This window comes from Magnolia sinica, chromosome 11, assembly GCF_029962835.1.
Source record: "Magnolia sinica isolate HGM2019 chromosome 11, MsV1, whole genome shotgun sequence".
Classification (NCBI taxonomy): domain Eukaryota; kingdom Viridiplantae; phylum Streptophyta; class Magnoliopsida; order Magnoliales; family Magnoliaceae; genus Magnolia; species Magnolia sinica.
This window is the reverse complement of record NC_080583.1, coordinates 74,922,615-74,978,984: the sequence shown is the minus strand read 5'-3', so window position 1 is coordinate 74,978,984 and position 56,370 is coordinate 74,922,615. Positions and strand designations below refer to the sequence as shown.

Genomic DNA, 56,370 nt, shown 5'->3' with positions numbered 1-56,370 from the left:
TATGGATAATAGAAGGTCGACTTACAGTTACTTATTTTTGTTAGCGGGTGGAGTAATCGGTTGGATGTCAAAGCTTCAGTTTATGGTGACACTTTCCACAAACAAATATGAGTATATGACGATTACAGAAGTATTTAAAGAAGGTATTTGGTTGAGAGGAATAATAAATCAACTTGGGCATCAACAGGAGGACATGGTAATTAATTGTGATAATGAAAGTGAAATAAATTTAGTAAAGAACTCTGTTTATCACTCACATACTAAACATATTGATGTGTGTCATCATTTTATCCAACACGTGCTTGAGAAAGGAGGCGTGACTCTACAGAAGATACGTACAAGTGTGAATTCGGTTGACATGCTTACAAAGGTAGTTTCTACATAAAAGTTCAAGTTATGTATAACTTCTCTGAGCCTGGCCAAGGTTTAGTGAAGATATAGTCTGCATGAGAAGCGACAACAAAACTATGATGAAAGGCAATTGAAGAAAGTGATGACAAATGAGCAATGAAGATTGAAGATTGAAGAAATGATGGAGATTATTGTCAATATCTTAAAAGTGTCTGTAACAGGGTCCGTCGATGTCATCAACAAACTACTCAATCCCATCGATTAGATGTCAATGCCATTGAAAAATGCTCGATCCCATTGAGAAAATCCAGAAAATCCTAGTTGATTGCTAGAAAATTTTGGAAGTTACTACTCGATGGCATTGAAGGCTCTTCAATGTTATTAACAGATCTCCGATGTGTGTCGATGCCATCAAAGGTCTCATCGAAAACGTGAGCAGAATTGCATAAGTGCACGATTTGTTTCATATTCTGATTATGATAGTATATATATCGGTTGTGATTGGGATAAGGGTGGAATTAAGGCTTTCTAAGTTCTTCTAAAGGGTTCAAGGGCATAACTAGAGATTCAAAGAAGATTTGAGGGGTTGTTCGAATCGGTAGAATAATCTATCTATTGTAATATTACTTTCATTGCATATCACTCGTCGCTTGGTGTCATAGCTTTTTCCCGCAAGGGTTTTTGTACATAAAATTTAGGTTGTTCCTTATTTGGGTTTGTTTGTACAATTGCAATTACTTTGCTTAATTTTGATTTATGTTCTTCCGCGATTCCCAACAAATAAGGCATGTTTCTAAAATTCAAGTAGATTCAAAACTCATTTGAGCTATTCAATAGGAAATAGTGGGGATTGAACGCCTAGGGGTGACAAAAGTTTTGGATCATGATGATATTTGTTTCTAAAATTTATCTTGTTGTACCTTATTTCTGGTCATTTCTGGATTAACTAATTAGGGAGTGACACGTGTTGCTGCATGGAAGAGAATACAACATGCAAAAGATCTACAGAAATATTTGGAACACTTTTTATGGAAGCACAGTTGGTGTTGAGTTGGCAATACATGTCATCTAATGACATGCCACGACTGAGAAGTCCAAAAGGTATAAAGCGATCGAGAGAAATTGAACGGTTAGAAGAATATAAACAGAGTAGGATCTAGAAAACCGATGTGGCAACAATTCAGCTACCGTAACTATTAAATTAAATAGGACAAATAGATACAGCGTCTATGTAACAAAGAAATTTATAAATAACATAGGAAATCTACATAAAAATGGGTCTCAACCAATCCAACAAATCCACCTAAATTTATCTTATCATATCTTAGCATAATATTTTCAACCTTGGCTCTATCTTAGGAGTAGCGGTCATTTCTTAGATGTAATCAATTAGCTGTAATCCAAGTATACACCCATACACTAGACTTTATCTGTTCTCAATACAAGCAGTTCTTCATTCAGAAAGGTTCCTTGTAGTTGCATTTCAACTGATCATAAGTATTTCTTTCTTGTTTGATAACAACCAGGTATAGAAAGTCCTCACATTATGAAAGATGAAGCTGAACCCATCTTCGAAGGAAGACCCCACTCTCCAACTATCACCCAAACACTCTAAAACAATTAGTGAGTAGCTGAATAGGTGACTAATCTGCTCAAATCTCGATCATATACAATCACAATCATCGTATCCACCTATATTTGCGCTTGGGGTCATGTTGTTCGGTTGGATCGAGCTGCACAGTTGGTTCCGACATGCCCACATGTACTATGTGTAACCACATGATCCAAATCGGAAAAGGTGTCGAACATAACTGAGTGGCACTAACCCTATGAATAGTTTGGATGGCATATAAACATCATGGTCAGCTCTAAGAATGTTTCAACCATGGACGCTTTTGTTCCCACTGTTTCGATGGTGTGGCCACTTGATCAGTTTTGAATTTTCAGGAGTTTTAGAATCTTATCCTATTATGGTCTTTCAAAACTGATGAACATGGTGGATTTGTCATGGACATCTTTGTGGGTCCCATATCTCTATGCCAATCACATAGGCAATCCGCTTTCAAAAATTCCCTCTCACTGGTGCATGAATCCACCCCATCCATCAGCTGACCCATCTGCTGTTCATCCTAACCAAAACTCAGGTGGGCCACACCACTGAATTTTGGAAATTTTGGAATGTAAAACGTTTACATCATGCTAGGTGCCACGCCAACCATACGATAAGCAATTCTTGTTTGACCTTGATCCCAAAAATCAGACTAATCCAAAATATTATACCAGAAACTTCCAAATTCAAGTAATATGGCATATATACACCCTTAATGGGCCGTACACAAAATTAATGGCGAGCATTTCATCACAGCATTTTTTATGGTGTGGTCAACGTGGGTTTTGAATTATCGTAATTTTTTATTTCAATGGTTAATATGAGACAGCATGCATGATGGATGGTTGGATCTCATGAAAATTATACCCGCGCGACTCTAGGTTTGCTGACGTGAAGTACATGTACCTCATATGGGGTATTTAGGTTATTTTGAAATACGTCCTAAAATTTTGGTTTTCCCTTCGTCATAGATGTAAACATTACAAGAATGGATTCGATGCCATATCGGCCCCACGCACTAGGCTGCACACACAATATGAAATGTTTGAATGGTGAGTGGGTCCCATCTCAACTATTCTTTGTGCCCCACGTGAGTTTTGAGTCAATCTTATTTTTCTTATCTCAGCATGGGTGGCAATATGCATAAAGTCGGTCTCCTATGTGCTGAGATGACTCATGATAGTCTTTGTATCATAGCCAAAGTTGGGCCAAGGGAGTTTCATGGGGCATTGCATCACATGGACGGTTGAGAATTCATCTCCTATAATATGAGCGCAAAATCTGAACCATCCATGTGATGCAGCACCCCATAACACCATAGGGCCAACTTTCACCCTTATCCGAAACTTTGGTGGGGCCATGGCAAAAAGGATTGATTTGTCTCTCTTTTTCATGGCCCATCAAAGTTTTGGATAAGGGTGAAAGTTGGGCTACATGGTTTCATGAGGTGTTGTGTCAAATGAACAATTCAGATTTTGCACTCATATCATGGGAGATCTGAAAAAGTTCTCAGGGAACTCGTGAGAACTTAGGTGAGCGCGCGCACACACACACACACACACATATAGGCATGCTCATGTACGCACATTTACACATGTGTCATGGGCGTCTAATCCGAACGGTCCATGTGATGCGGCATCCCATGAAACCCAAAGTACCAATTTTCATCCTGATCTAAAACTCTGGTGGGCTATAGCAAAGAGAAATGCAAATTAAGGGGGGAAATTATTTTCTTTTTCCATGGTCCACCAAAGTTTTCGATCAAAGTACAAGTTGGGCTTTGGGGGTTTCATGAGGTGCTGCATCACGTCGACCGTTCGGATTATGCAAATCACATCATGTATGATGAGTTCTCAAAAAGTTCACATGAGTTCTGTGTGAACTGGCGCAGAATTGAGCGTGCGTGCACATTTACACACACACACATACCCACACATATATATATGTATATATATCACATGAGTTCTGTGCGAACTGGTGCAGAATTGAGCACACGTGAGCGCGCGCACACACACACATATATATAGAGTAATGGAGTCCTACGCCACAGGAAACCTTTTACGCACATTTTCCCCACCGGTCATGCAACTTGTCTAAGTGTGTTTGAGGTAGGCATTACCGTGACACGTACATAAAATCCACATCGTCCATTAAGTTTCAGATAGAAATTAAGCCACAAGTCATAAATTTTTTGCGGATTTGTGAGTTGGGTGCACTACAAGAAATCCCACTTTTACCAACGAAAATTTTCGTCGCTAAAAGCTAAATTTTCGTAGGTAAAAAGTGTTACTGACAAAAATTTTCATTGGTAATACACCGTCGCAAAAGGCTTTTGCCAACGAAAATTTTGAATCGTCGACAAAGGCAAAATTTTTACTAAAAAACTTTTATCGAGGATTTTTTTCATAGGTATAAATATTTACAAAACTTTTACTGATGAATATTTTCGTCGGTAAAAAAAAAGTGAAAAACTTTTACCGATGATTTTTTTCGTAGGTAAAAATATTTACAAAACTTTTATCAATAAAGTTTAAAAAATAAGTACAAAACTTTTACCGACGATTCTTTTCGTAGGTAAAAATATGTAGAAAACTTTTAAAAAATAAGTAAAAAACTTTTACCGACAAAGTTTTTTGTAGGTAAAAATATTCAAAAACTCGGTAAAAAATTAGTAAAAAACTTTTACCTACAAAAATTATATTTACAAAACTTTTACCAACGAATTGTTTCGTCGGTACAAAATAAGTAAAAAACAAGTCACTTTTTTTTCCCATATTTTATCACAAAATTCCTAATATACACCTGTTACAGTATATTTCATCATATTCTTCCTAGTATACACCTGTTATATAATATATTTCATCATATTCATATTCACATCCATCTAAACCCAAACTACGTAAATCCATCCAAACATAAACTACATTCATCCAAACATAAACTACATCTATCCAAACACAAACAATCTTATGCACATCACATTCATCTACGCATAAATACATATAAGTTTAACATCATAAATAAAATACAAAAAACTATTCATAGCCTATTTCCTGGTGGGGCTCACAAAATTCAGTGTGGTAAACACACACACACCTAGGTCCTTACTCATGCCTTCATGGTAAATTCAAAATAGTTTCAATACAAGGTCACGTGTTCAAGTACCCATTGTGGCCGTAAGTGACTTTAGTGTGTGAGTGTGTGTTAAAAGAAAAGGAAAGAAAGAAAATGTTGATTTATCTTTTTGGGTTGAGCCTAATGGTACTTAGTTATTTCTCATCAGGTAGAAATTATTATTAGTTATTTTTAGAAAGGTGGGCCAAGAGCTTAAAAATAAAGTCAATCCATGACTTGGGTGGGCCAAGAGCTTAAAAATAAAGTTAATCCATGACTTGGGTGGGCCACCACATAACATAGTGGAGAGGGGTTTCCTTAAAACTTTCATAATCATATATTGGGCCTACCTAAATGTGATTCACATATCTAACCCACTTATTATGTGTGTCCCACTTGGATGAGGGGTTAGACCCAGTTTCAGCCGCATTCAAAACTCATGTGGGCCTCATTAAGTGCTTTTATATATTTTTAGATGTCTTCTCATAGTTTTAGATGGTATGGCCCACCTGAGTTTCATATACGGATGATTTTTGAGATATCTCATAAGCTAAAGGGGACACATCAAATGCACAGTGTAATTTGATTGATCAACAATTTCAGTGAAATTTGATTTAAACATCTAAAGTTATTTACTCTTCAATTTGAACTGATTAGATTGTCCAAAAACAATTAAAGGTTCAATTAGTGGATGTGCCTAATAATTTAGTAATTTTATTTTTCACAGATAAATTTCAATTTCCATTTAAAAATAACATATTCTGTTCAAAATGTATATATTTTTTTCTTTTAACAAAATATCATTTTTATTATAAAATATTTCAAAAAATAAAATAAAATACAAATTCTAAATTTTTATTTTCAAAATCTCAAAATTTTTCTCATATTTTAATTCAAAATCTCAAGAATTAAAAATACAAATTCTGAAATTTTTTAACAATTTTTATTTTCTATCTTAAAAATTCGGTAAATGTGATATTTTGCTGACGAATTTTTTTTCGTCGGTAAAACTTACCGCGAAATTTTTTCAAAATAGGGTGAAAATTTTCTATCTTAAAAATTATAAGATTTGTACAGACAAAATTTTTCGTCAATAAAAGTGGAGTTTTGCCGACAAATTTTTTTTCATCGACAATAATTTCATCAGTAAAAGCGTTGTTTTTTGTAGTGGTGGGCCACAAAAAGGAAAACAGTGCGATGTATATATAATGGTATCCTTAGCAACCAATTTAAGGTCCAAACGTTGGGCCCCACTGCAATGTATATGTGAAATCTACTTTGACCGCTAAATGTGTCCCCTCATGTTAAGCCCAAGGATCAAATATCATCCTTATACGTAATTCAAGTGAGCCACACCAAGGAAAATAATTTTAAGGGTAATGTCACCTGTACACTGATTCCAATCCTGCATTAAACATGTATCAAAAATTATGCTTGTTTTTCATCCTTAAGCCTAAAATTGGGTTAGTAAACTAAGGTAGAGTGGATTTTAAAAATGCATGATGGTGGGGCTCATCCAAACAACATCACTATTTACCTCACGTTTATGTAAAAGACTTTTACCGCAATGATGTGGTCACTGTGATGCATGTGTTTTATCCACACTGACCGTTAGGTATGATCCCATAGATGAGGCATTCAAGCCAACCATACCACATAAAATGGTGGGATTTGAAAGCCTACCGTTAAAGTTTCTTTAGGCCATAAAAGTTTTGATTCAAGCTGATATTTATGTTTTCCATTCATCCAGGTCTTTCTTAACTTGTGAACAATTCGAATGACAAATGAATATCACTATGGGACCTAGGATGGTTTCAACGGTGGATATCATTTTCACCATTGATTTCTGTGGTGGGGTCCCCTTGGGCTTTGCATATGCTTTAATTTTGGGCTCATATCTTAAAATGCTATGGAGAAATAGATGGACTTTGTGGATAAAACACATACATTTATGTGAGCCTCACGTAGTCTTAACACCATCATAAATGGTGATGAGCTCTTCACTTCAAATCAATCTCCACACATTATCGTAAATTACATTTACATAAAACGGTGGTTCAGTTGGGGTGAGCCCACCATAATGTATTTTTAAAATCCAATTGACCCATTAGTTGAGTGATCAAATCTTAGGCCTGGATATGAAAAGCCAGCCCCATCCATAGTTCAGGTGTACCGTACGATTGGAATGTGTATTAGGATTTATTCACTGTCCAAATTGTTTCCCTTAATGTGGGCCACCTGAATCACAAATAGTCATAAATTTTTAGACCCATACCTAAATTTTAGCGTGGCATCAAATGGATGAAGTGGATTTCATGTAAACATCAGGTTAGTCCCTACAAAAATTCAATGGCAGGCTTCCCTCTCCTGTTGTTTCCCTTCGTGAATTTGATTGTTTTGTGAGACATGCTGCTAAATTATGTTTCGAGTTGATTTCACAAATGCATTACGTTGGGGCCACCCGTTCTAAGTAATCCCATCCCCAACCACTCCGTCTAAGCAAGTTCGGCTTGGTCCGCACAAATGTCCCCTGCGGTACGGTGCGCGGGAGACGGAAGCGGATGGGCCAGTGTACCTCACACCAGCTATATAGCTGCTGTATTGACTTTAGCAAGTTTTGTGGGTCTAATCATGAGGTATGTGTTATATCCAAACCGTCCATCCATTTTTGCAAGCTCTTCTTAAGGCTTGAGATGAAAAATAAGAGAGATCTAACTATTAAGTGGACCACAATGCAAAAACCAGTGGAGAATTGAACATCTACCATTGAAACCCTTTTTGGGTCACGGAAGTTTTGGAACAATATGAAAATTTTGTCTCTCTTAATTCATGTATTTTAGACCTTATGAACAAATTGGATGTAAAATAAATGTTATGGTGAGCCCTAAGTTTATTAACCGTGAAAATCATTATCTCCACTACTATTCATAGTGTAGTCCAAATGGTCTTTTATATGATTCAATTTCTATATATTGCTTTAGGGGTCGTTTGGCACCTTGGATTGGAGGGGATTGGAGAGGATTATAGGGGGTTTCAAATCCGCATGGTTGTTTGGCAGCATAAAGCAACTGGGGATTGCCAATCCAGGGGGTTTCCAATCCCCTCTTTGAGGGGGTTTGTAATCCAAGGTGAGAGCTTGGATTGCACCTAAAATCATTTGAATAATTACAGGTATAAATGTATGTCACTGTACACTATCATTCTACTGAGCACATGGCCCACTAACGATGATCAGCACCGTCCAAACATTGTTCATGTAGATCAACACCGTCCAAAGATTGTCCAGCACCGTCCAAAGATTGTCCATATCAATCAACGATTAAAAATCGTTGGTTAGTCACTCAGACATAATCTTGTGCTTGCGGTCCATTTGAGACTTGGAATTTCATCACTTTTAGGCAAAACATATATTTTAGCAGGCTTATCACAACCATAGTGTCAAAAATTATATATTTCACTAATTAGGGATATTAAAGTTGATTTAGTAATTAAATTCAAACCCCCGTGAATATACCATGTATAGGTATTTTTGAATTAAAGTTGATTCACACTCAAGGACACCAAACACACCGAGAGGATTGCCAATCCAGGGGGTTTCCAATCCCGGGGGTTGCGAATCCAGGGGGTTCCAAATCCACGCTCCCAAACAGGCCCTTAAAATGATCTCTAAAATTAGATAAATTGTGTACATATAATAAATACATCACCATAGAGTGCTCGAGTAGCGTCAGTGCCCATCTTTAGACGACACTTACCTACAGCAGCTATATAGCTGGTGTGAGGTACACCAGCCAATCCGCTTCCGCAGGAGACCACTACTCTCTCTCTCTCTCTCTCTATATATATATATATAAAAGACTTGCTGAAACGGCATGCTAGAAGAGAAAGTAATCATTTCATGTCTAGATTACTTGCTTTTTCATTGTAACTATCACTTTCAAGTGTCATCACTTTTTCACCGTGGCATTCACGCAAACCAAAAGCCTTTCCTTTCCGCCTACTTAGCTTTAATGCAACACTTTTTCATCGACGGTAGATGATTCGGCTTTGCTGGGTGGAATGTTCTATTCCTTCACATACGGCTTTAGGCCGAGGTGATGTGGGTGGAACCCTAACCATGACGCCCACTATAGTGTATACACTTTAAATTCATGTTATCCATCCATTTTGACAGTACTTGAATTCACGATTAAAAAATGATGCAGATCAAAATCTAACGTGGATCAAACCACAGAAAATAGTAGTGATTGGCCATTAAAGACTATTGTAGGCACAAAAGTTTTGAATCAAGCTGATATTTGTGTGGTCCTTTCATCAGGTACTTGGGACCTTATCAACAAGTTGGATAGCAAATAAATATCCCAATGGCTGATAAGAAAATTTTAATGGTGGGTATTTAATCACCATAGTTTCTTGTGGTGTGGTCCACCTAAGATTTGGATCTTGTGGTGTGGTCCACCTAAGATTTGGATCTGCTTTATTTTTGGGATAATGCCCTAAAACAATCTTTCAAAATGTATGAACAGCATATATTTAAGGTACACACATCATGATGGCCCCACAATCAAGAATCCCACCGACCCAGTTGATTCACGAAGTGTTGAAATACACACCATATGAACAATGTCAAGTCATGTATAAAGCCTTTAATTTCGCATGGCCTAATCTACTTGAGTTCAATAATGTTTTGTCTGGGCTTGTTTGATGAATGACTTGAATGACATACACATCTGGTGGCCCCACAAACCTCTGATGAGGTTTTATTAATTGTTATCCCCTCCCAAATCCCAGCTGTCCAATGGGTGTGGCCCACTTGAGTTTGTGTTGGGCTGATTTTTGGTCCATACCCTAACATTGATATTGTGCATACCTCATGCGAGCCTTATAATATACTGGTACCCCACTACCACGTGAGTGTTTCCTCCTCATACAAGAGAAATAGAGGGCCTGTAATCAGGGCTTATACAGCACCCTATAACTGATGGCTCCGTGGGGCCCACAACGATGTTTGTCTTATATTCTGTCCATCTATCCATTTTATCGGCCTATTTGGCAGCTTGTATTTAGAATGCATTAAATTCAAAATCACAAATGGATATGTAATGAAAATTTGTAATATGTTTATAGGTATTTGAATTTATTATTACATGGACTTTAATATCCTCAATTAGTTTATATATGTGATATCTGATGGAATGATTGGAACAAGCCCATTAAAATATATACTTTAGTAAAAAAATGATAAAATTCCAAGCCTTAGGTGGGCCACAAGCATAGATAAGATCTCAAAAGAATAATTTGTCAATGTTTTATAACCGCCGATTTACATGACCAATGTTTGGATTATTCTGACATAATGTTAGTGATGTAGTAGATAATTTATTTGTTGTGGGTATCATTAATGTGCCACTTGCACAATGAATAATTGGCCAAGACACGCTTATTCCAGGCATGGCTCTCTAACCTTTAAAAAGAGCAATAAAAAAGGAAATTTATTAACTAGTACCTTATTAATATGGTATTTACGTTTCAATACCTTTTAAATTATATCTTTATTACAATATCTCAACAATCAAGTTATTGTTAGCAAGGTACCTTCCATTAGTTTTTTAAAACTTCCGTTATAATTTTTCCTAAAATTATAAAAATGCCTACCAATTAATTGCTCTGCCTAACAAAATAAAAAACGTAGAGTGGGACGAGGTCCTACCCTCTTTGGACAATAATCCATTCAGGCAGGGTTGTGTGGGTCCCACCATTATATATGGGTTTTATCCATGCCATTCATTCATTTTTATAGGTCGTTTAAGGGTATAAATTCCAAAATGAGGTAGATCCAAGGCTCAAGTGGACCACACCACAAGAAGCAGTGGTGATAATGACACCCACCATTGACACCTACGTAGGGTCTACTATGAAATAGTGGGGATTAAACACCTGCAGTGATAGAAGTTTTGTATCAGAATGATATTTGTTCCTACAATTTATATGAGTGGTAATAATTCTATAAACGGTTTCAATGACATATAAATATCATGGTCAACTCCAAGAAGGTTTCAATGGTGGATGTTGTTGTTTGCACTGTTTTGGACTATATGGGCCCGTCCTTAAAGATGTTTCCACACAAAAATTAGGTTAAGTGAGTGTTTGTACCAAAATTCGTTCGGATCAGATAAACATTGTGAATTGAACCATGTAGCATAGAAGATATTTGAGAAGCATGTGTCAGAGATTTGAAGGCCATATCATCTTTTCAATTGTGTTTTCGATATTTAGGTTATCTCCAAATAAGGGCAAGCAACTATTCCAGTCATGTCAACCTTGAAGCACGTTCTAGGTGTCAACAAAGATAAGGTCCTGATCGATAGATGTAACCACTTTTTCCCAGCTGGTTACACTTGAAAGCGCCACGTGGACGGGCTGTTGTTCTCTCATCTCTCATGGGAAGCTATAAATAGCAGAAGAAGATTCAAAGGCAAGAAACCCCTCTTTGAATACAAAATCAAAGTACAATCTAGCGCAATGTTGTATATTTAGGTTTACTTCTCTGCTGCTCATCAGTAGTAGACCGTTGGGGTAGATCTAGTTTCAGTCTGTCACTACACACACGCTGGATCGACTCTTAGCAGTAGCCAATAGTTATAATTCCCTTCCATCTGCTTCTACGTGTTGGATCTGTAGGAAGATCATAGCTTAGGAATCCATCTGCCTGTGCTCATATGTTGGGCTGACCAGAGTTGTAATTTCGACATTACCTTTACCTCGCTCATCAACACAATGCTCCCTGAAGCACCCTGCTACTCTTAGCGAGGTTGGTGATCACGTTTTAGTGCTAAGTTACACATCTTTTTTCACATTCATCTCTCCAATTTTTATTTTTTATTTTTTATTTTTACTATAAAATTGTTGCACCTTCGAAAGTCCTTAAATTTTTTAAGAAAAAAAGTGAGCTCATTGGAGGAAGTGCCCTAGCCTCCACCAGTCACCTAAGTAACGAGCGCACGATAGTTGGCTAAATAAACAAACAGTTGAATAATAACTGAACATCGCTCTATCTTGACACCAGGGGTCAGTGGTCACGGTTTGAATTAGACCCAATTGGTTTTGACCCACCCACAAACTACACACGTGTTCCTTGTAGCCGAATTCGAGACCAACACCATTTTGGCCAGGGATAGGGAAGAACACCGCTTAAACTAGAAAGCAAATAGAATTATGAGATTTTCCCATTAAGAAAATTTGGAATAACATAGAAAAATTTAAATAAAAAAAAAACCGACTGAGGATCCAAGGATCCCCGATTAATCAAACCTTAATGTTAATTCATCAATTCAACTTGATCACTTAATTAGAATTGAATAAGAATTTGTTCTAATCGAAATATAAAGCAATTAGTTCAATTTAAAACACCCAACAAAAATATATAAATCATAATTGATTGATCTCTCATGAAGATCTAAGTAATTAATCGCAGGGAATCCAAAGCATTTATTATACTCAGAGTTAACAATAGATCGAAAGATTTTACAAATCAAAACTTTCACCAATACTAAGAATTTAATCAAAATAATTTCAATTCATCAATCAAACTAATATTATTAAATTAAAAACAAATTAACTATAAAAATCCATCAAAATGTTCACCCATTAGCCTTAGCTAAGAGATTAGCCAAGCACAGCTAACATCTTAAAACGAACAGGATACGTGAGAATTGGATTCCCACTGATTATTAAGCCGACTTGGTTCGAATAACAAAAATATAAAAAATTAAAGCTTGATAGGTGAGAGTGGAAATTGAATTCTACCAAGCTCAAATCCCAAGACATTTTGGACATCCAAACACATGACAACTCCTAATTGACATTAGAGGTGTACACGAACCAAGCTAGCTCGATTAGCTCGCTCGACTCGACTCGAAAAAGCTCGATACGACTCTGTTTGAAGCTGAGTTGCAGCCGAGTTGAGCTGATTTTTTAAGCTTGAAAATGAGTTCGAGCCGAGTTCGAGCAGGCCCTAGCTCGACTCAACTCGGATCGAACCAGTTCAGTGACTCGGTTACTTTGCCATTGATGTTGCTCACCAACTGTTCGATAAAATGACTCAACGAAATGTGGCTGGTGGCAAGGAAGATATGTACATGAAACAAATACCCTTTTTCTCTTTGTTTTTCTTGATTGTCATGTTGCTTAGAAGATATCTGAGAAAATACCTATAAAACTATTGCCTCTGTTTGTAAAACAGTGGGATTTTAAAGTTGCAGTCTAGGTGTTTGTGAAAATGCCTCAATGGCGAACTCGGCTCAATCTTGGCTCAAACTCGGCCCGAGCTGCTGGCCGAACCGAGTTCAAGCCAAGGTCAGCCCGAGCCGAGTCGAGCTAAAGCCAGCTCGACTTGGTTTGACTCGATGTGCACCCCTAACTGACATAAGTTTCCATGTTTTACACTATGATACCTGTACATGGGCTAACCAGGTTTAGGTCAAGTTAAGTCTTGTTCTCGAAGACTCAGACCCTGATCCAATCAACTTCGGGTCCCGTTAGATTGGAAGCGGATTGGCTGGTGTACCACACAGCAGCTATATAGCTGGTGTTGGTACGTGTCGTGCGAAGACGAGCGCTGACGCTCCTCGAGCTCCGAGTTGTACAAACAGTTCAAAAGAAATCAAAGTTAAATGGGCCCCCACAATAATGTATTTATCATATCTACACCGTTCATCCATTTTTTGAGATCATTTTGGAGTACCATACAAAAAATGAATCATATCCAAAAATTAAATTGACCACACCACAAATAGCAGTAGAGATAATGATTTTAACCGTTAAAAATTTCCTAGGGCCTACCATAACGTTTATTTTCCATCCAATCTGTTCATAAGATCACAAAGATCTGGATGAAGAGGAGAAACAAATTTCATATTGATCCAAAACTTCTGTGAACAACAAAAGGGTTTCAATGGTAGACGTTCAATCCCCCACTGGTTTTTGCAGTGTGGTGCACTTGATCGTTAGATCTGTCTTATTTTCCGTCTCAAGACTTGCAACGAGCTAGAAAAATGGATGGACGGTTTGGATAACACATACCCCATGATGGGACCCACAGAACTTGCTGACGTCAATACACAGCTATATAGCTGGTGTGTGGTACACCAGCCAATCCGCTTCCCGTTGGATTACGGGTCCTTGTATCTAGGTTTAGAGCTGATTTTAGTCAACTAAGACCATTCAAATGGTTGGCCCACCTGATGAATGGTTAAGATGGCACGCATATGAGCCACTTGTATGCATGTGTAATGAGTAAATGGGCTCTCTTACATATGTATGACTCATTATATATTTATTAAATATAATATTATTGTTAAAACTAACCCGACCCGACCCAATTTTAATCAGGTCCAAGTTGATGGGGCTGACCAGAACTTGATTGGACCCGATTCTAAGCGGGTACGAAAAGGTGAGACCGGAATTGGACCTAGTTACTTAACAGGTCCAAGAATCAGACCCGAGGCATTTATGTTGGGTTGGACCCATTGGCTACCTGTGGGTCCATTGACAGCTCCACCAGGCGGGTCAAGCTGATCCTACCAATAACCATAGCTGGGCATCGAGTCGAGTCGGACTGAGTTAGGGCTGACCCGAGTAGAGTCGGACCGAGTTAGGGCTGACCCTACTCAACCCAGTTTTGAAATAGGCCTGACCCAAACTTGGCCGAACTCGGTACCGAGTCCAGCATGCCTGACTCGATTCGAGTCCGGGTCTGGCCTAAACTAATCTGGACCAAGTCTGATCTGGTCACAGGTACTGAGCCGGGTCGAGTCAGCACTGAGTCGGGTCAAGTGTAGCGGATATCCAAGGGCTGAAATCACTACTCCTAGGTGCACCTGTCGGAATTGCAGCCTCTTCATCAACCATATGGCATCTCAGATCTGAAACATGAAATCCGGACACACACACACACACACACACACACACACACACACACACACACACACGAGTCAGGCTTCGAATCAAGTTGAGTTAGCACAGAGTTAGATTTCGGATCGAGCTGAGTCGAGTTACTGGGCGACCCAAACTCGACTCAGTTTGAGTTCGGATTGGACGAAATCTACTTGGTTTGGATCAACAAACCCACTCGGTTCAGGTTGAGTTGAGTCTGAATGAGTCAGACGAGTCGAGTCATCTTGTGCCCAGCTCTACTAAAACTCTCTTCTTCTAGGGCTGACTCAGGCTCGAGTCACTATATTACTCGACTTGGTATCCATCTGGGTATAGTCACTTCAAAGTCTTCACTGTGTCTTCATAAACTCAACTCGATATCTAACGATTAAATCGATAATATTTCAACACAGCACATATGATGATAAAATAGACCTGAAATCTTGTTCAGTTGAGTCGACTCAGCTGAGTTCTGAGTCAACTTACCAGATTTTAGAACTATGATTGAGGCTAGGACATCCATCCACAGCCAAATCAGATAATGCCAAATATCAGATCCAAACCATGTTCAAGACCTGGATCATGATTCAATGAAGGGTGATCAATGAAGGGCAGTGAATGGACAGTCGAGATTGATCGTACTATAGAGTTTTCACCATGCACAGTACTGAATCAATTCTCACTTAATCTCCTTACGATGGCCATACATGCGGCCCACAATCACTAATCAGAACAGTTAATCCTGTTAAACCCATCATGAATGTCCACAATGTGAAGATCATGTCGATTAGATGATCCACTGAGTCACACCATACCCAGCAAATGAACAGCTAAAACAAAAATGGCTGAAGTATAACTCAGTGAGTTGGTTTCTAGATTCTTTGTACTCCAACTGAGTTTGACTCAAAACTCGGATTTATCTGACCCAGTTTGAAATTGTCCAAGTTCAACGAGAATTTATACTTGTTCCATTGCAAGTAACATCTATGCCTCATTGCCATTTCCAAGATGGCTGTGAGCCATCCACATTACATGTAAAAGCAATCTAAACCTTTCAAATCATGGGACCCATTGAGAATGGAAGATAGCTGAAAAAAAAAAAACTGGACTAATTGAATAATCCTTGCCTGATAGAAGAGATTTTCAGTCTGTTGTCCATCCACAATGGGCCCCACGATTTTGCCGTCCAGATCGCCGTACAGATGATGAGACCCAAAATGGTTTTCTGAAGGCCAAGTCACAAGTTGGTAGTGAAAATAGGCCTGACTCAGTGACTCGACTCAGACCGAAGAAGTCAGTAGCAAGACCAGCAACACCAATAGTATTATTATATACCAATGTCTCGAATTCGGATTTTAACATTCCACACATACAAAGGAATTCAGGTAGATTTCTGCAAGTTGGATACAAAATTCGAAGCAGCGAATGCTGCCGAACCGCTGACGACAGAAACCAAAGCGACCACAACTTGCAGAACCACCTCCCATGGATACTCCTCAGGCACGACGTACACGCACAGGGGGCCAACAGCCAGCAATGCAAGGCTCAGTGCCAAGAGGACGCCTGGCGTGCCGGGGTCCGTTGCGGCTGATAGGACTCCAAGCTCTTCTGCTTTCGAGAGGAGGCCCAGCTTCTCTACTGCTGATAGAGAGAGACCGAAACTCTCTGCTGCTGATAGTAGGCCTGCTTTCTCTGCCTTGGTTAGAAGCCTCAATTGCTCTACTCTTGTGAGAAGTTTTATAGGCGGGCCACCTGGGCTTTTTTCTAGTGGACCCGGCTCACCAACCGGGAAAACCATCGAAGTCTGCATCATGGTGGGAAAAGTTATGAATCTGGTCTTTGAGATCATTTAAAAAGATGAGAAAAGAGAGAACCTGATCTACACATACATGGAGAGGAAGGCCTGGATAGTGTTCAAAATATCGGTATCGCGTCACGTATTGCACCGTTGGGATAGGATACGTATCGGTTATTGCGTGGGATATATCGGTTGTATCGCGTAATGTATCTTTGTTATTGGAGACATGGGGAAACATTGGAAATTGGTCGAATTTTTTAATGAAATTTCAGTGATTGTTAAAAGATACATCAATACACACTTACAAATCAAAAAATTACAAAAAACAAGTGTACATAATAGGTTTTCTTTGTGTGGGGTCCTAATCTATGTGATGTCTAACTGAATTGATGCAAGTATATTCATGTAAATTATAAATGTAAGAAGACCTGTGAAAACACAAGCAATACATTCAAAAACAAAAGAAGAATCACTAGATTAGGTTACATACATGTTTGATTTTATGTTTGGACATAAAGATTGCAACTGATTTGTGAGAAATTGGGATTTTATTTTATTTTTTTCAATTTTTTCGCAACTCAGTCTTTTTCTTCCAAATCTCGAAATCGAAGCTCCCAATCCATGATTTTTCATGCAAAACATGAAAAATCATGGATTTGTAACATTTTGACACTGATTTAACATGATTTACAGAAAAATTTAAAAAAAAAAATCGAAAATAAAAAATGCTCACCGGATTGAATGTGTGGAATATATCCATCTACTTGTGTGTTTCGTATTGCACAAGTGGGATACAAGATATATCGTAGGATATATCGGCCAATATGGTCGATATTTAAAAGATTGGGCCTGCATCACATTCAAATGTCACATTTCCTACATGGGAGCATGTGGCATATGTGTTTGAATTCTCGACTGCCCATTTGTTGCAGCGCATCAGCTGGGCCATGGTAAAAGAGTCACTCCCATCCAACAATAAAAATCGATCGACTGGGGGGACTTTTATCCATTGATTTTGAGCTGTTTGTCTATGGTTTTAACTGCCTCACTCAAAGCTCCACCAATCAAACAACGACTAGGGGACTTTTATCCATTGATTTTGAGCTGTTTGTCTATGGTTTTAACTGCCTCACTCAAAGCTCCACCAATCAAACAACGACTAGGATCATACAACTGGTGTGATTTTTGGGTTATGGTCCACCCATGATGGAGCCTGCTGGACGAGATGTGCCGGATGTCCTGATCAAGCACATGTGAGATTTGCGTGGGATAATAGCATACTCTGTACATATAGCAGTTGGTGGTACATTGACATGACAATGTTACAAAATGCCATAGGAAAGAATGGCTCTGGTGTTTTAATAAAAAAAGAGGAGAATATAGCCTTCAAGTTATAATGATCTGTTGAAATCTTTGGGCGTGTTTGAACACTATCGAATAGCCATTAGTTAAAAGTGGAAATGAACAGATTGTGATTTCCTCAGCATTCAAATTGATTGGCGCCGAACATTTTTTATTATGTTAATTTTGAGACGGACTTAGAAAGAAACATAGCTGCAAGGAGAAGGCTGCCTTGTCATTACAAATGCCAGGAAACATCATAAATAGTTGTCATTTCCTCTTTATTAAAGTGAAAGTTTTCAATTCAATTCACTTGTGCATCCAAACACAGCCTTGTTGTATGTTCATAGTATGAATCTAACATAAATCCATGACTATTCATATCAGGAAGGTTTAAATTATTGTCCGAAACCAGTGAATATCACCCATGGATGATACAGGCAGATTGGCATGAAACAGCCCGATACAGGGAGATATAGGGCGATACAAAGCGGTATTGATGGTGAATGGTACATTATACAACAAACCCACTTCAAATCTTGATCAGTATGGCACATGCAATCGCATGTAGAGAGAGTAGGGGAGAGAGAGAGAGAGAGAGAGAGAGAGGGGGGTGTAAGTGAGGGAAATGTGTGGACTACACGCAAAGAGTAAAAAGAAGCCTAGAAATGTCCTCCAATGATGAGTGACCCATCCCCACCTCTTTTCGTTCGTGGCCCACTCAAGCTTTGGATCAACTTCATTTTTGGCCTGACATCCTAACATGACGCAATAGATTTAGGGTGTGGATGTCACACAGTTCTCTCTACGGACTACATAAAGCCTTTGTTGCACAGTCTCTCTACTCGTACCCCTACATGCGGGCTGTAAAAGGAGAATCCAGCTGACCAGAGATAATAGAGAGATTTGAATTTTGAAATCATATTTTTTAATTCAAATGGTTGTATTAGCTACGATTGGTTGTAGCTGATTCTAATTGTTAGGATCCTCAATGTATAGTTCTACATAAAAGAGATGTTTCCTCTCTCGCAATTCAAGTGAGATGGATTCAGAACTTTCCATATCTGTCGCCTTTTATGGTATCAGATCAATACCCATTTTCCTTGTCTTTTTTAATCCAATCCTTCACTTTAATAGTCCCAATGATTGTTTTGGCCCTTCAAAAAAATCATTGTTTTGATTCCTTCTGGTCTACCTTGAACATTTCTTTTCTAATCAATCCAAAGCTCAAATTATGCAATTGAAATTTCAGTTTAAACCTTAAGAAGGGTGGGCAGACTATATCTGAATATTTAAAGCGAGACAAATTCTCTTCTGATATTCTGGCTGCAGCAAGAAAGCCAGCGTCCAACGAAGATCTTGTCATGCAGATTATTGGCAGATTGTCATCTGAATATGAATCATTGGTTACTTCTTTATCTACGAATGTCGAACCCCTCCCCCTTCAAGATTTGCAAGGACTTTTATTCAGTCATGAGATTAGACTGTCTGGTACCCCTTTGAGGGCAGATTTTTTGTGCCTACGGCTAACATTGCCTCTTGCAATTTGGCTGCAACACACCAGCCTAGTCGTGGCTCAAATCCATTCTCACGGCCCACGCAGCTAGTACACTCAGCCGATTGGTGCTGCTCTGCCACATCACCAATCAGGGAATTTCAACAAACCTGTTTATCAGGTTAGCAACAGAACAGGCCACACCACTATAAAATGCCAGCACTGTCTTAAACATGCATTCCAACCCTCTGATGTGCAGCCTAATCATCAAGCATTTTATGTCTCACCTCATTCCTTTTCCAATGCTTCATCGTACTCTGATTCCAATGCTACAAACTGTTGATTGATGTCTTGAATCTGTTAATCAACAGATCTGTCGATGACAGGTTCAATGCCATCGAAGTCTGTTCGATGACATCGAAGGTCTGCTCGATGCCATCAGTAAAATCCGGGATTTTCATATTTAGTCGCTGGAACGTTTTGGTCATTAGTTCGATGCCATCAAACGAATGCGCAGAGTTACGGAGAGTTGCATATCTGTGGGATTTGTTTCCGATTTTGATTGTGATTCTCCTAAAGGCTATATATGGGAGTGTAATTGGGATCAAAGGATATCACATTGCTTTCTAATTCATTCCTAGGGTTTTCAAGAGCTTGTAAGGGGAGATTCAAGGCTTGTTCGAATCGGGTATTCTCTCTCTCTCTTGTAATTTCTGCTTTCATAGTGAGATATGTCGCTTTGTGCCCTGGTTTTTTCCCAAAAGGGTTTTTTCCATGTTAAATTTGGAGTCTTTGTGATTGGGCTTGATTGTTTCTATTGGATTACTTTGCTTGGTTCATCTCTGTGTACTTCCGCCATCTCCCAACACAAACCATGTCTTAAACATGCATTCCAACCCTTAGGTTTGCACATCACACATGTTGGATTGTCTAAGCTATGCGCATCTAAATCGCCATTTCACTTACACGATATCTTGCACATGCTATCAAGTACAAAGAATTTACTGTCTGTAAATAAATTTACATGAGACAACAATGTGTTTTTTGAGTTTCACCCCACTCATTTTCATGTTAAGGATCGGGAAACAGGAAAGCAGTTACTCCATGGACTGAGTAAAAATGGACTTTATCAGATGTTGCTTCATATCATTAGAGGAAATAAAGCGGCTATGATTAGCGAACGAGCTTCCGTGGATCTCTAGCACAGCAGATTGGGATATCCAGCAGTTCGGGTAGTTTGTCTAGTTCTCTCCAAACATGATTGTCTTTTCTTCAAGTGATAGACCTTGAATATGTGATGCATGTCAAAAAGGGAAAAGTAACAAGCTCTCCTTGTTTGCGTTTTCATTTATAAGTGAAAGTCCTCTCAATTTATTTTTTCAGATGTGTGGTGTCCGGCCTTGTTTATTTCTATTGATGGGTTTCGATTTTTTGTGCATTTCTTCGACCACTGCAGTTGATATAGTCAGATTTTTCCTCTCCATCAAAAATTAGAGGTGTTTGATGTTTTTGTTAAGTTTCAGTTGCTTGTGGAGAATCTATTGGCAGCAAAATTAATTTTCCGATTGGATTGAAGAGGTGAATTTCAGGACTGTCCATGGGATTACTGATCGTATCATGTCCTCACAGACATGAGTGGAATGGAAGTGCGGATAGGATACATAGACATATTGGAATCATGCTTTTGAAACAGCTATCTTCTTGATTAATAGGCTACCTACCCCTGTCCTCAACAATCAATCTCCCATATAGAAGTTATCTAAGACCAACCCCTGACTACAAGATGCTAAGGATCTTTGGGCAAGCCTGCTGACCCTACATACAACCCTATCGCTCTCACAAGATGGAGTTTCGATTCACTAGATGTGTATCTTGGGCTACAGCTCTATCCGCGAAGGATATAGGTGCTAGGACCTCACCACAAGACAGGTACAAGCACTGTTTCGCTGATTGATGAAATGAAGGATTCACAAGGAAAATTGTAATCACCTGCCATGTTATATTTGGTGAAACATGCTTTCATTTTACAGGTCTTCATATATCTTCACAACACATGTCGATCACTCCTATATCCACCGTAGATCGGCCTGTTATTGCTCCATGTTCGTGTTAGGATCTGTGGAGCCTGATCATCAGAGGTGTATTGCTCATCTAGCCGTCACTTCCGAAGGGCAATTTCATAATTTTAAATGGAATTTTATGTAATATATATATTCTGTCATGAGCGAGAGCGCCGTCATTATATTGAGAGCCGCTTCTTCATTTTTTTGCCTTTAAGCGTAGTGGATTGGCGTGAATCCGTGGACATACCGAAAGGGAATCACGTAAATCTCTGTATTGTGGTTTGCCTTTTTTTTGCTTTCTTTGATTCTGATATTGCTATGTGCGGTTGAGAAGGAATCTCTCTCCCAACAATTGGTATCAGAGCTCTTGGTTTTGAGTGGGAACAATGTTGGAAGAAGGAAAGGTGAGGATTGAAAAGTTCGATGGTTCGAACTTCAGATTTTGGAAGATTGCCTCTATCAAAAGGATCTCTATCTTCCTCTTGGAGGAAAATTGAAGAAACCAGAGAAGATGTCCAATAGCGATTGGGAGGTGCTCGATATAAATGCTTTGGGAACGATTCGACTTTCTCTAGTAAAATCTATTGTGTTCAACATCTCAAAGGAGAAGACCATAGAGGATCTGATGGTAGCCCTATCAAGGATGTACGAAAAACTATATGCTTCCAACAAGGTTCTTCTGATGAAGAGGTTGTTCAATATGAATATGTCTGATGTCGGAAACGTGGCTGAGCATCTCAATGGGTTCAACACAGTCACAAGCTAGTTAGAGTCCGTAGGCCTTAATTTTGATGATGAAATGAGAGCTCTTTGATCCTGTCAACATTACCGGACAACTGAGACAGTTTGGTAGCCTCAAGCAATTCTACTGGATCAGCAAAGCTGAAGTATGATGATGTTGTAAGTCTCATTCTAAGTGAGGAATTTTGAAGGAAAGCCTCGGGATCTTCAAGTGAAACATCGGGGAATGCTCTCCATGCTAAAGAAAGGGGAAGAACACCAAACAGAAGAAACAAAAATCATGGTCGATCAGGATCGAAGAAAAATAGATCATCCAAGCCTCCGCGAGGAAATAGTGATAGTTGTTGGAATTGTGGCAAAAAGCAGCACATGAAGCGGGATTGTAAAGCTCTAAAGAAATAATGAGAAAATAAGAATCTGGAAGGAAAAAATTTTGTAAACATCTCTGAAGAAAGTATTTCTGATGCCTTAATTTTATCTTTTGATACTCGTAATGATTCTTGGGTAATATATTCCAGTGCCTAGTTTCAAACTACTTCGAGTAGGAATGTTCTTCATAATTATGTACAGGGTAATCTCGAGAAAGTCTATCTGGGAGATGATGAACCATGCTCTATTGTTGGAAAGGGAGACGTTTAAATAAACTAGTTGAATGGGACAATGCCGAAGCTGAAAGGTGTCAGGCATGTTCCAAATTTGAAAAAAGAATTTGATCTCGATTGGCCAGCTTGAAATTTCTAGACACATGACGACCTTCACTAGTGATTGGTGGAAGATCATGATGGGGGCTATGGTAATTGCTCGGGGTAAGAAAGAATGTACTCTTTACTTGACTTTCGGATGTGATAGTTCCATTGCAGTTACATCATCAAGGGTGGACACACGAATATAGCATCACAAACATGGGCGCATGAGCAAAAAGGGGATGAAGGTTCTACTTTTGAAAAGAAAGCTACCAGCGCTAGAATCTATTGATATGGACTTTTGCAAAGATTGTATTTATGTCAAACAGATGAATGTCAACTTCTCAAAGGTCAGAAGGACTCTAAAGTTAGAGCGTTTAGAACTGGTTCACACTGATGTGTAGACCAACTAAGGTATCATATCTTGATGGCTCTCTTTATTTTGTTACCTTTATTGACGATGCTAGTAGAAAATTATGAATTTATTTCTTAAAGCATAAATCAGAAGTATTCGATGTGTTTAAGAAATGGAAAGCTTTGGTTGGGAATGAAACAGATCTAAAGTTGAACTGTCTCAGATCATATAATAAGAGAGAGTACTGCGATAACAAGTTTGAAGATTATTGTGCGGTTAATGGAATCAAGAAACAGAAAACGACTCCAAGAATGACACAACAGAATGGTGTAGCTGAGCGCATGAACATAACCATTCTAGAGCGTACAAGGCCCATGAGAATCCATGTTGGATTGCCCAAACAGTTCTGAGATGCCGTAAATACTGCATCTTACTTGATTAACAGAGGACCATCAGTTGCTTTGGATGGTGGAATGCCAAAGGAAGCATGGATGATGAGGACATCGTGCACACGCACGCCCGCACACCACCACCCCTACGCACGTACGTACGCAGAAGGAGGACCCCACCATCGATCTGGCTCGATGACGACATCCAGGGAGGGCCTCCTAGTTAGAAGACAAGTTTTGGTTTAAAAAAGTGGGCCCGATAGTCAAGAAAAGCCCATCATGGGATCTCATGATCGTGGCCCACTCGTCGGATTGATTTCATATTTTAGGTTTTGCTTATTGTTATTATTTAGAACATTGTGAATGCTTTAGATTTCTCTGTTTGGTTTTTATTTTAGTTTACTTCATCGCCAAGTAATAGGTTGCGCACATGGTGCAAGTTTTGGGGTATAGGATCCCTTGTAGTTCTTTTGATTCAATGAAGTTAATAAAAAAAATTCCTACTTTATTTTTCTGCTCTCTTCGTGAGTTGTGGAAGAATTCAAAAGTGGGTGCGAAATTAATGCGGGGGCATTTTTACACCGGGCTCGAGTGGGGTGGCCTGTGAGATGCAGGGTCACACTCAAGGTGGGCGGCTTGTGTGAGGCAGGTGGCTCGTGAGATGCGGGCCCCACCCGTGTGACTCGGGTGGCTCGTGTGAGGCGGTACCCATGTGATTTGGGGCCCACGAGGAGGTTTCGACCGAGGGCCAAACCCATGAGACGTGGGGCCTGGGCAATGAGATAAATGGATTAATTCTCCATACTCTAACAGTTCGAGCTTTTAGAGCAAGTGGTTAATTGTCTTACATCAAATTGGTATCAAAGCCAAGTTTGTATACAATAGTTCTGTCAATAGGTCTACAGGTCTAAGTCCTTTTGAAGTCGTTACTGGTTATAAGCCTAGGAGCCTATTGATCTTATCCCCATGTCATTGTCCCAAAGGCCATCGAGTCTGCAGAGTCTTTTGCGCATCACATACATTCATTGCATCAAGAAATCAGGCGAAAGATCACTACTAGTAATGAGCATTACAAATTTTCTGCAGACTTACATAGACGTTTCAAAGAGTTCAATATTGGGGACTCTGTGATGGTCCGCATCAGGCCCGAGCGGTACCCTCCAGGGGCCGTTCGTAAGTTACACGCGCGTAGCGCTGAGCCCTTCAAAATTATAAAGCGAAACGGTCTCAATGCGTATGAGGTAGATCTTCCACTTTCCATGGGAATTAGTTCCACATTCAATGTGGAGGATCTAGTTGCTTTTCAGGGACCCACTGATACTTTGTCCGACCCTTCGCTCACCCATCCTGATGCCCCAACCTTACCCTTTGATCCAGGCCTCTTCCCAACCTTTCATCCCAGCCTCTGCCTCCCATACCTAGCCTTCACACACCCAGAGAGGAAATAGAGGATATCCTGGACCATGAGATAATTTCCACGTCGGATGGCGGGTTTCAGAAATACCTAGTTAAATGGAAGTCACGCCCAGCTTCAGATAGCGCGTGGCTCACTGAGGAGGAGCTTCAGAGACTTGATCCCGACATCCTAGAGCGGTTCAGAAGTTTTATTTCGCCAGTGGTGAAATCTTTGTAGCCTGGGAGAGTTGATGAGGACATCGTGCACACGCACGCTCGCACACCACCACCCCTACGCACTTACGTAAGCAAAAGGAGGACCCCACCATCGATCTGGCTCGATGACGACGTCCAGGGAGGGCCTCCAAGTTAGAAGACAAGTTTTGGTTAAAAAAAGTGGGCCCGATAGTCAAGAAAAGCCCATCATGGGATCTCATGATCCTGGCCCACTTGTCAGATTGATTTCATATTTTAGGTTTTGCTTATTGTTATTATTTAGAACATTGTGAACGCTTTAGATTTCTCTGTTTGGTTTTTATTTTAGTTTACTTCATCGCCAAGTAATAGGTTGCGCACATGGTGCGAGTTTTGGGGTATAAGATTTTCCCTATAGATAGGCACCCCTTGTAGTTCTTTTGATTCATTGAAATTAATAAAAAAATTCCTGCTTTATTTTTCTGCTCTCTTCGTGATTTGTGGAAGAATTCAAAAGTGGGTGCGAAGCCCTCCCTTTTCGAAGGGCTAACTACCGTGGTGCGAAGCCACATCGATCCCGATTCACCCCCATCCTCCATCATCTTTTTTTCCATCTTCCCCCACCATCCGTACTTCGAATTCGTCCATTTGTTGCATCAGATTTCTTCATTACAGCAGGTTTCCAGATTTCGGCCCGCAGACGAGCTGAAACTTCAGCGGAGCACCACGCACAAACCGTACATCGGATCGAGCTAAGATTTGGGGATTTTGGAGACCATCCCTGGTCGACCAGGGCCAAGGTGGCCTTTTTCTGAATAGTGGGTCTCACACACGTGCGGCCACGATCACACGCATGTCCATCTGGGCATTGTTACTGTCCACACGCGAGATCGTCTTTTGGCTCAGGTTTTTATCCTCTCATAGCCATTTTTCATGAATCCTAGCCCTAGATTACGTTTTCCCTAAGTTATTTGCCAATTTTCTTACCCTAGGGTTCCCCGAATTGAAATTTCTGAATCCCTTGGATTAGGGACTGATTACTATGCATGCGTGGATGATTATTTTTTATCTTTGAGTATTGTTTGATTCATAATTTTTATTGATCCAGCCCTATCATGTGTAGGCCTGGACCCGCATAGATTCTCCTTAATTGAATGTTTGGACTTTCATGTGGGATATGGAATTTGTGTAATTGTTTCTGAACTAACGTGATCTTAAGCCTGAAATCTCGCATATCATATTTAATTTTCATGTCCTGCATCAAATTTGGCATCAAAGCTTAGGGTTCTTATAGGGGAATTCACCACATATTTAGGGTTTAATTTGTTTGAGTTCTTCATGCATTCAATCCATCATATATATCTAAATTTTAGTAACAGTGTATAGTCTTCTTGATGCAGGACATAGAAAATTGAATATGATATGCAAGATTTCAGGCTTAGATCCTACCAATTCAGAAACAATCACACAAATTACGAGTCCCACATGAAAATCCAAACATTCAATTAAAAAGGGGAATCTATGCGGGTCCAAGCCGACATAGGCTAGGACTGACCCAATAAAAATTATAAACCAAACGATGTCAAAGGGAAATAAAATCAACTCCTCATGCATAGAAATCAGTCCCTAATCCAAGGGATTCCCTAATTTTAATTCAAGGAACCCTAAGGTGATAAAAAGGGGCAAATCAATTAGGGATCATGTAATCTAGGGTTAGGATTCATGAAAAACGGCTATGAGAGGATAAAAACCTAAGCCAAAAGATGATCCTGAGTGTGGATAGCAACAATGGCCCAAACGAACGTGCTTGTGATCCCGGCCGCACGTGTGTGGGGCCTACTATTCAGAAAAAAGCCACATTGGCCCTGGTCGGCCAGGGATGGACTCCAAAACCCTCAAATCTCAGCTCGATCCGATGTAAGGTTTGTGCGTGGTGCTCCGCCGAAGTTTCAGCTCGCCTGCGGGCCGAAATCTGGAAATCTGCTGTAATGAAGAAATCTAATGCAATAAAAGGACAAATTCGAAGTACGGATGGTGGGGGAAGATGAAAAAAAAGATGATGGGAGATGGGGGTGAATTGGGATCAATGTGGCTTCGCACCACGATAGTTAGCCCTTCAAAAAGGGAGGGCTTCGCACCCACTTTTGAATTCTTCCACAACTGACGAAGAAAGCAGAAAAATAAAGCAGGAATTTTTTATTAACTTCAATGAATGAAAAGAACTACAAGGGGTACCTTTTTATAGGGAGAACCCTATACCCAAAAACTCGCACCATGTGCGACACCTATTACTTGGCGATGAAGTAAACTAAAATAAAAACCAAACAAGAAAATCTAAAGCGTTCACGATGTTCTAAATAATAACAATAAGCAAAACCTAAAATATAAAACCAATCCAACGAATGGGCCACGATCATGAGATCCCATGGTGGGCTTTTCTTGACTATCGGGCCACTTTTCTGAACCAAAACTTGACTTCTAACTAGGAGGTCCTCCCTGGACGTCGTCATCGAGCCAGATCAATGGTGGGCTCCTTCTGCGTACGTACGTGCGTAGGGGGGCGGCATGAGTGCGCGTGTGTGCATGATGTCCCCATCACTCCATATAAAGTCTCGTAAGGTCATTTAGTTTTTTAGACACATATAGTTGCCATAGCAAGTCCTTAGGATTGAGTTAGCTTGTGTATGCCCACACCTACGGGTCGCGGTTTTGGTTTGCACCCTACTTTAAACATGGAGCAACTACAAGAATCAATGGCCCAGTTAGCCCAGTAGGTTGAGTTTATGTCTAAGCGCTTGGAACAACGCATAGATCAACGCCTTAACCAATTTGATGATCGCGTTACTCAAATAGAGGCCTCCCTCAGGGCAAACCCCACCATTAGGGAAGATGCCCATTCTCAGGCAGGTGGTCAGAAGATTAGACCAAGGAATGGAGGAAGTCAAGTAGTTGGTCATGGGCGCGCACCTGTGCACCCACCCCGTGAGGGACATCATAACCAATATGACCCAGATGCGCAACTCCTCAAGGGAGTTAGAGTAGATGCCCCTACTTTTGATGGCCACTTAGACCCTAAAGCTTTTTTAGATTGGTTGGCGGATATGGACCACTATTTTGAGTGGTATGATATGTCGGATGCTCGACGAGTCCGATTCGTCAAGATGAAGCTTGTGGGTCAAGCAAAGAGGTTTTGGGCAAAGAAAGCGAGGGAACTCCCAATAGTCCATTGGGGATAAATGAAAGAAACGCTGAAAGAGAAGTACCTCCCTTTCTCTTATCGTCTGCGGTTGATTGAGGAGTGACAGTCTCTTCGACAGGGTTCCATGAGTGTTGCTGACTATATTGAGAAATTCGAATAGTACTTGACCCGCTGTGAGGTTGATGAGGACCCCGTACTCACCCTTGCTCGTTTTAAAACGGGCCTCCGTCCTGACATTAGGAGAGAATTGCTCGCCAAAGACATAGACACTATCGAACAGTTGTACCAAGTAGTGTTAGATGTCGAGCAATACCTTAAGGCATCTGTGGGAAGGCGGTTTGACTTTCACGAATCCGGTGCTAAGGCCAACCCCTCTGGGGCTAGACCTAACACTGGATTCCAAAACAACATTTTCCTAATGTTCAGCCCAGACCTAAGGATGATAAGGGTAAAGAGATTGTCGGGTCTAGTTCACGTGGAAGTGGGGCCACTGGGTGTTTTAGGCATCAGGGGTTTGGTCACTTTGCTCACCAGTGCGGCACGAGAGAGGGTACCAAAGTACTCCTTATTGATGGGCAAGTAGAAGTAGTGCTCCCAGAGAGTGATAGTGAGGAGGAGGAATATGAGCCAGTCGGAACCCCTAGTGATGAGGAAGAGGGAGCACAAGAGTCTGTGACCCTCGCAATTTTGCGTTGCTCCCTGGTTCAAGCCAAGAACACTAATGACTGGCGCCGTAACACAATCTTCTACACTTATGCAAAATATGAGAAAAAGAGCTGTAAGATGATCGTGGATAGTGGTAGTTGTGCCAACGTGGCATCGACTAGCACTGTGAGTCGTTTGGGCTTGAAGCTGGAAGCCCATCCTCAGCCCTATAGAGTCTCCTGGGTTGATGAAACATCCATTCCAGTCTCGCACCGCTGTCTTGTCCCTATTCAGTTCAGATCTGATAAAGACACAATTTGGTGTGATGTTGTTCCTATGGATGTGGGTCATGTCATTCTGGGTAGGCCGTGGCTTTATGACAGGGATGTTACCATATTTGGTCGTTCAAATGTGTGTACATTCTGGTTTGAGGGCAAGAAGGTCAAGCTAAATCCTCTGCCACCCAAGAATACAACTGGAAAAGAGTTCACCACACAGAGTGGTGTGAAAGGCCCAAAAGAAGTGAATGAGTCCAAGTCCAAGTCCAAACCGCTTCATATTTTGAATGCCAAAGACTTTCAGCGAGAGACGGAGGCGGACTCGATGATATACGCCCTTGTGGCTAGGGAGAGTGTACCAGAGACTAGCGTGGAGTTACCCACTGAGGCCATTCAGGTAGTACATGAGTTTCGTGATGTCTTTCCTGATGATTTACAAAATGAGCTTCCCCCTATGAGGGATATACAGCATGCCATTGATTTAATCCCTGGGGCAACTCTACCAAACCTCCCGCATTACAGAATGAACCCGAAGGAGCACGCTGAGTTGAAGCGGCAGATTGATGAACTCCTAGAGAAGGGTTTCATTCGAGAGAGCACGAGTCCGTGTGCCGCGCCCGCCCTTCTTACACCTAAGAAGGATGGCACATGGAGGATGTGTTGATAGTAGGGTCATCAACAAAATCACAATCAAGTATCGGTTTCCCATACCGCGTCTTGATGACATGCTAAATATGATGGCCAATGCTACTATCTTCTCAAAAATCGACCTCAAAAGTGGGTATCACCAAATCCGTATACGCCCTGGTGATGAGTGGAAGACGGCCTTCAAGATGAAGGATGGGCCATATGAGTGGCTAGTTATGCCTTTTGGGTTAACTAATGCCCCAAGCACTTTCATGCGTGTGATGACCCAAGTGTTGAGACCCTTCATGGGGAAGTTCCTGGTCATATACTTTGATGATATCTTGATTTATAGCATGACTAAGGAGCAACACATCAACCATTTGAGGCAGGTTTGTGGGATCCTTAGGTCCGAGAAGTTGTACGCCAACCTAAAGAAGTGCGCGTTCCTGTCTAGTAGTGTGATCTTCTTAGGTTTTATTGTGTCAGCTGAGGGCGTATCGGCGGATCCAGAGAAGGTCAAGGCCATCGTTAATTGGCTTGAACCCCGCAATATTCATGAGGTGCGCAGCTTTCATGGCTTAGCCACTTTTTATAGGCGGTTCATTCGAGGCTTCAGTTCTATTGTAGCTCCCATCACGAACTGCATAAAAAAGGAAAAGTTTCAATGGACAAAGGCCGCCTCGAAGGCCTTCAAGGAGATAAAAATCAAGATGACCGAAGCTCCAGTCACGCGACTTCCAGATTTTTCAAAAGCTTTTGAAGTCGCACGTGACGCGTCAGGAGTCGGCATAGGAGGAGTACTTAGCCAGGAAGGGTACCCTGTCGCCTTTTTTAGTGAGAAACTGAATGAGGCGAAGCAAAGATATTCCACCTATGATAAGGAATTCTACGCAGTAGTGTAATCACAACGCCATTGGCGACATTACCTATTACCGCAAGAATTTGTCTTGTTCTCAGATCACGAGGCCTTAAGATACTTGAACTCTCAGAAGAAATTAAGCCCCAGGCACGCTAAGTGGGTTCAATTCCTTTAAGAGTACACTTTTGAGCTTAAGCACAAGGCCGGTGTAGAGAATAAGCCTGCCAATGCGTTGAGTCGTCGAGTCGCATTACTCGACTCCATGAGCGCATCAAAGAAGAGTATTCTGAGTGTCCAGATTTTGGGGTTGTGTATACGTCTTTATTAGAGAATCCGTCAGGAGCTAACAGCGAGTATTTGATTTTCGACGGATATTTGTTTAGGAGTGACTGCTTGTGCATACCACGCACTTCCCTTCGCGATTTTCTTGTCTGGGAGTTACATTCAGGCGGGTCGCGGGTCATTTCAGTCGTGACAAGACCATTTCCCTAGTGGAGGATAGATTTCATTGGCCAAGCCTCAAGCGGGACGTGGCCAAAATTATAGGGCAATGCCATACTTGTCAACTGGCAAAGCAGAGGAAACAGAATACAGGATTATATACACCTTTGCCAGTCTCATTCATCCCTTAGCAGGACATCAATATGGACTTCGTGCTTGGACTTCCCAAGACTATTCGAAAGCATGACTCCATATTTGTTGTCGTGGACCGTTTCTCTAAAATGACCCACTTCATTCCTTGTTCTAAGACCTCCGACGCCTCTCATGTTGCCAAGCTGTTCTTTAGTGAGGTCGTCAAACTGCATGGGTTACCAAAAACCATAGTGTCTGACCGTGACGTGAGATTCATGAGTTACTTTTGGAAGACACAATGGCACATGATGAATACTAGGCTCCAATTTTCTTCTGCCTACCACCCTCAGACCGATGGCCAGACTGAGGTGGTTAATAAGAGCCTGGGGAGTTAACTTTGATGTTTAGTGGGGGAGCATACCAGGACATGGGACGCCGTACTACCCATAGCCAAGTTTGCATACAATAGTTCTGTCAATAGGTCCACAGGTCTAAGTCATTTTGAAGTCGTTACTGGTTATAAGCCTAGGAAGCCTATTGATCTTATCCCCATGTCATTGTCCCATGGGCCATCAGAGTCTGCAGAGTCTTTTGCGCATCACATACATTCATGGCATCAAGAAATCAGGCAGAAAATCACTACTAGTAATGAACATTACAAATTTTCTGCAGACTAGCATGAACATTTTCGAAGAATTCAATATCGGGGACTCTGTGATGGTCTGCATCAGGCCTGAGCGGTATCCTCTGGAGGCCATTCGTAAGTTACACGCGCGTAGTGCTGGACCCTTCAAAATTATAAAACAAAACGGTCTCAATGCGTATGAGGTAGATCTTCCACCTTCTATGGGAATTAGTTTCACATTTAATGTGGAGGATCTAGTTACTTTTCAGGGAACCACTGATACTTTGTCTGGCCCTTCGCCCACCCATCCTAATGCCCCAGTCTTACCTTTTGATCCATAGCCTCTTCCCGACCTTTCATCCCAACCTCTACCTCCCATACCTAGCCTTCACACACCTAGAGAGGAAATAGAGGATATCTTGGACCATGAGATAATTTCCACGTCGGATGGCGGGTTTCAGAAATACCTAGTTAAATGGAAGTCACGCCCAGCTTCAGACAACGCGTGGCTCACTGAGGAGGAGCTTCAGAGACTTGATCCCGACATCTTAGAGCGGTTCAGGAGTTTTATTTCGCCAGTGGCAAAATCTTCGCAACCGGGGAGAGTTGATGAGGACATCGTGCACACGCACGCCCGCACACCACCACCCCTACGCACTTACGTAAGCAGAAGGACCCCACCATCGATCTGGCTCGATGACGACGTCCAGGGAGGGCCTCCTAGTTAGAAGATAAGTTTTGGTTAAAAAAAGTGGGCCCGATAGTCAAGAAAAGCCCGTCATGAGATCTCATGATCGTGGCCCACTTGTCGGATTGATTTCATATTTTAGGTTTTGCTTATTGTTATTATTTAGAACATTGTGAACGCTTTAGATTTCTCTGTTTGGTTTTTATTTTAGTTTACTTCATCGCCAAGTAATAGGTTGTGCACATGGTGCGAGTTTTGGGGTATAAGATTTTCCCTATAAATAGGCACCCCTTGTAGTTCTTTTGATTCATTGAAGTTAATAAAAAAATTCCTGCTTTATTTTTTTGCTCTCTTCATGAATTGTGGAAGAATTCAAAAGTGGGTGCGAAGCCCTCCCTTTTCGAAGGGCTAACTACCGTAGTGCGAAGCCACATCGATCCCGATTCACCCCCATCCTCCATCATCTTTATTTTCCATCTTCCCCCACGATCCGTACTTCGAATTCGTCCTTTCATTGCATCAGATTTCTTCATTACAGCAAGTTTTCAAATTTCGGCCCGCAGGCGAGCTGAAACTTCGGCGGAGCACCACGCACAAACCGTACATCGGATCGAGCTGAGATTTGGGGGTTTTGGAGACCATCCTAGCCGACCAGGGCCAAAAACTGAGCATATTGAGTTTGTAAAACTTGATGAGATACTTACAAGAATGTTCTATGGACTAAAGATGAAAATATATAAGCAGAACCTCATACCTTTATTCCTATGAGGAGATTATCTAGGGTTAGTAAACCCACGGTCCGTTATTCTCTTTCTCTGCATTATTTGTAGTTGACTGATAATGGTGAACCAGAATGTTATGAAGAGGCTCTACAAGTTGAGACCATAAACAAGTAGGAGCAAGCCACGGATGATTAGATGGATTCTTTGATATCAAACCAGACATGAGACTTGGTATAGTTACCGAAGGGAAAGGCAGCTTAGCATAACAAGTGGGTTTACAAATTGAAGGAAGAGCATGACAGTGCTAAGTGATTCAAGGCCAGGTTAGTTGTGAAAGGTTTCCAACAGAAGGCAGGTATCGACTACACTAAAATCTTCTCATGTTGTTAATTTTTAATACTATCAGATCAATTATGAGTATTGTGGTTGTAGATGATTTGCACTTAGCAATTAAATGTAAAAACTGTTTTTCTTCATAGCAATCTTGAAGAAGACATTTATATGCGTCATCCACAAGGATATGTTGCACCTGGTAAGGAGAACATGGTATGTAAACTTAAGAAGAGTTTGTATGGTTTGAAACAAGGCCCAAGACAATAGTACAGGAAGTTTAACAGTTTTAAGTCTACTAATGGCATTAAGAGATGTCAAGCTAATCATTGTTGTTATTTCAAGAAACTTGAAAATTTGTATCTCATACTTCTTTTGTATTTAGATGATATGCTTGTTGCAAGTTCAAGCATGCATGAGAATTTAAATTTCAAAGAACGGTTGACTAAGAAGTTTGCAATAAAGGATTTGAGTGCTGCAAAACAAATCATTGGTATGAGAATCAGCAGAAACAGAAGAAATAGGAAGTTGAAATTATCACTGGCCGAATATGTTGCAAAAGTACTCAAGCGATTCAACATGGAAGGTGCTAAGCAAGTTAGCACTCCCTTGCCAAGCCACTTCAGACTCTCAAAGGAACATGATGCGGCGATGCAAGAAGAAGATGACTACATGGCTAAGGTTCCATATGCCTCAGCCATTGGCAACTTAATGTACGCCATGATTTGCATAAGACCGGATATTGCTAATGCAAGAGTTGTCAGCATGTTTATGAATAACCCAAGGAAGGAGCATTGGGAAGCTATCAAATGGATTATCAGATACTTGAGGGGTACTGATGCAGCGTTGTGCTATGAAGGGTCAGAAATAAGTTTGCAGGGATATGTTGATTCACATCTAGCAAGGGATATTGATAGCATAAAGAGCACACTACAAGGTATGTGTTTACTTTGGACAGTGCAACAGTTAGTTGGGTCTCACAGTTATATAAGATTGTTACCATCTCGACGATAGAAGAAGAGTATGTTACTGCAACAAAGGTTTGTAAGGAAATGGTATGCTTATAGGGTCTCATGGAAGAGTCGGGTAGGAAGAAAGAAAATTGAAAGTTGTACAGTGATATTCAAAGTGCAATTCATCTAGCAAAGAATTCAAACTTTTATTTAAGAACCAAGCAAATAAACATCAAATATTGTTTCATACAATCACTTTGGAGGATGGACAATTTACCTTGGAGAATATTCATGCAAGTCAAAACCTTGCGGATATGTTGACCAAGATGGTTATTATAGAGAAACTGAAGTCATGTTCAGTTTCTGTTGGTCTTCAAGCTTGAGGACAAGGAGGAGATTCCCACCAAGTTCTCTACGGAGGCATGGGTTTTTTCATATGTAGCTGTTAGTGCACTGATTTGTGCACCTTGTTTATCAATCATGTGACTCCATGTGTCATGTAGTCGGTTGAGCCCTTGGAAGCCGAAGATCAAAGACACAAGAGGACATGAGCATCAAGGAGCAAATAACAGGTAAATGTGATATGTTGGTGACCCTAACCCTTGACCCAAAACAACTCATTGAGCCTCTAGATGATCCTAACCTAATAAGTAAACTTTGTTGATTATCCTTTAGCCTTAAAGCCTAATTCGAACATGATAAGGCTATAAGAGGTGCAAAGCTGTTATGAAATCGTATGCCCAAAATAGCAAACTTTCAACTGGTGGTTGATCTCATTGAGCAGTCCTCGTCGAAGACCACTTGATGGAATCGAGTAACTCAGATCTGTCCAGTAATCTTTTATTTGAGCTACTCAATGGCATCGAGGACTCATCGAAGGATCCCCTCGATGCCATCAAAGTCCACTCGATGGCATCGAACAGCAGTGTGAAAACTGTCCAGCAACAATTCAACTGGAAATCTGATTTTCTTGATACCATTGACAGAGTCATTATTTGTCCCTTTTTTTTTACTGTTGGAGCTCGAACTCCATATATAGGGCATTCAGTTCTTGGGCATTTAGATGGGTTTATGGTGCAGTAAAAGCTTAGGTGATTCCATGATCATATCCTCATCCTAAGCCTCTAAACCAATGAGTTCCAAGTCATCTTCCTTGAGAATAACACTCCAATGAAGATTCCAACGTCCACCTTCAAGATGAGCTTGAACTCCACCATTTTCTAGATATTAGACTTGAACCTATAGTCAAATCTATGTCTAAATCCTCTAAAAGACCCATCTAGGTAAATCCCCTAGGATTGTATGAGATTCACCCAACCTCCCATCACCTTGGTCACCTCAAAGGAGCATCACATATAGTGTGGTTAATCTTGGAGCAAAAGCATTGGCAACGCATCAACATCATGATCGGGGCAGCAAAGGGGAGCTGATTGAAGCATGGGAGAGCATCAATCAAGCAATCAAAGACGGCGCTACAAAAGGGGCTCAATCCGACAAGTTGTCATTTATAGCAGTCCGTATACACTCCTTGTGTAAGATTTGAGTGTAAGAGTTTGAATTGTCAAACTTGACTAGGTTCTTATGTAGGACATTGGTTCTTGTGTGGGACCTAAATCAAAGTCCTTATGTAGGCCATTGGACACAGGTGCGTACGTGTAGTCTCCGTGGGAGCCTTTGGCGGGAGTAAACGAAGGTCCTTGGATTAGGACTGAGGTTGTTGGTTAGCCTAGCAAAAACCAACTCAAGTCTCTTGCAGGAGCCTCCAACAGGAGTGTATGTCAGTAGGTTCTTATCAGTGTTGTCATGTGCGATCGCATATGCGCATATATGTGGTGGGATTGCATATGCGACAATGGCATATGGGTTCACTGCACATATGCGATCGCAAATGCCACATGTGCCAGCATATGCGATCACATATTGGCCAACGGTCATATTTCTGACTGTTTTCTGACCTTCTTTTTAAAAAAATCCTGATTTTTTCTCAATAAAAAAGGATTCTAAGCACTCCTACATGCACTCAAAGCTCAAACTCTCTCTTTATTCTCTATTTTGCTCTCTTACATTCTCTATTACATATTTCTAAGCACTCTATATCCACTCCTCTCCATCCATATTCTATATTTCTTTCAACTTTCAAGAATCAAGAATCAAGATTGAGATTGAAGTTTCAATCAAGGAAGGAAACATACATCCACATTCAAAAATCAAGATTCAGACAACCAAGCTCTTCATCCATTGAATCGAGTTCTCTTTCTACTTTCTAGTTCAATCAAGGGAACATACACCACTCTCTCTTTCTATCTCATTTTCTCTTAGAGTTTCATAATATCCAAGTTCTAAGTTTTCTAAGTTCTAACAACTTCTATCATTTTTTTTTAAAGTTTGTTTGTTACTTTGTTACAAGTTACAACTTACAACTTACAAGTCTGAAGTTACTTACAACTTACAGGTACAACAAGAATTCAAGATCAATACTCAAGTCAAGGGGCAAAGGTGAAGAGAAGACAACTTAGACAAGAAGTGAAGATTGAAGAATTTGGAAGTTGAAACCTCTTTTAAATTTGTAATTTTAATTTTGTTTGTGTGTAAATCTCTCTCTCTCTCTCCCTCTCTTTTCTACAAGCGTAACTCAACTCTCTCTCTCTTTCTCATTTTCTTTTCCCTCTTCTTCTCCCTTTCTACAAGTGTAACTCAACTCTCTCTCTCTCCCCCTCTATCTCCTTTTCTTGTCCCTCTCCTTTTCTACTAGACTACTACTAGTCTACTACTAGTGTAAAGCGTGTAAGTTTGTGTGTAACTCTCTCTCTCTCTCTCTCTCTCTCTCTCTCTCTCTCTCTCTCCCCAGTCTCATCTCTTTAGTTTCTTTACTCTTAGATCTTAGTCTCTCACGTTACTTCAGTTTACTTTCTAGTTTCTAGTTACTTTTTAGTTTGCTTTCTAGTTACTTTAGTTTACACACACCACCATCATAATGTCTTCTTCCCACTCTTCCTCTTTAAAACCTAAGTCGAATGACCCGGGTTGGAAGTATGGGCACTACCGTAGTGTTACGGAAAAGCCTCACATAATATGTGAGTTATGTGGGTGTGTGAGTTCCGGTGGGATTGCAAGGCACAAGCAACACCTTACACATTTACTGGGGTCGAATATAAAAGTATGCAACAAAATTACTTCAGAAATCCGAAGGGAGATCATAGAGTATATGAAAAAACAATCAAGAAAGAGATGCAATAGTGCCCTATGTCAGGAGAAATATCTGGAACAAGATGCATATGAAGATATAAATGTAGTTAATGTATATGAAGCCAGTCCCACTCCCCCTGCTTCGACAGGCCGGTCTAAACCACGAGTATAACCAACGATCTCGAAAAGAGCCCGAGGGCATGGGTCTATGGATAGATGGTGTAGACCACACCCCTAGGATATGATCAACCAAAAGGGTAGAGGGAAAGGGTCGGCTCAAACAACTTTAGAGAACCGGTATAAACAAAAAGATAGGAAAGCCACTATTCAATATATTGCTAAGTGGTTTTACCAAACCGGCATTGCTTTCAACGCCGTTAAATCGAGAAGCTTCAAAGTAATGGTTGAGGCTATAGGTCAATTTGGACCTGAGCTTAAACCTCCTTCATATCATGAAATAAGAGAGATATACTTAAAAACTAAAGTTGAATATACACAATCCTTCATAACTGAATATAAGGAATCGTGGAAAACATATAGTTGTTCACTAATGGCCAATGGATGGACCGATAGATCCGGTCGGTTTCTCATTAAATTTTTGGTAAATTGTCCAGCTGGGACAATGTTCTTGAAGTCCGTGGATGCATCGGGCTATTCACACACATGAGAATATTTGTTTAACTTACTAGATAGTGTAGTTGAAGAAATAGGTGAGGAATATGTTGTACAAGTAATTACAGATAACGCAGCCTCGTATGTAATGGTCAATCGTCTTCTTATGGAGAAGAGGCGACGTTTATTTTGGACCCCCTGTGCGGCCCATTGTGTTGATCTTATGTTAGAAGATATACGTAGATTATTTATAAATGTGATTGCTAGAGCTAGAAGAATAACGGTCTTTATGTACAAACACGCCCTTCTTCTCAGTCGAATGAGAAAACACATTAGCGGTAACTTGTTACGTCCAGGAGTCACCCGTTTCGCTACAGCCTTTTTAACACTACAAAGATTACATGCAAAGAAATCAGAACTTAGAAGCTTTGTAGTGTCGGTCGATTTTACAAGTGGGCCTTGGTCAAAGAAGGCTGAAGGGAAACAGGTTCAACAAACAATCCTTTCTCAAAGTTTTTGGACACAAGTGGTAAAGGCGCTAAAAGCATCCGAGCCCTTAGCCACTGTATTGCGATTGGTGGACGGGGATGAGAAGCCTGCAATGGACTACATATATGATGCGATCGAGAGAGCGAAAAATAAGATCATGGACCATTTTAACTATAGAGACCGTGATTACAAGCCAATTTTAGATATTATAGATAGAAGATGGGGCAGCCAAATATCATCTCCATTGTATTCGGCTGCTTACATCCTTAACCCAACCTGTTTATTCGCTTCTGCTGATCCAACAGAAGCACTAACTATGCATATGGTTGGATTTATTGATGTCTTGGAAAGAATGATTCCAAATAGAAGAGAACAGGACAAGATCTCAACTTTGTTGCACTTCTACACAAAAAGTGAAGGGATATTCTCAAGGGATATCGTAATAAGGCATCGGACAATGAAATTACCCAGTAAGTACTTCTATGAATGTCAGTCCTAGTATATTCTTACAAATAGTTTTTCTACAAAGTGTCTCTAACATACTTAAACTGTTTTTCTCAGCTGACTGGTGGGTTGTCTATGGAGTGGACCCGAACAGGAAGGATCCAGCTCTAAAAAAGCTAGCTATGAAGATTCTTGGACTCACGTGTTCTGCCAGTGGTTGCGAGCGCAATTGGAGCACGTTCGAGGCGGTAAGTTTAGACTGTTTAGTAATTGTTTGTAAACTTTAATTTTTTAGTGGCCTAAGCTAAAGTAATTACCTAAATAGCTAATGCCAAATGCACTTTCTTTCTTGCAGATTCATACTAATAAAATGAATCGCCTTGAGCAAAAAAAGCTCAACAACTTGATTTTCGTTCAATACAATCAAAAATTGCGAGAACGATTCCAAACTAGGAAAGAAAAGCCCAGTTTCTTTGACCCTATCTGCTTAGATGAGTTGGATGCAGATAACGAGTGGCTCGTAGAGACGGAGGACCCGGTATTTGCTGGAGAGGAGCTGACATGGGCACAAGTTGAAGATGCCGCATACAGATCGACACCTGGTGAAGGTAGTACCACTCGAAGGCGAAGGACAGGGGGGAGCCGGGGGGCGAGTAGTAGCCATCAACCCGTTGAAGAGATTGAGGAGATTGAAGAAGGAGATGGTGATAATGATGATCAAGCTGAAGATCATCCACCATTGGATGTTGATGAAGTATTAGTACGTACAGATGATGAAGAAACGGAAGAAGAAGAAGTGTATGTGGAAGAAGGAGATGACTCGAATGATGATGATGATGATGGTGGTGGTGGTGGTGGTGGACCTGGTGGTGATATGCCACAATGGCTACTAGATCAATGTATATGATTATTGATTAGATAAATAATAAATAAATAACTTCTTCATTTTGTTTACTAAGTGTGTTGATGTTGATTGTTGATGTATATCATGTAGTGTTGAATGTTGAATATTGATATTTCATATTTGTTAAATGTTAATTGTTAAGAAGTTAACTATATTGTAGAATGTAGTAGAATTGTTGATGAATGATGACTTAATATTTAATTCATTATGTAAAATTGTAAATGTAATTGGTTTTATTTTACTTAAATTAAATGTATTTCAAGGGCCAATGACATATAATAATTTATTCTGATTTTTTTGATTTTTTTAAATTTTTTTGAAAAATGCAAAAATAAAAATAAAAATGTGCGACCGCATATGCGATTGCGTGATCGCATATGTGCACACGCATATGCAATCACACACGATCACATATGCTATTCGACAACATTGGTTCTTATATAGGATCGAGGTTCGTGGTGAGCCTATAGAAAACCACATAGAGTCTGTTGCGGGAGCCGGTCCTTGTGTAGGATTGTAAATGTTAGAGGTAAAACTGATTTAAAACCTCCGATAGTGAAATTCGGTACACTCATGGGTTGAGTACGTCCGTCGAGAGTGGAGTAAGGAAACCGAACCACTATACATGCTTGTGTTCAGGATTGTCTTTGAGCACATGTTTAATTATGCTTATGTGATTGAATGTTTAATTATATGTATGCATGATTAGATGAATGCTAGGAATAGATAGGTAGCACATCCCACACACACATGTACATTATCATGTTGATAGACTAGTTGCTTAATTGCCACATCCTTTGTAGTCTATATGATTAGACCCTTTAATGGTTTGAAAGCCTTAAAGTTAATTGCCTTAGTTTAATTTGGATATTAATTTAAGTTAGGTAATTATGTTTAAAAGACAATTTTTATTTAGTCTTAATAACCCCCCATCTAGGACATAGTCATTATTCCTTAGCTCCGCTAAGCTTCCACTCACAGCATGTGAGCCCACCACGTGCAATTTCAGCACCATGTTCAATGGGAGACTGCTTATGTCTCCAAGTGGGAGATTGTTAGGATCTGTGGAGCCTGATCATCAAAGGTGTACTGCTCATCCAGCCATCACTTTCACCTAGAGGGCAATTTTGCAATTTCACATGAAATTTTATATAAACACTAGTTCATTTTGGGTAATATATATTCTGTTAAGAGAGAGAGAGAACCATCATTGTATTGAGAGCCGCTTCTTCGTTTTTTTTGCCTTTAAGCATAGTGGATTGGCGTGAATCTGTGTACGTACTAAAAGGGAAACACGTAAATCTTTGTGTTGTGGTTTGCCTTTTTTCTGCTTTCTTTTTATTCCAATATTGTTGTGTGTGTGGTCAAGAAGGGATCTTTCTCCCAATATTCTCGGTTCCACAACCTTCTTCTAGATAGATTCACCACCTGTCACCTCTCAAACACCAAATTCCCTATAACCATTGTGGAGGATCTTTATGGGCAGCCTCAAATGAATCCAGTTACAAAGACCAATTACATGACTGCTTGATCACAGGATGGCACGCGCAAACAATATATATATATATATATGGCCACGCGACATCCAATTCCTATGGCTCTCCAAAATTGAATGATGAAACCACATGTTTCACACAACAAGAATTGAATGCCCTCATAAGGGAAGGAACGTGGGTGCTCACTCCACCTTCATCCAAATAAAATGTGGTTGGGTGCAAGTATTTAAAATAAGAAGGAAAGCCAATGGTTTTATGGAAAGGTACCAGGCCCATCTCATTGCAAAAGGATAATCAACAGGTTGGAGTTGATTATAGGGACATATGTAGTCCAGTGTGTTGAAGGAGTTCACCTCGTGCATACTCCTACAGAATACTATACAGATTTGGGGCATCCTTTCTTTTGTACTCTTTAATGTACCATTCCTTGAATATATTGTATTTAGATACATTTATGATTAGTTTGGTCTTACCATGTATTTTATAAAGTTAGAATATCCTCTCTCTATAAGTTGTATCCTTCTTAAGAAATGAAGTAGAAAATAAGAATCTTCTTTATTCAAGCATCCTCTCTGTGTTTTTCTGAACTTCTCTGTGAGATTCACAACAAGGTATCAGAGCAAGAGATTGCTCCTAGATCCACAAATTTTAAACTGTTTGCTTCTTGAAGACCATATGATCAACTACATCAGTGGGGCCCACTTTCATTGATCAAAGGTGAAGATCAATGGCAGATTGGAATAGAGGGAGATTTATTATGATTTACACAAATTTTTTGGCTCCTCGAAGGACAATTTTTTTTCCAATTTTCCTCTATTTTCAAAAAATGGCCAAGAATCAATCTCAACCTTTAATATATCAAATCCCTCGGAGTTTGGACCTTAAACTTTACCCCTCTTGTCGGTTTTTTTTGATGTGATCTATCTATGATATCTTTAAAAGAAACTGGTTTCTTTGGGTTTCTGGTTCAACCGTTCATTTCCTACCAAAAAACCCTAGACTGTTTATACTTCCTTCTTTTTGTTGTTCTTTATTCATACATACTATTAGTTTTTTTTTTTTTTTTTTTTGCATCGCGACCTATCTCATTTACATAATTACATTTAGGGCCTTTGTTCTTGTAATTTTGTTTAGATGGCTACATCTTCTTCTGAAATTACATTTGGGATATCTAAACAGGCCTCTAAGACGCATATTCTGAAAATCCAAGTCTCCGAATAATGAATTCTAAGCTGGCTTAAAACAATTTCTTGCAATGTTCACGAGCAGTGAAAATGTTTATTGGAGGCAAGCAAAAACTTGGATATACCGATAGGAATTTAGTTAAACCATCTGAAGAAGATCCTAAATATCAGGATTGGCAAGCCAACAATTTACTTGTCATGTCGTGGTTGTTGAATTCTATGAGCAAAGAGATTAGCAGGGGGTTGTACCAGCTTTCCCCCAACAAAGAAGTTTATGATACAGTAAACGAGTTATATTCAGATCAGAATAATATCGCCCGGATCTACCAGCTACATTAAGGGATAACTTCTCTTCATCGCAAAGAGAAATCAATCCTAGAATATTACACAAAACTTCAACATCTCTGGCTGAAGTTGAAACATTTTAAGGATGCCAAGTTTTTTTTTTCGATGCCGAAGCACCAAAAAAAAAAATTAACATAAATACGAAGGATATTTGAGTAATCAGCAGGATTAAGTCATGATTTTAAACCCATTTATACTCAAATCCTTGAGCATCAAACCCTCTCCAGCCTCAACAGCTTGTACCCCTTTCTCCTTGTTCGGAGAAGCATCCCTTCTCGACCACATGCACAGTAATATCGAAACTAAAGAAAAGATGCAAACCACAACACAGAGATTTACATGGTTCCCTTTTATTACATCCACAGATTCATACTAACCCACTATGCTTAAAGGCAAAAAACAAAGAAGCTGCTCTCAATACAATGATGGCTTTCTCTCCCACGACAGAATATATTACCCCAAACGAACTAGGGTTTACATAAAACTCCATGTAAAATACGAAAAAGTGTTGGCTAGATGAACAGTACATCTCTAATGATCAGGCTCCACAGATCCTAACACTCGTCATAGATGAGCGACGAAGGAGAGTGATGGAAAGATCAGTTCTTACCATATAAAAATCAACATTTATCTCCAAAGGGCCAAGATAACAATTTTAGCCATATCAAAGTAGGGCATGGCATTGGTCATGGCAAAGGAAAATGCTTCTATATCCATTCCAAGCAGAGGAATCATTTCATTGATACTTGTTGGAAGCTTCATAGTAAGCCGCCTTCGATGACCAAACGAATAGCTCATTATACATCTGTTGAAACAAGAGAACCTTCTGTTTCCAATCATACAACTAACCGCAATCCTCTTATGATGTGGTCCCAATCCCTCAAACTGATTATGACTCCATGCTTTATAAGATGGCTAGTCTCTAGGTAATTTTGCATGAGTCCTCCAACCTCGTGAAGAGAAGACCACATCTTTTGCCCTTCACGTTACTTCCACTAGTAGTCTAGTCCTTGAGCGATTGACCCAGGTGCCACCAATCACGTCTAGTACAACCAAATACTTTTCCTCCACCACCTACTCTACAACTGGCAAAGTGAAGATCGTCGATGACACCTTCGTTGACATTACAAAGGTGCCATTCCCTTATCTTCACACATCTCCTTACCTTCTATCCTTTCTGTTCCAAAGCTTACTACAAATTTTTTATCTACTAGTTCTCTCACAAAACCCTAAAACATTTTGTAACCTTTTTTTCCAAATCATTGTGTTTTTCAGGACCTGCAACTGCAAACGAAGAAGGTGATTGGTGGTGGCATGAAGAGCCAGGGTTATATCTCTTTGACTCTCATACCAGCTCTCAGGTTACTGGTTTTCTCAGTATGAATAAAGAACTCCATAGGTAGCATTTGAGCATTGACCACCCTTCGATCCATGTTCTAAATATGATTTTCCTACTTCTTGGTTATAGTCCATTATCATGTGATACCTATGAACTCCCAAAGAATCATAGGAGTACTTTTCCCAGTAGTGAGAATAAATGGCATAGTACTGTTTTTTCACTTATTCATATGTATGGACAACTCCTGTATTGGATTAATCTGGACTCTGTAACTTCTCTTTTATTGATGATGCATCTTGATTCTTGAATGATTTCGGTATTTCTCATAAGACATCAAACATAAAACCCATATCCCAAAAACAAAAATCATTAGATTTCAAAACGGGAAAAGTAAGTAGTCAGATTCAGACATCTATCTAGTTAAAAAAGAAAAGGAATGTTACTTGCATCTGCCCATCTGCAAGTGCCAAACACGTCCCACGAGTGCCAAAGCGGCAAGCGTGTATGAGATCCAGGCCACTATACATCTGGCCAGTTCACTCATCAGGTGACCGCACATGCAAAGTGAATTTGGACCATTGATTGTTATTTGTTTTAATGTTCATTTTTAACCATACACGCATGGCCTACCTAATTAGTGGAGGAGAACTATTTTTTGGGCTAGGACATTCACCTGGGGCCCAATTGATGAACGGTGTGGATCTCATACATGTATGCCACTTCACCACCAGTGGGTCGCATTTGGGACATGCTGATACGCATGCCCAAGTTAAAAAGCTAGCTGATTTGGTCCAAGCTTCCATGCCATGGGTGAGATCAAAACCGTTCATTCAGTGGATCCAATAGTGCATCAACCACATGCCAAAAATCAAACGGTTTGGATGATCTTAACCCCTTGAATCCGTGGCATACAAATGCAAATTAAATGGGCCCCATTCAGTGAGAAAAAATGATCATTTATTAGATGGTAACGGTAGCCTGATCGAGGCAATTTTTTGTCGATATCCAATCAACGGTGGATCCCAGGAAATGAATGGTTCGGATCATCATACGCATGTGCCACATGTCCGGTACACGATATGGAAGCACAGAAGGCATTGGATCTCTTCCATAAAAGAATTACTATTGAAAATTAATTAATTAATCACAAAAATTATATATAAAGGGAAATTGTACTATAAGGTAGACCTCATGGGAACTTCCCATGAGGTCCAGCTGTGTGGGCCCCACCGTGATGTCTGTCGAACATCTACCCCATCAGTCAAATGCATCATTACATGGTGGGCCACGGAATTAAAAATCAAGTCAATGGGTGGGCCACACCATATACAACAGTTGAGAGGGGTTAATCTCCCATTAAAACATTCATAATCATTTATTGGGCCCACCGAGATGTGGTTCAAAAATCCAGACCACCCATTGTGTATTTCCCACTTGGATGAGAGATCAGACCAATTTTCAACCGCATCCAAAACTCAGGTGGGCCCCACCAAGTACTTTTATATGTTTTAGGCATGTCTTCGCATGGTTTTAGATGGTATGGCCCACTTGAGTTCCGTATACGGCTGTTTTTTGGCCTATCTTATAACCTAAAGGGAACCTATCAAATGCACGGTGTTGATATTCGACACACAGCACGGTGGGGCCCACACAGCTCAACCTCATGGGAAGTTCCCATGAGGTCGGCCTTAATAGTACCATTTCCCATATATAAAAATCCATAAATTCATTGTAATCAGATGCATTTAGATCTCAAATAAAAAAAACCCAAATGCAAAATCATCAGAAAAAATCAATAGCTACCAAAAACAGTTGCGATGATTGAACTCACCTTCCTGTTGCTCACAGTTTTAGTGGCTGATGTTGGTTTTTGGGTGGCCATTGATTTTACAAGAAGTGGGCCATTTCTTGTAGCTGATGTGGGCTTTTGGGTGACCGTTGATTGTACACGAAGTGGGCCATTTGTAGCTGTGGCTCTGGTGGCAGCAGGAGAGGAGAGGAACATTGCACTGCTGCTGCAAAATCCCATGACTCCCATCTGAAGTTTTCTTTTCTTTTCTTTTTTTTAATTAATTCTCTTTTTCTTTTTTCTTTTTTGGTGGGAAGATGATGGGATGTGTTTGAATGAGAATCATAGGGAATGAAAGTGGTCGTGGAGTCGGTGACACGTGGCGGGCTGTGGTTGGTGGGGAGAATTTTATGGATTTTTGCTTCCGGATTTCGGGACTGAATCCTCTGCAGCACCTGTTGTAGGTGCACGTGCAACAAACGATCAAACTCGTTGGTCCCACGTGTGTGAAATCCACTCCATACATCAGGTGTGGCCCCACACTTCATCCTCAGATTCCGAAATTCATTCTGATTCAATAATGGAGTGGGACACTCCACATAGAACAATCGAGAAGGAATGCCAGCCATAGGTTCTGTGTGAGGCAAGCTATGTTTTGTGTATTGCATCCAAAGCTGTTCATCAGGTGAGTGTGGACGAACAAACACTCAAACAATGAGCCTAATTCAAAGCTTAGGTGGACCACACTCCTTGGACTTCCCACATAATTTCTTAAGAACAGGTAATACTTACAAAAGTGTTCTGATAAGCAACACTGCATTTTTATTACTCATGTCATGCCCGGTTTGGTACCTTGGGTTTGGTGTTAAATGAATGTATTTCAAGACCATGGTGTAGCTTTTTGCCTTGCCCAGCCTTGGATTTAGAAATAAATAAACTTATATGTATTTCAAATCTACATTATTATTATTATTATTATTTATTTTTTTTAGTGTTTTGAAATCTAAGTAGTAATTTAAAGAAAATGCCTTTTTTGTGTCCTTTTTAAGGGCAGAGAATAGCACAGGTAACAAAAGTAGCTTAAATTACTAATCCATTAGACATATGGCACACTAATGATCTCTCAAAATAATTTAATTAATCCCAAAATAATTCAATTATGGATTGCAATACTAAAATAATACTAATGGAATTATTTGAACCCGTCCAAATGTTAGTCATATAAATGAACAGTTAGAAAATGTTAATTAGACACTTGTTTGTGATCATTGCATTTGTGGTCCACCAAAGGCTTAGAGTTTCCTCTTCTTCTTCTTTTTTTTTCCAAAGTATATATTCTAACCAGCTCGTTACTATCACACACACATATAAATATGTATGTATGTATTAATTTAAGATATGAAAGCTTATTTAGTTGATCAAATCTAAGCCATGTGAATATACCAAGGAATTTCAATGCCCTCTAAATATAAACTTCCAAGTGGAAGATTTGGATTTGAGTGCATTTCAACCAAACACAATTGAGGATTGGGAATCACCTTGATTCCAATGTAATTGCGAATTGGATTCCAATGTATTCCAAATCCAAACTAGGGCTTGTTTGGAACACAGTATTAAATGGCATTGAATTGCATTCGGTGGAATTAACACTACCATTGAGCAATGATTATATGTCCAGGAGTGTCATTGTAACGTCTCGGCTCCATACAAAGACCCGAGTATCTCCTCAGGCATAAATCACTAAGGACCGAATTTTATAGAAATTAAACGAAAATTAATTAAGTCTTAAATTAAATAATCAGTGAAATTAGCTTGAACCACTTTCTATACGAACTGCAAGACCCAAAACCATTAGGATCTCCGACTCAACATTACCTTAAAACCCAGGATCAGTCTCCAACCCTAATTGCTCTCGGGAGCACATTAAAACTCCGTATCAGACTTGGACCGCACGTTAAAAGTCTGATGACCGTGAAACTATAAGGTTATAATCACCTTACTGGGCTTGACAACCATCACGGGAATCGAGTCCAAATAGTATCCAGAAACGCACAACTTAAGCCCGTAACGAAGTGTGTGAGAAACGCGAATATCATTAGAAAATAAACTCAAACTTAAGTGATTTGGGCCGTTCACTTGCAGGCCACATTTAAGGTTTCTGACCGTTAGATTCTGACCTAACTACACCCTTAGATCAGAAAAATTTTCCTACACAGGTCAGTGTACTTGTGGCCCTGATCGAGTAACGATAGCCGTTGAACTAAAACTGGTCCTCCACGGTCGATCCACAAATCCGATCGGACCGAAATCTTAACATGATATAGATACATTGTCAGAGAACTTTCTCCGAACCGTATGCAAGTAATGGACCTCTAAAGGAGCTCCGTTGGCCCAAAACAGATGCTTTTGGCTATATCCTAAGTATATCATGGCCCTGGGGCCATTGACACCACATCTGGGCCTATATAATGCCATAAAACTACCCCTCTCATTCCATACGAATTCTCTAATCTTAGGATAGAGAAGAGAGAAAAGAGGAGGAAAGAGTAAAGAAAAGTGTGAGAGATCTGTGGTTTGTTGTTGGGATTCACTCCTACCATTCCACGTGCCGAATCATCTCTCCCGTGTCGCTATACCGTCGAATCTAAATCTATTTTTGGGTAAGAAATCCTAACTCTAATCTGTTTTAGGAATCTAAATAGAGAAGTCGGTGAAATAGCTAACCTATTTCAATGTTTAGGTAGCCGTTGTGCCATAGACAAGGACGTAGTGTACGAACCGAGTTCGTAACAAGTAAACTGACGAAATATGCGGACTATAAACGTTTTGGTTATAGTTTTCAAGGTTTTCAATGTCAGTTAATGATTTATGACTGACTTGATTGCCGTCACATGTACTTAAATGCAATGTTTTCCGTGTATTAAACATTTAAATGAACTATGTTAAATAAAATGCATTCCATGTGTTTATTGAAATGTTTAAATGAATATGGAATTATAATTTGTGCCTGCCATGATTTTTGATTGAGAGTACATGATCGTTGTATGTGTGACAACTCTTTTGTGAAAGGATTTGTTATGTTATATGTTATAATGTATGTTGATATGTGTAGTTTACATGTTTGATAAAATGTCTGAATGAGAAGTTGTCTATTGAAATGTATTTAATAAGGGCGTTGAGATAGAATTCTCAATTACCGTATCTATAGTTACAGTTCCCTTCATGTAACCTATCTCGCTACTACGTGATTCATGGATGAAATGTCTATGTATGATAACATGTGCATTATGTGTTTGTTGAAATGCTTAAATGAGACTTATATTTGAATTGGTTGTCACATGCTGTTTGACTATCACATATGAATGCCTATTATATTTGAGTATGATTGGGACTAATACGTAGTCTAAGCAAACGATAACGGTTTACGATTAATGGTCGAACTAGTTTTGCCACAATGGATACGTTCGGTGAATCTGAGTCGTACGGTGATTATCGACAGTAGTTAGGCCACGGGGAGTGCGTATACGCTCCATGTCGATTTATTTGATGTGCGCTCATACCAGTCAAACTTGTCAAGTAACCCGATTAGCCTAGTGTATGTTCACCATGTATGGACGCGACTGCTTAAATCTAAGGTACCACTTACCAATGAAAAGCCCGTTTAACCTTGGTACCATGATCCGTTAAGACTCATGAGCCAGGCATGGTGGTATGGGACACCGTGGTCGAGCTGTTGGCCTACGCTAGGGTGACGAGCGTCCCCGTAGTGTCCATTGAGCAACCCAAACTCGTGAGCCGAATACGGTGGTATGGGACACTGTATTCGAACTGTCAGCTTACGCTAAGGTGACGAGCCTTTTCGTAGTGACCTCGAGTATAAACTAGGCCTACGCTGAGGTGATGAGCCTCCTGTAGTGACCTGAACTTGCCTATCCACTGCTTTTTAAATCAAGGGTGATGTTGCCCTATAACTTGCCTATCGTATGTGATTAACTAGGATTGACAACCCTAAATGGATCATCGTTTGGGTAAATGATATAAAGGGAGGTACCTTAGCTTCTCAAATCTGCTGTATGAATAAACCTAATCAAGAACTCGGCTAACACGACCATGCACGCATTTCATGTGCCTTTGGCGTGGAAGAGTACAGTGAGAGTAGCATGTGCATCCGTGAGATGGTGTCGCTGAGGGAGTGCAGGCGAGGGCATGCATCATTATAGCATTCATTCCTACATTAACAAGAGTACTTAGGACATGAGTGTTGTACTGTTTTATCATTACTGCTTGATTGAATCGATAACATGTTAACCTTTGTCTTATAGTACCACTGAGTTGATCACTCACTCCCACTCTAGGACGGTGTTTTAAAACATCAGTCAGACTCTGTTGTAGTTGCAGGTGATGGTAAGGCTTACGAGATGGAGCCTGACTTTTATGACGACAAGGAGGAGTTCTTCTACATGCAACTCTCTGGCGGGTCTATATAGACCAAAAGTTACATCACTGGAGTTACAGGGATACGAATTAGATGCTATTACATTGTATCATTTTGTAAATTTTGGAACTATGTATGTAATTATTTAACCTAGTGACATGTTTATACTCTAGTGACTTACAGCCACTTATACAGGGATACGAATTAGATGCCATCACATTGTATCATTTTGTAAATTTTGGAACTATACATGTAATTATTTAACCTGGTGACATGTTCATACTCTGGGAACTTACAACCACTTATATGCTTTATATATCTATCACAGTCTTCCGCTTACGTAATCTAATTGTCTCTGGAGTATGATATGCTAATTTAGTGTAATATCATTCATATTTAATGCACTAATACAGATAATATTCAATCATCATTATTTATGTTGCATAAGTGATGCAACGGATCTCGGGAGTTGAGCTCTGCTCGACCCTCGAAATTCGGGGTGTTACAGTCATGATACTTTCTTTGATTAGATTTCACAACTAATGGCATACACCTGCATGCTCACGCAATTCAATTTCACATATAAACGGTGCATATGGATCAACGGCTTGGGTAAAGTACATACATTAAGACCGCCCGTAGATGTAGTACATTTTAAAATCCCCCATAAATTCTGGCATATCTTTTGTTGGAATTAGAAGATATGACACCAGGCTAATCCAATCCTTCCCGTAGTTTCCAAATGTTGCAAGAAATTTACATAGGACCAAATGCAATTCCATACCTCCTAATCCTGCCCAATCCGACCATCCCAACAAGTTCCTTCAAGAGCTGGATTTTGCGTCATCTGCATTTTAAAGTATCATTAATACGTCTGATACTCTTTATGTGCCTATTTAACACATATACATAGGACACATATGCTTACACATGGACCTTGATGAACATGACCAAAACAAGTTATACAAGACTAAACTTCTTCTTCTTCTTTTTAACACAAGCACACACACTCACGCCAGTGGGATTTCACCACCTATGGATACTCGAACCCTTGACCAGGTGTTGAAACTCCCGAGAGTCTACCACCTGAGCAAGAGTAAGGATCCAAGACTAAACTTCTATAGCTAGCAAATGTCTTGAATTAGACATCTTTTTTAGGGGGGTGGCGATGGCTTGGACCACGCCAGGCAAGGATTGTCTCTACCCAGTCCTAGATCCCCTGTCCTTTGCCTTAATTAAGAAAAAGAGTCTTTAGCCCTAATCCTAGCGCCATGGATTAGGGCCAAGCCCAATCTAACCCTATAGATAAAAGAGTAAAGGTAAGACTATCATGTCCGTACATCCATGACAAATCCCATGGCATAAATGGCTTTTAAAATATGATCCTCAAACCAAGAATAACTCTGGACTACACATGCATGTTGAATTGGAGCCATTTGCCGGCATCTTTAAACCATCTGTTCCTCCTACACAATGGTGGCTTGATGATCCAACTGGGCTAAGAGGCCAACGTGGGCTATTTATCATTATCCCAGCTAGCTTGCCTGCCCAGGAGGCATGGATTTCAACTCTAAGGTAGCTCTTGTGTTGGAATTGTGCCTCCAAAAATGTAACCCCAATCCATTCCCCATGCGGACATGATAGTGTTGATCTCGACTGCATATTATAATAACTAAGTTCTTTAATGGACAAAATGTTACGCCTTAAGCAACATATACCATGCCTTAAATATATGTGAATATGAGTTAATTGGATAAGTAATTCCTCTGTATGTTCTCAAAAACTCAAGATTGGACATAATGGTCATTAACTAGGGGACAATTGTGATACATGAATCTTAGTACCCTATTATATGATGATCATTACGAGCTTTAAGATAGACCTATGGTCGTCACTGGATGAAAGGAATGACTATCCAGCGTGAGGAAATTGATTTAGGTCAAGATGAAAAGTGCCATTAGGGTGGACTCATTATCAGCATGCCATCCCGCGTGGTGGTGTCGGTGTACTATTCACGCATCATTTTATTGGACCTAATGAGCACTTACATTGATGGATTGAGATCAAGTCACTATTTCGAAGGCTCATTTATCTAAATTATGATTGAATTTGTTGATGTTTGAAAAGGAAAGTTAATAAATCCTTAGACCTAAGGATTTCTAAGGGTTAGGATCTTGGTTGTGTGGCTCTTACATCACGGTGTTGTTAGATATCTTTAATTTGTCTATAACTGGGTCTATTGATGACATTGACAGACCACTCGATCCCATCGAATAGTTGTCGATTCCATCGACAGTCCACTCGATCCCATCGATAAACTTTCTTTTTCTTTTTTGTTTTTCCTCACTATACAGTTTTGGGTCCAAATTGATCCGATCGAAGATGGCTTCAATCCTGTCACGTCCCTAAATCTAGTGTTGGTAATCCATGATTACTATACACCAAATTTTGGTTGACAGCCTCCATAGTACTCTGATTTTGGGACGTCTAACTATCACATACTAAGTCCCATAAGCGGGGCTACGCAAGGAGGATTTCTGAAAGTAAAGACAACATACACGTATCATTTCTCAAAATTTCATCATATTTAACATATGTTACTGTGTACAACTGAGCACATCAAGGCAAAACCAAAACATAAACCATGTCATATTTACGATACCTGATGTACATATTCAGGGTATTACAAAAATATATATACACTGATATGTACAAAACAAAAAGGATAACTGGAGTCTGTAGCCTCTACACCTGCAGCTCCCTACTCTCACCTTTAAAAAAATAGAAAGGAAAGCTTGAGGTACTAAGCCCAGTGAGTGCGTGTGCAGTGAAAATACATGTTTCATGTCATGCTCATATAATGCACAGACCTGCTGGACCGATAACAATAAAATAAAGATACAATCCATTATGTCACTTTTTATGTTCCAAATCATTTTTATATACAGAGGTGAGACTTCTACCCACTTGTAATGTACATACTCTTTCAACATTTTCACAACTTTCTACATTTTCCAATTGAATCACCAAGGTCTGAAACAGAGGTGGGACTCACATATGATTGCTACCCACTTGTATAGACTTTTTCCACCGTGATCGACTACAGAGGTGGGACTACATAGTTCATGGGCCGAACTAGTCTAACCCACTTGTGTTGAACCTCACTATCTGCTTAACAGTAAGAAGTCATAAGTCACCTAGCAAAACGATAGCGGACAATTTACAAGCTCGTCACACACAACCTATCTTTGCTTGCCCATAAGCAGATCAGGTCAAACCTTTCAATTAATCAACACGCGTTGGTGGGAGTCGCTGCCTACTTTGGTATTTCAACATTCTAACGCTCTGTTCTTCCACCTGGTCTAGGCATTGGTTACTCCCAATGGTACCAATCGGGGTTTAGAGACTTTCACCCATGGACCCTCTAATCATATTCTGTCGAATTACACATTTTCGGTGTGGTGTCCAATTCAAGTCATAACAAAGTATGTTTCATCGCATTTACAATCACCATATGTATAAGTCCACACACAAGCACAATATGTCATGGTTGTCAATGCAAGCATAGGACGACCTTCCTCATGTGGTCTCCTCATACATTTAAGTTCCTCATAGGGGTCTCATGTAATACATCCTGTATCTAGACAGTTCCATACTCATCATAGACACATCGTGTATCACAACATAACCCACTATGATCACCATATCATGATATGAATCATTCACTCTCAATCATACAATGATACAACAACTATGAATTATGCATATGATATGCACATGACTTAGCTAATCTAAATCCAATCCGAGATTCATTCCGCTATAAGACTTCACGCTATAAGTATGCTTTTTCTCAAGAATTAACTACATCAAAAGGATGAAGGATAATTCTTTCAAACGTTTTATCAGACAAGTAGCGGGCGGACTTTGTAAGGGACAAAGAGAGAAACCGTTGGAAATATGTATGACTTTAAACAAAACTAAATCATCTCTATCATCTAATCTTTCATTAATAACCTAATCAACTAACTCAGAAAATCCAACAATAGCCTTAAGAAAATCCAGCAATAACCTAACCAACTTAAATTAAAAAAGCTAGTCTTCTATAGGGCTTTGAAGGAAAATCCGGCAATAAGTTAACCAACTACATCAGAAATTCCTGCAATAACCTAACCCTAAATCAGAAAATCTAATCTTTTATAGGGCTTTCAAGGAAAATCCAGCAATACAAAATCTAGTCTTTTATAGGGCTTTCAAGGAAAATCCAGGAATACCTAACCCTAAATCAGAAAATTCAACAACAGGGTTTTCAAGGAAACCCCAACGCACATATATGCGCACTCCTAATCGATGCACTCACCTGTAACTATCAGAGGATTAGCTCTCAACCTCAGCTTCTATTTCCTTTTCTTTTTCTCAACTTCACACTCAACAAGAAAGAGAGTGCTGAAAATGGGATGTTACAAGAGAGTTTTCATATTTATGGACTTGAAAATGGTTTTAAATTGGCTTTTGTCTAAAAGGGAGGGTTATGAGATGTTTTGTAATGATTTTGAGAAGTTTAAGCTTATGGTAGTAATAAATAAAATGTTATTGAAGTGATTTGAAAGAAAGCATTCCAAGAATTTTTAAAAAATCGAGGTCATTTGAGTTATTTTATCAAAACATACATGTATATATTTATTCATAGCTTACCAATCTGGGTGTCCTATTGACATGTCATTTTCGCCAGTAATTTCGTAACTCAACTACAATCACAACGGTTAATCTCTCGAACCTAACGAATTTTGAAAACTCGATGGTGGGGCTCAGCCAGATAAAATAATAATATAGTTGTCATTTCTCAGATTGTTAAATTTTAAGTCCGTATATTAAAATTCGGACATCAGGTTGAAATATGGCTTGCGGTTGATAACAGAACAACATTATGATCAAGTCAAAACATTCTCGAGGCCAATGGACCTACAGTCAATGGCTATCCGGTGTACAAACTAGATTTCGGGGCCTCGGGTCTTACAGATCCCATCGATGAGCCGCCGATAATACTCAATCTAATTGAAGCTCTCATCGACCAACTTGCGCAGTTTTGCATTTGGGTTTTTTTATTTCCTATTTAAGAGTTTACAATTGGAGATTAGGAAAAATTAAGAACAGGTTTAAGGCTTTTGTGAGCAAAGGGAGGACAAAGC

General features: G+C 39.9%; 1 protein-coding gene across 1 annotated transcript; it reads right to left on the bottom strand.

Moving 5' to 3' along the window:
• Positions 1-16,310: 16,310 nt before the first annotated feature.
• LOC131219381 (uncharacterized) lies at positions 16,311-47,085 on the bottom strand. Its single transcript, XM_058214482.1, has 2 exons — positions 46,792-47,085; positions 16,311-16,811 (listed from the first exon to the last, which is right to left on the bottom strand). Exons 1-2 carry the CDS (start codon positions 46,996-46,998, stop codon positions 16,389-16,391), a joined length of 630 nt encoding a protein of 209 aa, XP_058070465.1. The 5' UTR covers positions 46,999-47,085; the 3' UTR covers positions 16,311-16,388.
• Positions 47,086-56,370: the final 9,285 nt, after the last annotated feature.

Coding starts and splice junctions, on each gene's coding strand:
- LOC131219381 (XM_058214482.1), bottom strand. CDS start 46,998: ATGGGAGTCATGGGATTTTGCAGCAGCAGTGCAATGTTCCTCTCCTCT. Junction 16,812..46,791: donor AAACTGTGAGCAACAGGAAG/GTGAGTTCAATC, acceptor ACCATGATGCAG/ACTTCGATGGTTTTCCCGGT.